We start from the raw sequence: 71,584 nt of genomic DNA, 5'->3' as shown, positions 1-71,584 counted from the left end.
TTAACTGAGCTACCACTTTAGCTAATGGGGCCTCCTGCTGCACCGTCGGAGCACAATTTCTATTCTCATCCTGAAGCAAAGTTCTTAACCCGAGGTACTATTTCTGGGTTAGCGGAGTCTGTAACCTGAAGCATGTGTAACCTGAAGCGTATGTTACCCAAGGTACTACTGTATCTCCATTACCTTATCTCCACAACAAGTTTCAACTAAAAACGGCACACCTGACTGTATGGTCTCAAAGCCCCCATTGCACATACATCCACAAGCAGGGAAAGCTGTGCTGCCAAGAGAGGTGCAGGTAGAACGAATGGGGGTATTGCTGATTTCTGAAAATTATGTTGCTATAAAAGGGCACAAGAGGAGACAAGGTTTCCATCCTCCGCCGGGTTCTCTCCATTAAAGATGAATACATGGAAGCAAATATCACAGCAGAAGATAGAATATAATGATTTCCTACTTACCCTCAGAATAAAATATAATAATGAAGGTGTGACGATAAGAAGGCCAGTCTGCTGGACGGGAATTGCCTTTCTCCTCTGGTCACTTTGGCTTAGATAGATCATTTTTATATTCTAGAGCTTGCCCAATCTCCCTCCAAGTGGCCCCGTGACTCCTTTCTTCCTACCAAAATGGATCTCTTCCAACACAGCTGTGCCCTAGCCCAGTTTGGAATGAGGAAATCCTTACTTTTGAACCTTCATTGCTAGGTCAAGAGACTCTTTGAGTAGCCACTTCATCTCAAACATTCCCCAACCACCCATTACAGGTACCAGAAGCTTGTAACAGCTGACTTGCCACAACTAACTTTAACTCTGAAATGTGGAACTGAAATCAACCATTGTTAGTATCATAAGAAGCACAAAAGACCCATGCTGGGTTGGTTGAAAGGCCAGTGTAGTCCTTTATCCTGTTAACCATAGCGATCAACCAGACCTATTCTCCCTGAATTTGCCCCATCTCCTTTTAAAGATGTCCAAGTTAGTGGCTGCAAATTCCAGAGTTTCAGTGTGTGCTCTGTGAGAGAGTGCTTGCTTTTGCCTGCCCTGAATTTCCTACCATCTAGCTTCATTGGGTGATCTGGGCTTCCAGTATTATGGAAGCAGTGGTGGTGGTGAGGCTTGTTTATTTGTATTTTAGGGCATAGAATATTTGAGTTGGCATTTCCCCATCTAAGTCTGATCCTGTATCCAACACATCACACTGAAACTCTAATGCCTCCAAGTTAAGAGCCTTAATGGCAAGAGGCGAGCAAATAGCCAGGAGATCGACTTTCTCAGGTGAAAATGGGGTTATGCCTTGCTGAAGGAAGCCTTCTACTTTTTATGCTACAAAATTTTTGGCCAAAGATATAGTAGAAAAATTGAAATTGTACTATGTTCTAGGTGGCTTTAAATGTATCCTGGAAGCTGCAGTGTGTAAAATATGGCGGTGCCTTTGTGCGCTTGAAGAATATTTCACATGTGTGTGCATTTGAGCAATGATGAGGAACCTGTGGTGCTTCAAGTGTTGCTGGACTAGAAATCCCATCATCTTTGGCTTTGCTTGCTGGGGCTGATGGGAACTGGAGTCCAAAAACAAAACTTGGAGGGCCACAGACTGCCCAACCTTCCCTAGGAAAAAAAGGCGTAGTCAAGAAGCATCCATTAGCCACTGAAAAAATTAGCCTGCTATCGTGGACAAGGGGTATGTACCATTGAACTTCATGGATCTTTCTTCTGAGTGGATGTACAGAAGGTGATAAAGAGGCTAAAGAAGGAGTTAAATGCTGGCACCTCCAGCTACCAGGAAAGTGCCCCCAATGACAAACAGTAGCAAAGGGAGCAGCATTTTACTAGGGAGATATGTCTGAAAATAGGGGCAGCAACAACAAATGTAGGGGCCATTGGATTGTACTTTCTGAGCCAATGGTTCTAGGCCTTTAAAAACACACACAAAAGTGCTCTCCTGTTTTATTACCTATGATTGGCCGGCTTTATTGAAACGTCTTCTTCTACAGAAATCTCTGCTCCGTTTCCAAAGAAACCCAGCCTTCAACTCAAACACAGTGCAAACACTTCTATGTTCTTCCTTGTATTTGCATAAATGTTTGATGTGGTTTTTGACAAAAGGCGTTTATCACGATCAACCTTTGGGCTTCTGCAGTTTCCTTCTCTCTGCTCTGGCCACAACACTTGACTCCTTGCTCCTCCAAGCCAACTTCCTGAAGGAGTCTTACTCTCACAATTCTTTTCCAGGTCAGTAGCATGCTTAAAACACGTGTCCCTCCAGATTTAGTTGTATACTAACTCCCTCAGCCAACATGGCCAATGGTTAGAGTTATTATTTATTTATACCCCGCCCATCTGGCTGGGTTTCCCCAGCCACTCTGGCTGGCCCCCAACAGAATATTAAAAGCACAAAAAAAATCAAACATTTAAAATTTCTCTAAACAGGACTGCTTTCAGATGTCTTCAAAAAGGCAAATAGTTGTTTATTTCCTTGAAGGTGACCCAGAAACTGCAACTAATCCACAATGCAGCAGCCAGACTGGTGACTGGGAGCGGCCGCTGAGACGATATAACACCGGTCTTGAAAGACCTACATTGGCTCCCAATATGTTTTCGAGCATAATTCAAAGTGTTGGTGCTGATCTTTAATGCACTAAACAGTCTCAGCCCAGTATACCTGAAGGAGCGTCTCCACCCGCATTGTTCAGCCCAGACACTGAGGTCCAGCGCCAAAGCCTTCTGGCAGTTCCCTCACTGTGAGAAGCGAAGTTCCAGGGAACCAGGCAGAGGGCCTTCTCAGTAGTGGCGCCCGCCCTGTGGAATGCCCTTCCATCAGATGTCAAGGAAATAAACAACTACCTGTCCTTTAGATAACATCTGAAGGCAGCCCTGGTTAGGGAAGTTTTTAATGTTTGAAGTTTTATTCTGTTTTTAATGTGCTGTTGAAAGCCACCCAGAGTGGCTGGGGAAACCCGGCCAAATGGGCAGAGTAGAAATAATAAACTAAACTATAAACTATATATGTTGTAAATCATTTTGTCACAAGTGTGAAACAAGCATTGCACATATTTTTAAACCATTGATTCTTCATTTTATTTGATTTGTATAACAACAGTGGAACACGATTAGAAGTTCAGCAGGTACAAAGCAAAATGAAGGCACAAATTTGGCAAGGGGATTTATGGAGCCCAGGAAATAGTAGCTTACCTAGAAGGCATTCAGCTTGGGTCACCTGCATTGTGCACAAACTAGGACATGCATTTCTAGCTGCAGCCTAGTGAGATTAATATGTCTATATGAGAGTATATAATATGTCTAGAAATCATTAATCTCAGTTTATGCATCTCTATATACTACTCATCTAACTCCCTCTTAACTCATGAAAGGGCTATATTGTCTAAATATTAGCCCATAGTAATCAATCAAATTTTATAATAGAGAGGGTGCCTTTTGGCCTAACACTTTTCTTATCACTTATTGGAAGGTGGCAAAGGAATATCTGTAGGTGGAGTAGAATCACTCGTAAATTTCATATCACGGCAGAACAAGACCGCTTCCTTGCCCAAGCCCATCTCAAACTGCCATATGTACATCTTCTCATTGGGCTGCACGGTTACACTAATAGCTTCTTCGATCTCAGTGGCTTCATTCCAGTTTTCCTGCTCTGTGTCGACCCTCTTCCCACCATACTCAGCAGTGAGAGAGAACTGATACTTGGCAATGGCTTCAGTGAGCGCACCCGACTGATATGTGGCAGTCATGGAAACCTTCCAGTTGTGCTCCACACTGGTCATCTTCTGCTTGTTGTATCCCACTTTCTTGGTGATCTTCTTATTCCATACAATGGGAGTGCTAGAGTCGTTGGAAATGGTCTTGATAGGTTCCCATCTACCATAAGCTGGACCATAGGTAATAGCCATTCCTCCAGGAAGCATGTTCACAACATCACTATGGAAGGAAAATGTTTCAGCATTCAGATTTTCATGGAAGTTGGTGCTTTTATAGTACTGGATGCCCCATTCATCAACAGGTTTTACAAAGTAATAGTATTTTCTGACGCCCCAGTAATAGAGACCATCCTTGCAAGCGGGGTGAAGTGTGTATTCAACTGCATCTTTATCTTCATTCATATTAGTGACCATACGGTAAACACCTCTTTTCTGGAAAATGATATAGAAGTATCTAGAGGCTGAGAGGTAATGGTCCCCTCCACGGCAGTTGGGATGGAGGCTGTATACTACAGCATCTAGGTCTTTATCCATGTTGCTGACACAGCGATAGTTGTCTCCTTTGATGATGTAGAATAGGCCGTCCTGATGGGCTAAGTAGTGATCTCCTCCCATGCAGGAACTGTGCAGGCTAAACACTTCGAGGTCTTTGCCCCTGTGGAAATTGGTGGACCTCATGTAGCAGCCCAGGTCGGAGCGGACAATGTAGTAATATTCATCTACCCCACAGAAATCAACCCCTGGGGCTTTGTTCTTAGGGACTATCTTTGGCATGGTGCTTGATTCTAGGAAAAGAAAGCGGTGTATTCAGTTAGATCAGAAGATTTCACAAATTGATCATTTATTTACTCTATTTACTTATTTTATTATTTATGAAAATGAAATAATTAACAGAATTTGCTGACGTCTTGGAAAATTGTCTCAATGCTTTAACACAATATACCTGCCAGTGCCAAATATAATTCCAAAGGTAAATGATTACTAATTAATTGTGAGGTGCTTTAAAGACAAAGCAAACACCTTCTCCTTGTGAAGACATATTTCTCTATCTATTTCTCTATTCATTTGATAGGAGACCCACCCACCCCTTCCAAGGAATATAACATTGCGTTTGACAGGCTGATCAGTTTTAAAAGCAGTTTGCCCAGTGACTTTAGGGTATGGCTGTTTGAGAAACAAAGGACCAAGATTTTGCTGAAAATCAATGCTTTTTTGAAGGCTCAGTGTGGCTAAAACACCTGTATCCATCACTGCTGTGCTTGCTCACAAAGAGAAGCTCTTTGCACCGCTCCATTGTTCAGAACATCTGAGAGAGTGGGCATTCAATGCTCAAGCCCCATTAAATGTGGTCAAGCTTAAGGAGAGGCTGAGACAGTGGATTTCGAGGGGATATTTACTGAGATCTTTTGTGGGCACCATACGAGGTCACTCAGGCACCCATAAGTGCTATGTTGGTGACTGCTGTTCTAATTAATTTCCTGTCCCAGCTGTGATGGGAAGAAACTGCCTAATACCTCAGAATATCTTGGAAAGAGGAACAAAATTCAGATATGGACCTGTTTTTTTCTCATAGTGTGCATAAACCAACACCATCCTTTCTCCCATTCAGCCTGGAAGGGGCAGATAAACTTACTTGCCTACTCTCAACCTTGGTAGTTAATGCAATAGTACTGTAGTGCCAGACTGTTGAGGTTCAGAGCTAGGAGAAGAGGACAGTGCACATCTATTGTGGTTGGCGGAGGAGGGGAGAGAAGAGATTTCCCAGTTCTTTATTCCCCCACGGATTTTCTTGTGGCATCTAATTTGTTCCCTCTAACACCAATGTTGTTCATGGTTCTTCAGGAGGTTAATACCAGATGATCATCCCTGCTTGGGATTGCCATGCTGTAAGATCTGTACTCCCTCCATGTGGACTGAAGGTTTAAATATGTGTATAAATCATATTTCTTAAAGCTAAAACAGTCCCTACTATGTATTCAATTCTCCAAGGGAGCACAGCCCCTGGGTGAATATCTGGAACCCCCTGGGATCTTGCTCCAGCTCAGCAGAGAGTGTGTGCATGAATGTCATTTTCTTGGGTCTCTTTCTCACTCTGCACAATCCCCTCCCCCGAACTAGGGCTGGTGGTCTGATCAGCCACTCAACTCCACCTTTTGGGTGTTTTTGATTCAGGAATATAAAAAGAGGGGCATAATAGAAGATTGTGCATGGCATTAAAGAAGTGGCTATTTCTCTCTCCCACTTCTTCTGCCATAACTGTTGAGCTCAAGAGGTCCTATTAAAATAGCCTGACAGCAGTCAGTGATAGTCAAAAGAACATACTTTTCATACAATGCAAAACTCCTAATTTATTTTATTTTAAGTGTCCTTTATTTCATCTCCCAATGGTGAAAATAGTTTATTTAAAAAAAAAGCACCGTCAAAACGCTCAGCACATTCTTTAACCCCCTTACCCAAGAAACCAAAGCCGTAAAAGGAAACATAATCAAAAATCTTTTTGAACCATAAAATGTACCCTCCACACACGCAGCAAAAGCGTCACTGTTCAGATATATATAAGCATGGGGTACAGTAATTAGATCACATGATCCCACTAGTTGATTGACAACTTTTAACTCAAACACTGAATATTATACATTCAGATCCTCAGGAGTTACCACATTTATAAACTAACATTTGCACTTGGAGTAGGGAGTGAGGGGAGGGGGGAATTAACTCTGCTGTCCGACAGTGTGAAAAACTCCTTTATGAAAGTCATGATCACAAAGCATTGAGCTAGCCAGTGTCTGCTGGTGACTTTATGCAGCCCTACTCATTTCTATTCGAGAACTTAGCAACGCTCAGTTTGTATAGGATTGCATTCTGAAAGTGATCTGGAGGTCAGGATGGAAGTTCGTAATATAAGATAAACTTTATAGACTATTTACAGAATGAATGTGCAAGGAAGCTCAAGCTTCTCTGTTGCTGAATCCTTCCTCTACCCAGAGGCCCCATCCAGTTACATCTGGTTCCTTTGAGCCAACCCACTGAAACGGAGAGCATTCTCCCAGATACCCACGCCCCGCTTCCAGACCCAAGATGTTGCAAATGAGTTCAGAATCTGGTAGAAATGAGAATTCTGCCTCTGGGTCACATCATGATCTCTCCCTGCAAGGTGTTTCAAGACATTTAGTGGAGAGTGAGTAAAGAAAGGAATTCTGATTGCTGGAGGGACCAGAGATACCAATCCCTAAAGCCTTTGGAAAGCCCCACATAACATCTATATCACACAGAGAATATCATTGGCACTCAATAATTATAAAGTTAGACTACATGTCGACAAAGAAGCAACCCTTCCCTTGTGCCCCAAATTCTAAAGTAGTCTCTCTCTGCTCCTGCCCAGTAGCCCTCCAAGACTTACCGGTTTCCGCGGTATTCACACAGAAAGTTTGTAATAGATGGCAGCTGCTTCTCTTTTTGGAGAATGTGGGAAATGTGTGAACAGTTGCTGTTTATATAGGATAGAAGAGGCCAAGGGTTAATGAGAAACTACACACTGCTCCACTTACATTGGAACCAAAGTACATGCTTTATTGATTTTTTTCAGATAATGAACAGCGACAACAACCACAAGACAACCCTCCCACTTCTCTTCTCACCTGCCATGTGTCTTGAGCTTGAATGTTTGGTTGACAAATAAAATGGATGATTTTGTGTAATTCCAAACAATTGCACTGAAGGTTGCCCAACAATAAATTCAGTTCTGAAGCTGTGAGTGGTTTTTGCACTACCACCCTGAATGGGGGAGGGGGTGGCTGGCTCCAGCATGGGGAGGTAGTGCCGGGAGTGCCAGGAGTGCCGGGAGGCAGGCATACAGGGCTCAGTTCCAAATATATGCCGCACTTTTCACAGTCTGAATTTGGAAAAAAAGTATGGCTTATATTCGGGCCATTATGGTAGTTTTGATCTAAGCTTTAATTGTCCTAGAAGAGCCCCAACTCTGTAAGTTAGCATTGTCTGAGGCACAAAGGAAAATTTGTTTCCTAAGGTTAATCAGCCCCTTCATGGATCACTGCCTTGTCATGGTGAAGGGGCTTGAATAACTCAGAGAAGCTATGAGCTATGCCGTGCAGGGCCACCCAAGATGGACAGGTCATAGTAGAGAGTTTTGACAAAACATGATCCACCTGGAGGAGGAACCGGCAAGCCATTCCAGTATCCCTGCCAAGAAAATTCCATGGACAAAGACAACAGGCATATAAAAGTTATGACGCTGGAAGATGAGCCCCTCAGGTCAGAAGGCGTCCAACATGCTACTGAGGAAGAGCGGAGGACAAGTACAAGTAGATTCAGAGCTGATGAAGTGGCTGGGCCAAAGCTGAAAGGACACTCAGTTGTGGATATGCCTGGAAGCGAAAGGAAAGTCCAATGCTGTAAAGAAAAATATTGCATAGGAACCTGGAATGTAAGAACCATGAACCTGGGTAAGTTGGATGTGGTCAAAAATGAGATGGCAAGAATAAATATTGACATCCTGGGCATCAGTGAACTAAAATGGATGGGAATGGGTGAATTCAGCTCGGATGACTATCATATCTACTACTGTGGGCAAGAATCCCATAAAAGAAATGGAGTGGCCCTCATAGTCAACAAAAGAGTAGTGAAAGCTGTACTGGAATGAAATCTCAAAAATGATAGGATGATCTTGATACGAATCCAAGGCAGGCCTTTTAACATCACAGTAATCCAAGTTTATGCACCAACTACTGGTGCTGAAGAAACTGAAATTGACCAATTCTATGAAGACTTACAACACGTTATAGAAATGACACCAAAGAAGGATTTTCTTCTCATTATAGGGGATTGGAATGCTAAAGTAGGGAATCAAGAGATAAAAGGAACAGCTGGCAAGTTTGGCCTTGGAGTTCAAAACGAAGCAGGGCAAAGGTTAATAGAGTTCTGCCAAGAGAACAAGCTGGTCATCACAAACACTCTTTTCCAACAACACAAGAGACGACTCTACACATGGACATCACCAGATGGGCAGCATCGAAATCAGATTGATTATATTCTCTGCAGCAGAAGATGGAGAAGCTTTATACAGTCAACAAAAACAAGACCCAGAGCTGACTGTGGCTCAGATCATCAGCTTCTTATAGCAAAATTCAAGCTTAAACTGAAGAAAGTAGGAAAAACCACTGGGCCGGTAAGATACAATCTAAATCAAATCCCTTATGAATACACAGTGGAAGTGAGGAACAGGTTTAAGGATTTAGATTTGCTGGACAGAGTGCCTGAAGAACTATGGGTGGAGGCTCGCAACATTATACAGGAGGCAGCAACAAAAACCATCCCAATGAAAAAGAAATGCAAGAAAGCAAAGTGGCTGTCCAACGAGGCCTTACAAATAGCGGGGGAGAGAAGGCAAGCAAAATGCGAGGGAGATAGTGAAAGATACAGGAAATTGAATGCAGATTTCCAAAAAATAGCAAGGAGAGACAAGAAGGCCTTCTTAAACGAGCAATGCAAAGAAATAGAGGAAAACAACAGAATGGGAAGAACCAGAGATCTGTTCAAGAAAATTGGAGATATGAAAGGAACATTTCGTACAAAGACTACCATAATGAAGGACAAAAGTGGTAATGACCTAACAGAAGCAGAAGACATCAAGAAGAGGTGGCAAGAATGCAGAGAGGAATTATACCAGAAAGATATGGATGTCTCGTACACCCCAGGTAGTGTGGTTGCTGACCTTCACCCAGACATCCTGGAGAGTGAAGTCAAATGGGCCTTAGAAAGCACTGCTAATAACAAGGCCAGTGGAAGTGATAATATTCCAGCTGAACTATTTAAAATTTTAAAAGATGGTGCTGTTAAGGTGCTACACTCAATATGCCAGCAAATTTGGAAAACTTAGCAGTGGCCAGAGGATTGGAGAAGATCAGTCTATATCGCAATCGCAAAGAAGGGCCAAAGAATGCCCCAACTACCGCACAATTGCACTCCTTTCACACGCTAGCAAGGTTATACTTAAAATTCTGCAAGGCAGGCTTAAGCAGTATGTGGACCGAGAACTCCCAGAAGTGCAAGCTGGATTTAGAAGAGGCAGAGGAACCTGAGACCAAATTGCAAACATGTGCTGGATTATGGAGAAAGCTAGAGAGTTCCAGAAAGACATCTACTTCTGCTTTATTGACTATGCAAAAGCCTCTGACTGTGTCGACCACAGCAAACTGTGGCAAGTTCTTAAAGAATTGGGAGTGCCTGATCACCTCATCTGTCTCCTGAGAAATCTCTATGTGGGACAAGAAGCTACAGTTAGAACTGGGTATGGAACAACTGATTGGTTCAAAATTGGGAAAGGAGTACGACAAGGCTGTATATTGTCTCCCTGTTTATTTAACTTATATGCAGAATTCATCATGCGAAAGACTGGGCTGGATGAATCCCAAGCCGGAATTAAGATTGCTGGAAGAAATATCAACAACCTCAGATATGCAGATGACACAACCTTGATGACAGAAAGTGAGGAGGAATTAATGAGGGTGAAAGAGGAGAGCACAAAATATGGTCTGAAACTCAACATCAAAAAAACAAAGATCATGGCCACTGGTCCCATCACCTCCTGGCAAATAGAAGGGAAGAAATGGAGGCAGTGTGAGATTTTACTTTCTTGGGCTCCATGATCACTGCAGATGGTGACAGCAGTCACGAAATTAAAAGACGCCTACTTCTTGGGAGGAAAGCAATGACAAACCTAGACAGCATCTTAAAAAGCAGAGACATCACCTTGCCAACAAAGGTTTGTATAGATAAAGCTATAGTTTTCCCAGTAGTGATGTATGGAAGTGAGAGCTGGACCATAAAGAAGGCTGACCGCCGAAGAATTGATGCTTTTGAATTATGGTGTTGGAGGAAACTCTTGAGAGTCCTGTGGACTGCAAGAAGATCAAACCTCTCCATTCTTAAGGGAATCAGCCCTGAGTGGTCACTGGAAGGACAGATCCTGAAGCTGAGGCTCCAATACTTTGGCCACCTCATGAGAAGAGAAGACTCCTTGGAAAAGACCCTGATCCTGGGAAAGATTGAGGGCACAAGGAGAAGGAGATGACAGAGGACGAGATGGTTGGATAGTGTTCTCAAAGCCAGCAGCATGAGTTTGACCAAACTGCGGAGGCAGTGGAAGACAGGAGTGCCTGGCGTGCTCTGGTCCATGGGGTCGCGAAGAGTCGGACACGACTAAATGACTAAACAACAGCAAACAACAACAACAACAAAGGTTAATCAGGGGCCATGTATGTATGTTGACTTCCATTAACCTCATTATTATTTAATAAGTACAAATCCTGATGTGCTTTCTAATTTTGCATCACATATTTTTTGGCCCCGGGAGATAGTACCGTATTTTTCGCTCTATAAGACACACTTTTCCCCCTCCAAAAATTAAGGGGAAATGTGTGAGCGTCATATGGAGCGAATACAGGCTCCTTGGCTTCAGCGATAGCAACGCAAAGCCTCCAAAGTGCAGAGGCAGCGCTTCCTCCGCGCTCCAGAGGCTACATGTTGCTTTTGATGAAGCCTGGAGAGCAAGAGGGGTCGATGCGTGTACAAATCCCTGAATACTTTACATCCAGAATACCTCAGAGATAGCCTGAGGTATCCCTGAGGTCACTGGGGGAAGCATGATTAATGCTTCTCTATGGACCACAATCGTGTCTCGTGTCAACAGGGAGTTGTGCCTTCAGTGTTGTGGGCCCAACTCTATGGAACTGCTACAAGAAGTTAGGCAGACACTCACCCTACTGACTTTCAGAGGTGTCATCAAAGCTGTTTTATTTCAGAGGGCCTTTGCTTCCTGAATGTTTCTCAGAAGGTTTGCTTGCAAAGAGAAGCTCTTTGCACCTCTCCCTTATTCAGAACATACGAGAGAGTGGGCCTTCAGGACTCAAGCCCTATTAAATGGAGAGGCTGATCCAGTGAATTTTGAGGGGACATTTACTGAGGCCTTTTGTGAGCACCATACGAGGGCACCCAGGCACTGATGAGTGCCATGCTGGTAACTGCTGTTCTAATTAATTTCCTATCTCAGCTGCGATGGGAGGAGACTGCCTAACAGCTCAGAATATCTTGGAAAGAGGAGCAAAATTCAGATCTGAAGCTGCTTATCTCATTGTGTGCATAAACTGACACCATCCTTTCACCCATACAGCACTGGAAGGGGCAGATAAACTTGTGTGCATGAACCGACACCACCCGTTCTCCCATACAGCACTGGAAGGGGCAGATAAACTTACTTGCCTACCTTCTCTTTCGCAATTTAAAGGAACAAATATTGACAAAATATCTGAAAAAGGAAACTTTGTTGTTAGATCTGCTGTTAAAAAAGAAAAGAAAAGAAAAGAGTTGGATACAAAGAGAAGTTCTTCCCCTAGAGGGAGCTTGTGAAACTGTTACTAAACTTGAACTGGGGAGCAGCTACAACAGATTAAGATCGTGGGAATAGACTTCTGACTTTGTATAACAATGTGCTCAGAGGCTCTGGTTGCTGGAGGGACCAGAGATACCATTCCCTAAAGCCTTAGGGAAGCCAGTGGTGAACAAAGAAGAACAGGCACCCAGGGTAGGGGGGCAGGGCAAACCGCCCATCGGTGCATGCGCACGTGCCGCTACGTACCACGTGTGCGCCGCTATGTACCATGCATGCGTGCGCATCGTATGTATGGCAGCAGGATCCTCTGCTCACAGCTGTAGTGGAGTCAGTGGGATCCTTCGCTCGCAGCAGCAGCAGTGGTGGAGGGTTAGGGTACACTGTATGGCGCTTGAGCAGCGCCGCACATGCACCACTGGTTGGTTTGCCGATGGCACTGCTCGAGCGCTGTACGGATGGTGGAGGAGGGTGCAGCCGCGAGCAGAAGATCCTCCGCACGTGTCTGCGGCAGCGCAATGATGGTGCACGCCCGGGGTGGCAGGGGAACCCCCTGAGGTGTGCCTTCTTGTCACACCTCCTCAGAGATGGCACCCGGGGGGCCCACCCCCCTTCCTCCACCACTGGGCAAGGCCCCATGTCACTTCAATATCACACATGGAATATCATTGGCACTCAATAATTATAAAGAAGTAGTCAGGCTACAGGTCCACAAAGAAGCAGCCCCTGGAACTCCCTGGGATTTTGCTTCAGCTGTGCAGGGAGAGATTCTGCTTGAGTATGTATTAATGTCATTTTTAGATTCAAGGTCTGTTGCTGGAATACATGGTCTGTTTTAGTAGACTGGTTGTTGGATTATTAAAAGGAACTTCATTTAACTTGTACTGTTATTGCTGAAATAAAAACCGGCCCCCCATTTAGGAAGCTAGACTAAAGGATTCCGCCCAAGGCCTGAAACCACCAGAGTTGTGACGTTTTACTAAAGAAAGGCAAAACCTGCCAATGCAGGAAAATTCATTTCCGGTCCTTCAACAGCGCCTGCGTACCTGTAGAGAAGAGGTTAACTTGCAAAAGGAGGCTTAACTGAGGGAGGGCAGGGTGGGAGAAGTTCTGGAGCCAACTGACACTGATTCGCAGGTAAGATTCACCTTCTGTTCTGTGGGCCGTCCCTCCCCCTACCTGGCTGATCCTCTGGCGACGCCCCCCAGGTGGGATTGGGTGATTGGCTGAAGTAGGCGGAGACCTCTGGGTATCCAGCTTGGGGAGGGTGAAGCCAGCCCCTACTACTGGGAGACGCACTGGGATGGGGGGCTGTGCACGACCACACAAAAGGCGCCTCCCCCCCAGTTGTTGTGGGGAGCGGTCACTGTATTATCTAAATGACAGAAGCTGATTTGAACATTTTGCCATCTCTTCTGGAAACCTGAATATTTATCTACCTGAAGTGAACCAACTGATGTTTAGTAACTGAAGTTTAAGAAGGGTTGTGCCTAAAGTGTTATGTTTAAACCTGAGACATCTTATAGTTAAAGTAAATACGGTAAGTTCTTTCTACCTGAAAGAACTCATTTCCCGACCCACTTTGTGTCATAAACTTCCTTTGTTTAATAAAACTTTTCTTGTTTGTTTGAGCAACTCCTGCCTGAGACTCTAAATCATTTTTACCTCATACATGTCCCCCACTAGATAATCTGAGGTAAATTGTAGAAATTCGTGTAACTGGTGTACCTTGAGGTGGTCACACTATATTTAATTGAGGGCTGGCCCAATGTGAGGTTGAGAAAGTGCTGTTGTGCTGTCGCTCACTGCTGGTGGTTGTTTTTCTTTTGCATGGACAGGCGGAGTCCCCAGATCCTGCACGGTCCCCCCGTCATGTGAATAACGACTCAAGACAACGTGCTATGGGATTAAATTGTCCACAACTTTATTAAATTTCAAATGTGGGTAGACCTTGGCTCAAGCATTGGGCGTTCTCCCTCCCCGGTCCCCAGCCGGGGACCTAAGGAGCATCAGGGTTATCCAGTGTGTGTGGGAGGGATGGGCCGGCTCTGGAGAACATATGTTCAAGCAGAGATGGCCGCCCCCGTAACGCCGCCGCCGCAGGAGAGAGCAATGACGACTTTTTGGTGTACGGCCAAAGCCTCCCTTCAGAAAACCCCTTTAACGGGGAACCCTGGTATCGCCGCCGCAAGAGGAAGATGGACAAAAGGATTCCGCCCAAGGCCTGATACCGCCAAAGTTGTGACGTTTTGCTACGGGAAAGGCGAAACCTGACAATGCAGGGAAATTCCTTTCCGGCCCTTTAACAGTGACCTTAACGTAGCAGCGCCCGCATACCTGTGAAGAAAAGTTAACCTGCAAAACCTGTGAAGAAAAGTTAACCTGCAAAATAAGACCTTAACTGAGGGTGGGTAGGGTGGGAGAAGCTCTGGAGCCAAGTGAGGATTCCTAGGTAAGATCCTCCCTCTATTGTGTGGGCAGGTAATCCCTCCCCTACCTGGCCTGGCCTCCTTGGCAACGCTTCCCCCAGGTGGGATTGGACAACTGACTGAGGTAGGTGGAGTCCTCCAGGTATCCCACCTGAGGGAAGGCAAAGCCAAGCCTATGCTGTTGGAGCCGCTCCAGATCTAGGGGCTGCACGCGTCCACGCAAAGGGCGCCCCCCATTTTAAGCGGGGAGCGGTCATTCTGAGAGAGATATGTTAAATTTTTGAGGTTTTAAATTTTGGAAGTTAAAATGATGTTTTAAATTGTGTATATGGTACATTTTATTGTTAAAGACAACCTGAGACCTATGATGTGGAAAGTGGGATATTATTTCTTAAAATAAATAAATAAAAGGAATGGATAAAGATTGCATTGATTCAAAGAATTAGAAGCCAGGAGAAAAATGTATTTGCCTGGCATTCAAAAGCTAATAACATCAGCGGTGGGCAAGCCTGATGAGGGAGAGCACTACACAACCAGGGGCTACCACTGGCAAGACCTCCTCTCTTGCTGCCCCTCTCAGCACCTCCGTTGGAGGGGGTACACAGAGAAGGGCTTCCAGTGATCACTGCAGAGCTCAGGTAGGTTGATATGGGAAGGGGAAGTCCTTGAGGTACTGAGATTCTGAACCACGTAAGTTGAAACCAGCATTTGAATTAGGGCTAGTAATCAAATGGCAACCAGAGTAAAGAGAAATGTTCCTTCTTGTGCCTCTAGGACAGGGAGGGGGTGGGGTTAAAAGAGCTATTGCTTTTAGCAATAAGGGCACATTCACCTTAGGCATCCTTCCAGGACCAGCATGTCATTGGTGAGTGACCCAAAGTGGCTGTGGTCACCTCACACTCTCACACCTGTGAACACAGGACACATGCATAAATCTCTCTGACCACCTGAACACTGTGTCTGATCTTTAGATTTGTTTTGCAGCCGCCAAATTAGTGGGATCTTGGGTTGGGAAGGGGACATAAAAAGTTGCTGAGGGGGGCCTGGATTAGGCCCCTGGACCCTCCCCTGCCCTAGGCCAACCCTCACATCTTCTGGAAAAGGAAGAAGGTATTTGTGTCTTCTGGAAGATATATGTTGAAAATCATTTTGTACACAAGTGTGAAAAGTGCACGGAACACATTTTTAAACCAATGATTCTTCATTTTATTTGATTTGTATAACAACAGTGGGACAGGTTGCAGAGTTCAGCAAATACAAAGCAAAATGAAGGAACAAATTTAGCAAAGGGATTTATAGCTTATAAATAGTAGCTCATCCAGAAGTCATTCAGCCTGGGTCACCTGCATTGTGCACAAACTAGGACAGGGGTAGGCAAACTAAGGCCCGGGGGCTGGATCTGGCCCTATCGCCTTCTCAATCCGGCCGGCGGACGGTCCGGGAATCAGCGTGTTTTTACAAGGATAGAATGTGTCCTTTTATTTAAAATGCATCTCTGGGTTATTTCTGGGGCATAGGAATTCCTCCCCCCCCCCAATGTAGCCCTGCCCACCACATGGTCTGAGGGACGGTGGACCGGCCCTAGGCTGAAAAAGGTTGCTGACCCCTGAACTAGGATATGCTTTTCTAGCTGTAGCCTAAGGAGTTTTGCATAAACTTGGACAAGTATATCTATGTAGCCTATCAAGATGTATATGTCTATATGAGAGTATATAATATGTCTAATAATCATTAATCTCACTTGGTCTTTAGCTTTTGCATCTCTATATACCACTCAGTGACATAGCTGTCAATGTTTCCCTTTTCTTGTGAGGAATCCTATTTGGAATAAGGGAAAGGTTGACAGCTATGCTCAGCGAATTCCCCCTTAGCTCAGGAGAGCTCTATATTTTCTAAATATAGTAATCAATAGTAATCAATCATAGTAATCAATCAGATTTTATAATATAGAGGAAGCGTTTGAGGGTGCCTTTCGGTCTAACATTTTTCACTTATCAGAAGGTGGTAAAGGAATATCTGTAGGTGGAGTAGAATTATCCCTAAATTTCATATCACGGCAGAACAAGACTGCTTCCTTGCCCAAGCCCAGCTGGTATTGCCATATGTACATCTTCCCATTCGGCTGCACGGTTACACTAATAGCTTCTTCGATCTCAGTGGCTTCATTCCAGTCTTCCTGCTCTGTGTTGACACTCTTCCCACCATACTCAGCAGTGAGAGAGAACTGGTACTTGGCAATTGCTGCAGTGAGTGTACCTGACTCATATGAGGCAGTCATGGAAATCTTCCAGTTGTGCTCCACACTGCTCATCTTCTTCTTGTTGTATCCCACTTTCTTGGTGATCTTCTTATTCCATACAATGGGAGTGCTGGACTCATTGGAGATGGTCTTGATAGCTTCCCACTTACCATAAGCTGGACCATAGGTAATAGCCATTCCTCCAGGGAGCATGTTCACAACATCTCTATGGAAGGAGTATGTTTCAGCATCCACATTTCCGTGGAAGTTGGTGCATCTATAGTACTGGACCCCCCATTCATCATGGGGTTTTACAAAGTAATAGTAATTCTTGATGCCCCAGTAATAGAGACCATCCTTGCAAGTTGGGTGAAGTGTGTATTCAATTGCATCTGTATCTTCATGCATATTACTGACCCGACGGTAAACACCTCTTTTCTGGAAAATGATATAGAAGGATCCAAAGGCTGAGAGGTAATGGTCCCCTCCACGGCAGTTGGGATGGAGGCTGTATACTACAGCACCTAAGTCTCCATTCATGTTGCTGACACGGCGATAGTTGTCTCCTTTGATGATGTAGAATAGGTCATCCTCATGGGCTAAGTAGTGATCTCCTCCCTGGCAGGAACTGTGCAGGCTAAACACTTCGAGGTCTTTGCCCTCGTGGAAATTGGTGGACCGCATGTAGCAGCCCAGGTCTGAGCGGACAATGTAGTAATATGCATCTACCCCACAGAAATCAACCCCTGGGGCTTTGTTCTTAGGGACTATCTCTGGCATGGTGCTTGATTCTAGGAAAAGAAAGCAATGTATTCAGTTAGATCAGAAGATTTCACAAATTGATCATTTATTTACTCTATTTACTTATTTTATTATTTATGAAAATGAAATAATTAACAGAATTTGCTGACGTCTTGGAAAATTGTCTCAATGCTTTAACACAATATACCTGCCAGTGCCAAATATAATTCCAAAGGTAAATGATTACTAATTAATTGTGAGGTGCTTTAAAGACAAAGCAAACACCTTCTCCTTGTGAAGACATATTTCTCTATCTATTTCTCTCTCCATTTGATAGGAGACCCACCCACCCCTTCTAAGGAATATAAATTGCGTTTGACAGGCTGGCCAGTTTTAAAAGTAGTTTGCCTTGTGATTTTAGGGAATGGCTGTTTAGGAAATGAAAGATCCAGATTTTGCTGGAAATCAATGCTTTTTTGAAGGCTCAGTGTGGCAAAAACACCGACATCCATCACTGCTGTGCTTGCTCACAAAGAGAAGCTCTTTGCACCTCTCCCTTGTTCAGAACATATGAGAGAGTGGGCCTTCAGTACTCAAGCCCCATTAAATGGAGAGGCTGAGCCAGTGGATTTTGTTGTTGTTTTTTGGTTTTGTTTTTTTTAAATAATATTTTATTAATTTTACAATACAAAATTATAAGAACATAACACACATTTTTTCACAAATACATTCTTTTTTGGACTTCCCTCAGCTCTTCTGACAATCCTCCGTTTTGATTCTTTTTTACGCATTTCCTAATTTTATATTGTCTTATAATGATAACCTTCCTCCTCCCTACTCCCTTTTTTACAATATTTTTAATATTAATTCTTCACAGAGCCTCTTGCAAACCAACAAACGTTATTTGTTCATCGCATCTACTTTTCAAATAATCTACAAATTTACTCCAGTCCTCGGTGAACCCATGGTTCCGTCGGTTTCAGATCTTTCCTGTTAATTTGTCGAGTTCTGCATAGTCCATTAATTTCATTCTCCATTCTTCCATCATTGGTATCTCTTATTGTTTCCATTTTTGGGCCAATAATGTCCTTGCAGCTGTTACCACGTATAAAAAAAGCTTACGTTCTTTTCTATTTCTTTCACTTCCAACCATGCCTAACACAAATGCCTTTGGTTTCTTTACAAATGTATATTTCAACATTTTTTTCAATTCATTATATATGATTTCCCAGAAGCATTTCACCTTTTTACACTCCCACCACATAGGATAAAATGTTCCCTCTTTTTCTTTACATTTCCAACATTTGTTACACACTTTGTACAGAGCCAATGGATTTTGAGGGGATATTTACTGAGGCCTTTTGTGGGCACCATACGAGGGGACCCAGGCACTCATGAGTGCCATGCTGGTAACTGCTGCTCGAATTAATTTCCTATCTCAGCTGTGCTGGGAAGAGACTGCCTAACATCTCAGAATATCTTGGAAAGTGCAGCAAAATTCAGATCTGAAGCTGCTTATCTCATTGTGTGCATAAACTGACACCACCCTTTCACCCATACAGCACTGGAAGGGGCAGATAAACTTGTGTGCATGAACCGACACCACCCGTTCTCCCATACAGCACTGGAAGGGACAGATAAACTTACTTGCCTACCCTCAACCTCGGTAGTTAATGCTCTACAGCAATAGTACTGTAGTGCCAGACTGTTGAGGTTCAGAGCTAGGAGAGGATGGAAGGACACATCTATGGGGGCTGTGGGGGAAGAGAAGAGATTCCCCAATTCTTTACTCCCCCTCGTATTTTCTTGTGGCGTCTGATTTGTTCCTTCTAACACCAACGTGTCCAGGAGGTGCAGATTGTTAAGACTAGATGAGCATCCCTGCTTGGGATTGCCATGCTGTAAGATCTGCACCCCCTCCATGCAGACTGAAGGTTTAAATATGTGTATAAATCATATTTCTTAAAGCTACAACAGTCTCTACCATGTCTTCAATTTTCCAAAGGAGCACTGGGTGAGTCCCTGGAACACCTTGGGATCTTGCTACAGCTCTGCAGAGGAAAGTGTTCTTGAATATGCATGAATGTGATTTTTAAATTCAAACTCAGCTGCTGGAATACGTGGTTTGTTTTAGTAGAATGGGTGTTGTATTATTAAAAGGAGCTTCATTTAACTTGTACTATTATTGCTTAAATAAAAACTTTAGAGTGAGGTATACATCCTGTGTTCTTGGGTCTCTTCCTCACTCTGCACAAGGAGGGCTGGTGGTCTGATCAGCCACTAAACTCCACCTTTTGGGTGTTTTTGATTCAGGAATATAAAAATAGGGGCATAACAGAAGTTTATAAGATTATGCATGACACTAAAGAAGTGGCTATTCCTCTCTCCCTCTTCTGGTGCCATAACTCTAGAGCTCAAGAGGTCCTTTTAAAATAGCCTGACAGCAGAGTCAGTGATAGGCAAAAGAACTTACATTTCCACACAATGCAAAACCACTTTATGAAATAAATTATCACAAAACATTGAGATAGCCATTGTCTCCTGGTGACTATATGCAGCCGTACACCTTGCTATTCAAGAAACACTCAGTTTGTATAGGATTGCATTCTGAAAGAGATCTGGAGGTAGGGATGGATTTTCCTAATATAAGAAATACTTTATAAACTATTTACAAAAGAAATGTTCCAGGGAGCTCCAGCTTCTCTGTTGCTGAATCCTTCCCCTACCCAGAGGCCCCTTCCAGTCCCATCTGCGTTCTCAAAGACACCCATGGGCCCCTTCCAAACCCAAGATGTTGCATATGAGTTCAGAATCTGGTAGGAATGGGGATTCTTCCTCTGGGTCACGTCATGATCTCATCCTGCAAGGTGTTTCATGACGTTTAGAGGAGACTGAGTAAATGAAGGGAGTTCTGGTTGCTGGAGGGACCAGAGATACCAATCCCTAAAGCCTTAGGGAAGCCAGTGGCGAACGAAGACGAACAGGCACCCAGGGTAGGGGGTGGGGCAAACCGCTCATCGGCGCATGCGCAGGTGCCGCTACGTACCACGTGTGCACTGCTATGTACCATGCATGTGTGCACACCGTATGTATGGCAGTGGGATCCTCTGCTCGCAGCTGCAGCGGAGTCAGTGGGATCCTTCGCTCGTGGCTGCAGCAGTGGTGGAGGGTTAGGGTACACTGTATGGCACTTGAGTGGTGCTGCGCATGCGCCACTGGTCGGTTTGCCGATGGCACCGCTCGAGCGGAGGAGAGTGCAGCCATGAGCACAGGATCCTCCGCATGCGTCTGCGGCAGCACGATGGCGGTGCGTGCCTGGGGGTGGCAGGGCGAGACCCCCGAGGTGTGCCTTCTTGTCACACCTCCTCAGAGATGGCACCCGGGGGGCCTGCCCCCCTTCCTCTGCCACTGGGGAAGGCTCCACATCACTTCAATATCACACAGAAATTCATTGGCACTCAATAATTATAAACAAGTAGTTAGACTACAGGTCCACAAAGAAGCAGCCCCTGGAACCCCCTGGGATTTTTCTTCAGCTGTGCAGAGAGAGATTCTCCTTGAATATGCATTAATGTCATTTTTAGATTCAAGATTTTTTGCTAGAATACATGGTCTGTTTTAGTAGACTGGTTGCTTGATTATTAAAAGGAACTTCATTTAACTTGTACTGTTATTGCTGAAATAAAAACCTTAGAGTTTATAATTATAACCTTTATAATTATAAAGAGGTAGTTAGACTGCAGGTCCACAAAAAGCATTCCCTCCCTTACGCCCCAAATTCTAAAGTTACCTCTCTCCACTCCTGCCCAGTAGCCCTCCAAGACTTACCGGTATTTGCACAGAAACTTTTGTAGTAGGTGGCAGCTGCTTCTCTTGGTGGAGAATGAGGGAAATGTGTGAACACTTGCTGCTTAAATAGGATAGAAGAGGCTATGGGTTAATGAGAAACTACGTACCGCTCCTCCTACATTGGAACTAAAAAAAAAAATATTGATAAGCAGACACACAACCACAAGAAAACCCTCCCACTCCCCTTCTCAGCGTGCAGAGTCTTCCAGGAACAAAATAAAAGGATGTCACATAGAGGAGGGAGAAAGGTTGTTTTCTGCTGCTCCAGAGAAGCGGACACGGAGCAATGGATTCAAACTACAAGAAAGAAGATTCCACCTAAACATTAGGAAGAACTTCTTGACAGTAAGAGCTGTTCGACAGTGGAATTTGCTGCCAAGGAGTGTGGTGGAGTCTCCTTCTTTGGAGGTCTTTAAGCAGAGGCTTGACAACCATATGTCAGGAGTGCTCTGATGGTGTTTCCTGCTTGGCAGGGGGTTGGACTCGATGGCCCTTGTGGTCTCTTCCAACTCTATGATTCTATGATTCTATGAAAATATAGCATCAGCGGAACTTAGAATATCTATCATTTTCTAGTGCTGTGAGAGCTCTATATTTTCTAAACTTTAGCCCACAATAATCACCCAAATTTAATAAAAGATCCCTAAATCGGGAGGAAGCCTTTGAGCGTTCCTGTTGACCTACCATACAGTGGTACCTCAGGTTACATACGCTTCAGGTTACAGACTCCACTAACCCAGAAATATTACCTCGGGTTAAGAACTTTGCTTCAGGATGAGAGCAGAAATCTGGCTCTGCCGGCGCAGCAGCAGCAGGAGGCCCCATTAGCTAAAGTGGTGCTTCAGGTTAAGAACAGTTTCAGGTTAAGAACAGACCTCCGGAATGAATTAAGTACTTAACCCGAGGTACCACTGTATTTCATTTATTAGAATGTGGCAAAGGAATATCTGTAGGTGGAGTAGAATCACCTGTAAATTTCATATCACGGCAGAACAAGACCGTTTCCTTGCCCAAACCCAGCTGGTATTGCCATATGTACATCTTCTCATTGGGCTGCAGGGTCAAATTAATAGCTTCTTCGATCTCAGTGGCTTCATTCCAGTCTTCCTGCTCTGTGTTGACACTCTTCCCACCATACTCAGCAGTGAGAGAGAACTGGTACTTGGCAATTGCCTCAGTGAGTGCACCTGACTGATGTGAGGCAGTCATGGAAATCTTCCAGTTGTGCTCCACACTGGTCATCTTCTGCTTGTTGCATCCCACTTTCTTGGTGATCTTCTTATTCCATACAATGGGAGTGTTGCGAGTCATTGGAGATGGTCTTGATAGCTTCCCACTTACCATAAGATGGGCCTCGGCTAATAGCCATTCCTCCAGGGAGCATGTTCACAACATCCCTATGGAAGGAGTATGTAACAGCATCCATATTTTGGCAGAAGTCGGTGCATCTATAGTACTGGATGCTCCACTCATTAATGGGTTTTACAAAGTACAGTGATACCTCAGGTTACAGATGCTTCAGGTTACAGATGCTTCAGGTTACAGACTCCGCTAACCCAGAAATAGTACCTCGGGTTAAGAACTTTGCTTAAGGATGAGAACAGAAATCGGGCGGCGGCAGCGGGAGGCCCCATTAGCTAAAGTGGTACCTCAGGTTAAGAATGGTTTCAGGTTAAGAACAGACCTCCAGAATGAATTACATTCTTAACCCAAGGTACCACTGTAATAGTAATCCTTGATGCCCCAGTAACAGAGACCACCCTTGCAAGCTGGGTGAAGTTTAATTCAGTTGCATCTTCATCAGTATTGATATTCTTGTTCCGATGGTAAACACCTTTTCCTGGAAAATGATATAGGTATACTTGAACAAGGCAACTTCCTGGGTGGGGGGTGGGGGGAAGCATCAATGCTGGCTACCTTTGCATTGGTGTGCTGTTCAAATATTAAAATATGCCTTAGTATATTTGGTGTGTGAAACATGATAGTACCTTTGAGCTCATTGCTATTAATAGCACTAGCAGCAATACATGCTTTCTAAAGGGTCAGCAAACCCTTCTGCTAAAAAAATAAAATAAAATACCAGTTACACTCCCTCAATGACAGCACTCACAAATAAAAACAGTTTTGGGGCCAGCCTGAATAATACTGGTCAAAGTTTAACTAAGACTTGTCAAGACTGGTTCACACACGTGGATGATTTGAACACTATGGATGCTTTAGTTGAGATTCCTGCATTGCAGGGGGTTGGACTAGATGACCACTGGGAACCTTCCCAACTCTACAATTCTTTGATTCTATGTGATGTCTCGTGTGTCTGAATAGGATCACTGTGAATAAAACCACCAAAGAACTCTCGTCCCACTTCAAAGGTAGTGCTTTAGAATTAATGACTCCTTTAGAACACTTACACCCCACTTCAAAGTCCCAAGCCACTCTCAAAATAAGTTACAAAAAAACTACACTCAAATCTGGTACCAGAAACAGAACTGACATTGTTTCTTTGTATTGCCATGATTATTCTGGTGTTGATCTTTGGTCTCCGTCATTCCTTTAGCGCATAGCACCTGCACTGCGGGAATGATGGGTGCTATTCTGGACTTTTTTGATGGTTTATATTTTTAGAGCATGGCATTAGTACAGATAACACAACTTTAGTATAAAACATACCCCTCAAATTGGTTCATGGAGGAGATTGCAAGCCTTGTTGCTTTAATCCCAACAGGAACACACTATAGTCTCCTGAGGAAACACTCCCGCCCCCGCGCTGCCCAAACTGCTTCATTTTGCAAAAGGAAGAAAGGAAATCTAGTCACAGGCCACATCTATTACATCTTTCATTTTGTATATGAAAAATGTGGAAAAAAAATTGCTATGAAGAAATCCGTTAAAGATTCGCCTAATTCTCTTTGAACAGAACAAGCTCTTCTGATTTCCTGGTTTTACTCATAAATAGCTTGTAAACCATCAGACCAGTGAAGGCTGTGAAGGTCCTATGTGAGTGCCTGAAGGCGGTTGGAGGATGGATGGCGGCTAACAGATTCAGGTTAAATCCTGACAAGACAGAAGTACTGTTTTTGGGGGACAGGGGGCGGGTAGGTGTGGGGGATTCCCTGGTCCTGAATGGGGTAACTGTGCCTCTGAAGGACCAGGTGCGCAGCCTGGGAGTCATTCTGGACTCACAGCTGTCCATGGAGGCGCAGGTTAATTCTGTGTCCAGGGCAGCTTTCTACCAGCTCCACCTGGTATGCAGGCTAAGACCCTACCTGCCCGTGGACTGTCTCACCAGAGTGGTGTATGCTCTAGTTATCTCCCGTTTGGACTACTGCAACGCACTCTACATGGGGTTACCTTTGAAGGTGACCCAGAAACTGCAATTAATCCAGAATGCGGCAGCTAGACTGGTGACTGGGAGTGAAGGTGACCCGGAAACTGCAATTAATCCAGAATGCGGCAGCTAGACTGGTGACTGGGAGTGGACCACATAACACCAGTTCTGAGAGATCTGCATTGGCTCCCAGTACGTTTCCGAGCACAATTCAAAGTGTTGGTGCTGACCTTTAAAGCTCTAAATGGCCTTGGTCCTGTATACCTGAAGGAGCGTCTCCACCCCCATCGTTCAGCCAGGACACTGAGATCCAGCGCCGAGGGCCTTCTGGTGGTTCCCTCACTGCGAGAAGTAAGGTTACAGGGAACCAGACAGAGGGCCTTCTCAGTAGTGGCGCCCACCCTGTGGAACACCCTCCCTTCAGATGTGAAGGAAATAAGTGGCTATCCTATCTTTAAAAGACATTTGAAGGCAGCCCTGTTCAGGGAAGTTTTTAACATTTAACGCTGTATTGTTTTTAATACTTGATTGGGAGCCGCCCAGAGTGGCTGGGGAAACTCAGCCAGATGGGTGGGGTATAAATAATAAATTATTATTATTATTATATTATGGGTAGGCAAACTAAGGCCTGGGGGCTGGATCTGGCCCAATCGCCTTGTAAATCCAGCCTGCGGACAGTCTGAGAATCAGTGTGTTTTTACATGAGTAGAATGTGTCCTCTTATTTAAAATCTCTGGGTTATTTGGGGGCCTGCCTGGTGTTTTTCCATGAGTAGAATGTGTGCTTTTATTTCAAATGCATCTCTGGATTATTTGTGGGGCACAGGAATTCTTTCATTCCCCCCCTTCAAAATATAGTCCAGCCCCCCACAAGGTCTGAGACACAGTGCACCAGCCCCCTGCTGAAAAAGTTTGCTGACCCCTGTTGTAAACTGTTCATAGACATAATGTAGGTACAGAGCCACACTTTTTTGCTTCTGATAGAATGAGCTTTATTGAGAGAATAATCATTAAGAGAAACCAACTGAATACTTAGTTAGAAGCTTGGCGTCATTGCTCTTAGAGCCACAGCTCCCAAGGTCCCCTGGAAAGGGCAAATGACTGTTAAACTAGGAAAAGCCAATAATGTGGATGTGTTGCAGGTAGAAATGGCCAAATGAGCATTCTGGCTTCAATGGGCAGAGCGTGGCTTGCGTGGTTTTCTGCCTATCACAGCAGCTTTGCCAGATGAACGGGCTTCTTGTTTTCGCAGGTGACACGAATGCGTCTGGAGGTAACTGTGCCTTTGTATTTGCAGTCATTAGGAGGTTTACCATTGATGAACCTGCAGATGGTCATGGAGAACGGATTGTTGCTGTCATATAATTTATCCTTGAACTGCTTCCCGCCATTGCCACAGACATCTTGGACAGAATCCGTGGGGTTGTTGATGAAAGTATTGGTGAATTTGCATACCGCTGGATTCAGCTTCCTCTGCACCATCATGAGGTTGCAGTAGGCATTGAGGTTGGGGGCTGAGGTTTTGGGGTAATTGATGTGCTTGTTTTGAAAAGTGGCCCAAGACTGCCCTTCGCAGGACTGCACCAGGACGACGCTGAGAAGGACGGCCAGACGAACCAGCAGGCAGCGAGAGACCAGCATGGTGGCGTCTAAGAATCTACTGGGAGGAAAAGGAAGAGGTTGAAAAAAGGAAACGTTAAAGAGATGCCTATTTCTTAAGGGGGGGGGGGACAACAAGAACCTTTATACACCTTACAGATAATGTAGTGGTAGAATTTGGACAGTTTGTGGGAAGCTTCTATGGAAACAAAATTAAATATGATTGGCACGAATGGGAGGTCCTGCCCCCTTTGACTCAAATATCAGGTGTGTTATGTCACAGCTAAAAATTGGCCGCTGTTTCTTTAATGCGAAAAGAACTAAGCAAGCGGCCTACAATGACTCATGCAACCTTGGACATAATTGTACCTGTATATATAGAGTGGTCAATGTTAGTGTTGGGTGTGGATTGGTTGGTTGGTTAGAGAAAGCTGGTGGTGTTGATGTCTGTACAGTTGGTTGGTCGTTTTGCAGATAAAAGACTTTTAAGAATAAAAGCAGAATTCTGCAAAGTACTCTTTTTCAAGGACTCTTTGTGTTGACTAGGGTCCGAGGACCAGAGAAAGGAGGTCAGAACATTTGCTTTTTTCTAACACTGACCTGTTATGCGTGTGAGCGAGATTTGGACCAGGACCAGACTGGAGGAGCGAGAGATAAAGAGCCCCCTGCCTCTGCTACCATGATCACAGTCCAGATACCCCCTAATGCCTAATTTTTATAAACCAATTTACTTGATTCTGAGCTCAATTCAAAATGTTCGTGCTGACCTTTAAAGCCCTAAATGGCTTCAGCCCAGCATACCTAGAATCATAGAATCATAGAATCCTAGAGTTGGAAGAGACCACAAGGGCCATCGGGTCCAACCCCCTGCCAAGCAGGAAACACCATCAGAGCACTCCTGACATATGGTTGTCAAGCCTCTGCTTAAAGACCTCCAAAGAAGGAGACTCCACCACACTACCTGAAGGAGCATCTCCATCCCCATCATTCACTGAGGTCCCGCTCCGAGGCCCTTCTGGCGGTTCCCTCACTGTGAGAAGTGAGGTTACAGGGAACCAGGCAGAGGGCCTTCTCGGTGGTGGTGCCTGCCCTGTGGAACACCCTTCCATCAGCTGTCAAGGAAATAAACAACTATCTGACTTTTAGAAGACATCTGAAGGCAGCCCTGTTTAGGGAAGTTTTTAATGTTTGATGTTTTATCGCTTTTATTATTATGAATAATAATATTCTGTTGGGAGGCACTCAAAGTGGCTGAGGAAACCCAGCCAGATGGGTGGGGTATAAATAATAAATTATTATTCTTATTTGCTAATTACAGAGCCAGTGTGGTGCACTGATTGCTGTTACCTTCAAGTGAGCAACTGTGATGTTAACATATGAGAGTGCTGGAGGTGAAATAGTTAAACAGGTGACCCAATCAGGACCCAGTGGTGGAGTCAGAGGGACTATAAAACCAGCTTTGGGAGGGGTAAAGGGAGGAGTTAGTTGGGAGTTGGGTGGTTGGTTGGAGTGGGAGTGAATTGGGATAGAGTTTGTGGGTAGGTTGAGTAAGTGTAGCAAAATAAGCTGAGTCAGGAATATTTAGGGGCTAGGAAGACAAGTAAATATCTGAGAGGTGGGTTAGTGAGTGAAAGCAGGTAGTGGAAGTTATAGGTCTGGATAGGCACCCCGTGTTTGTAATTGACTGATACCGTTTATGAAACCACACGCTTGTTAAACTGCAATAAATAAACAAAAGTTTATGTTCCAATTTAACCCTGACTGGACTCAGTATTATACCAGGTAGGGCCTGGGTGGTGGCAGCGAGAAATAAAGTGGTGGCACAGGGATCAATAGATGGTGAAACATCTGGGGACCCTGTGTGATCGCCACAACAACATGCATAGGAGGTCCTGATCACAGATCTCCCACATCTCATTTGGCCCCATGTAGTTCACCTCTTACCCTATATCACCTTACAATCTGCCCTTTACCCTGAGACATTCCTGCCTCCTTCAAATTTCATGCTATGCCCATCAGCTGCATGCACATATTAATGGATGTCCCTCCCTCATTCTCTTACAATGGCAATGGTGCCCAGCAGCATTCGAGGAGGATGCAGCAGGGCAGACAAACATCCTTCCAATCAGCCCAGTTGGACTGATTGGAAGGGTGCATGCCTGTTGCGTCTTCCTGCCACCCTGCCAGTCTCACCCTGTCCATGCTACGCCTCTGGTGTCCACCTGAAAGGTGCTGGAACTGAGTTATGGCTGGAAAAAGCCCTGGATGTAGCACTGGGCAAGGTTTCACTTACCTGCCACTGGGTTCAGCTCCACGTCAAAGAAATGGATCACACTCCGGTTGGAAGGAGCTAGTTGCCTCCAACTCTGGTCAACAAGGAGCTTTCTATACAGTAAGCAGCTAGGCAGGGCAAAGAGGGCAGAGGGAAGAGACCAGGAAGTGATTTGTGTCGAAATCAATTCCTATCCCAATGCTTCCCAGTAATTACTGACAAGCGACAGTCTCATATTCAAAGTAGTAGGGCATGTTGAAACGTGAAATCCCATTGTCTTAGAGCTGTGTTTTCCAAAACAACACAATGAGATGGTGGCCTCATCTTAATGGTTGCCCCAGATAGAAAGAGCTGTGTTCCCTTTTGTAGTACGACTCATGCAACACATTGGTGACTAATATACACACAATACAGTGGTACCTCTGGTTATCTACTTAATTCATTCCAGAGGTCCGTTCTTAACCTGAAACTGTTCTTAACCTGAAGCACCACTTTAGCTAATGGGGCCTTCCGCTGCTGCTGTGCCGCCGCCGCACGATTTCTGTTCTCATCCTGAAGCAAAGTTCTTAACCCGAGGTACTATTTCTGGGTTAGCGGAGTCTGTAACCTGAAGTGTATGTAACCTGAAGCGTATGTAACCTGAAGCGTATGTAACCTGAAGCGTATGTAACCCGAGGTACCACTGTAATTACCAAAATGATTATGCATTCTTTATCAATCTTCTTTTTTAAAAAAATATAATTCTTATTAACAGGCCAATCAAATCACATTATTTCCAAATCACATTAGTTCCAAATTATACAGCCAGATTTTTAAATTTTTGTTGGGGGTACCCATACTTCAAGTTCCGAAAAGGGGTCCAAACATCACTTATATTGCTGCTTTAATTAGACAGTTCTATCCATTTCTGTCCAGATAGTCTCTTTGTTACTTTCCTCATCTTCTTGTTCTTATAATATATTCCTTTCTTTGCGATCTCCGATAATCTTCACAAGCGGGTTGAAAACAAACATCCTCTGTTTGGGTTTTACACTCTCCAAAAATCATATCACATAAGGACAGATGCCATTTCCACACCTCCGTAAAGAACTTTCCCTCAGTCTGTCCGTTGATTCCCCCAGGCTTGCCAAACATATCTCAGAGGGCTCTGCCAGGTCTAGATCACATTCCGTTAACCACTCGCATTCCAATGACCCTGGTCCTCCTCCCCCCGTCCTTCTTAGGCAAGCCTGTCTTGGCAAGACACCATTTGAAACTGCGTCATAAAACTTTCCTCCGTTCTCCGATGTTTACCAATCCTCTCTTTGATCAATAATTCACTCCACACAGTTCTTGAATTCCTGCTTGTGATTAATAAATTGCAACGATTCTTCTCTCTCAGGTGGAGGGTTATTATAAGGTTATTATAAGGTTATTATTATTATAAGGTTATTATAAGGCAAAAAAGAAGTTTTTTCCTCCACCCCCTTTCCATTTCACTCCAAACATACCAGTCTTTTAATGGTGATTCATCACTTGATTTATTTGTCCCGCCCGTCGCTCCGCTCACAGAGATCCATTAATCAGCAGTCTTTACTCCCGATCTTCGCTTGATGTATGTGCTTTAGCTTCTTTCCAATTATGTATTTCCAATTATATATTTCAAGCCAAAGCGAACCAGTGCGCTGATTGGAGACAGCGTCAGGAAGAGCCGACTTCACACGAGGGCTTGTGCCAAGTGTCCACACCCCCTTCTTTTGAATCTGGGGGTGAATTATGGACACCGCTGGCAAGGCAGTCCCCCCCATCCCCTTGGGGGGCCCGGGAAGGCTGCATACCTCCCATAGCAGCCTCTTAATTACCTCGTGTGGGTCGGAGAGATGTTATTGTCAGCCATCTTCCAATGCGCCCCCTGGTGGCCCCCCATTCTTTATCAATCTTCTGAGAAAAATACAAAAACTTATGCAAAGCCAAAGAGACTTACAAACTACCCAACCTAAGATGAACTTATAATATCTTATTTCAGTGGATTTTTCAAGTACTTAGCTCAGTCTTTTGTTTTCTTTATCTTTTTGGGTAAGTTCATGAAGATACCAACAAAAGGTAATTTCAATGTTGTTCACAATACCGAGAGATGCTAGTAAAGTTGTAGATGGATGTTAATAAAGTTGTAGACAAGGTGCCGGCATTTTGCACCTGTTTCACTCTGGCAGTCCAAGTAATCAAGAGGCCGCTGTTCACCCCCAATGGGGCCCTTTTACTGGGGCTTGCAGGTAACACACTCCCAAGGTATTTTTCTGGGTTTCTTCAGTGGTCTAAACTCAAAGCCTTGATACGTATATTGATATTGAATTTCATAGAGAATACTATTTCTTGGCTTAAGCTTAAGGGACTGAATTGCTTAGATTCACTGGCATCTCCAGGTATGGATGGGAGAAACCTTAGTCAGAAACCCTCGAGAATGACTTCCACTTGGTGCAGACAATACTAAACTAGATAGACCAGAGTTCTGACTCAGCCTAATGCAACTTCCTGTGTTGTTGCTTTTTATGGGATGGGCCCTGTCTCTTATTAAGCCCTGGATTTTTTTTTAAAATCCCTCTTGGTTTCTCGCTTTCTCCCTGTCATTCAGGAATTCTGAACCCTTTGATGTGAATTTGAGGAATTTGCAGCACATTCATTCAAATATTCGTCATTGAGTGATGTGCTGCTAGCTTGTCCCATGTTCTCATATAGTAGGTGGCCAGGAATCAATATTCTTTCAATAGCAACAGTGCCCAAGGGCTCTGACTAATTGTTTTGAACCTCCTTGGAATGCTTGGGTGGAACTTCCAAATAGGAATAGGGAATTCCAACACAGTTTGGCTTTGTTGGCTTGTCAGCCTCAGGGAGAACTGCTTCCTGGGAGCAAGGAGACTGCAATCAAGCCATCTGCCAAGTTTGCATCACTTTTCCACGAAGTCAGCCTTCTCCTAACTTGCTGCTCTTTGGATGTTGTTGGACTCCAACTCCCATCAGCCCCAGCCAGAATGACCAATGGCCAAAGATTGTGGAAGTTGTAGTCCTGCAATATCTGGAAGGCCAGTTGTGTCCCATCTGTACTAAGATGAATGGATGGAAAAGAAAAGCTAAAAAGGATTTGTGCATCATCATCATCATCATCATCATCATCATCATCATTATTATTATTATTATTATTATTATTATTATTACTATTATTTGTATACCGCCCTTCATCTGAAGATCGCAGGGCGGTTTACAACATAAAGATACAAAATGAGAACACAAAATGTATAATAAAACAAACAAAACAAAACAATAAACCCCCTTACCACAAACACATTTAAAAGGACATAGAATGTTAATCCGCCTAAAGCCTGGTTATGGAAAAATGTTTAAATTAAGATTTCCTAAACTAGTATGCCTAAATCCGAGAGGGAGCAGGAGTGTTTAAGAACATTGAAAGATGGGAAGAAGATCGAGAGTTCTCCAGCACAGAAAAAGTGGATTTGATGATAGCAGATTTCTGTGACTGGAAACCTGACTGATGCCTGTCCTGAATGCCATCAACTAAGACAAACTAGATCTGGGTGAAAATATATGCCACAAAATGAATGATTAAGAAACAAACTTGAGAGCCTTTAATTTGTTCATATGCAATGTTTTATTCACTTCTAATTTAAAGATAATGAATAAAAAAGGTTTGTAAGGTTTTTAATGTGTATTTATATAGTCCTTACTTTTCTTTTTACATGTGCAGCCAATATATGTGTAGCATATATATATAGTGAGCAGTGGCTCACAATAATCACAACAGCGTTGAAAATAAAACATCACAATCATTATAACACCAAACACAAAAGCACAGAAATAAAGCAAACAGCAGCAAGAAATTCTTCAAAGCGATACGATTCAATAATGTCATGGTAACTCGTAGCGCTGCCAGGATACTTCCCAATCACATGTGCTGAATACAGTATATTCCAGCACATTGTCACTTATTTCTGTAAAATGATATTACAGTGGTACCTCGGTTTTCGAACGTCATCTGTTCCGGAAGACGGTTTGAGTTCTGAAACGTTCAAAAACCAAAAACTCAATAGCTGACAGCTAGGCCACAGGATCTTGCATTCAGTGGAAGCTGTGTTGCATGTTCGACTTCCAAGGCATATCCGAAAACTGAAGCATTTCGAAAATCGAAATGTTCACCAACGGAGACATTCAAAAACCAAGGTACCACTGTGTAAACTTGTTGGAACAGATTCAGTCTCATTCATATTTAGGGTAGTCTCCTTACTGTTTGGAATACCAGTGATGACTCAGTGAAGCCCTATTGATTTCAGTGGGCCTAATCTACATATGATTCAATCTTGATCCCATGGTGGTGGCCATGATTAACAATGACAATATTAGCGTTGAAACAGTGTCATCCGTATACACAGCGCTTTGCAGAGCAACAAACATTAAAGGCGACTCCTTGCCCCAGTGAGCTTACAATCTATTTGAGAATGGGGAAGGTGAGAAATAAAGAGGGAAGGAAAAGTCGAGGCAAGGGGAGGTTTCAATGGATTAATGTGAACACAGCTATTTCATGTACTTGGGCTTTGTTTTGACTGGGATACTGGGATACAGAATTTGATGAATACACAGGGAAGAGAGATTCCTTCAGGTCTACCAATGGTGCTTCAAAGAGAGGTCACAATCTGGCTTTCGTCGTAGTGCACCGGCCAGCCGCCTTCGCAGCCAATGACGATGTACCTGGGCGAAATGTTCTCCTTGTATTCGCACGGTGGGCGAGTGGAGCCCCCCCGGAGCGTGCAAGTGGTGACTCTGAAGTGCTGCCGGCTCTTCCGCAGCTCCCCCGAGGGAAGCCCTCCTTCGGCACACACGGCCCGGATCTGCCGCTTGGAGCCGTGGATGAAAGTGTTCACCTCCTTGCACTCGGGTTTGGTCAGGCCACGGCTGCCCATGAGGGTGTTGCAGTATCGGCCGTGGAAGCGGCTCCTGGGCTCGTCTCGGTGCTGGTTCAGGAACTTCTCATAGCGGGGGTTGTTGCCGCAGGATGACTCAGGGAGTAGATCAACCAGCAGGACTGCAAGGAATAGGCAACAGATGTCTTCGGACAGCCTCATTCTTCCTAGCACCTAGGATTGTAATATAAATTATAATGCATATTATAATACATAATACATATTATAATGCATAAAATAAGTTATGGCAGCAGATAAAGAAACAACAAAACAACAACAACACCACAAACTGGCTTATAAGCAGAAAACCAAATTTACTATAATAGCTAGAATAGAGATAGACTTATAACCATTCAAGAAACAAACATACTAAGGTGCCATGTGCAAGACAAAGCCTGGAGATAATGTAAAAATGGAGTGGATAAGTGTACAACTCTATCTTAACAAATTACATGTACACTAAACGTTATACGGACTGGATAAATGAACCATTCAACAAGTAGCGTAAGTCCAATCACAGAACGGCAACCCCATACTGCCACAACGGCAAGGGTAGCACTCTGGAGAATATGAAAAAGTTTTTCAAAGCTGTTTTTCAAAGATTGAGCTGGATGAGATGTTCTTCAATGGGTCTTGAGTTGGAAACACAAAGCCGGGTACATGGATCAATCACGGGAAGGCAAATCAAAGCCACCACCCTGGTGAGAATAACACAAGTGGGCAAAAAGAGACCTGTTCTCCGGATTTATTACAGGTTTTGCTACACGCTTCATCAGTCCAAAAAGCTGCATGATACAAAATAGCACTCCAATTACAATGTGTGATAAACCATAAAAATTAGAAAAGATCAGTCTTATACTATACCTTACCCAATCATACAAAACGGTTTGCTCAGGATAAAGAAAGTATTCACAGGCACAACTAGTGTTCAGACTCATAACAAGCAGTTAAATACAATACAGGAGTATAGACTCAATCATCACATGATTACATGGTTAAAGCTGCAGCATCACTTTTCTGTTACAACCAAACAACAGTACACTCATACATAGCATTCTAGATCGAATTCAGTATTCAAACCCTTTGCATATAAGGTTCCTAATTGAAATATTAATTTATACTCTTTCTGTAACAAGGCTCTTCGTATATCTACAGTTCTAAAAGGTTGTTTTTTAAAGGTCCACAAGATTAAAAAAAATGGGGCGTCTAAACATATGTTATGTATTTTGGACCTATGCTCAGAGATTCTGGTCCTAATTGCACGAGTGGTACTGCCTACATATAACAGCCCACAAGCGCAGCGGATACAGTATACACAGTTTTTAGTAGAACAATTTGTGTGTCCTTATTTTTGCCACGAGAGGGCAGTGCGGTGACAGAATTGCTAACCTGGAATTTGCACAGTGAACACAACCTCTCCCTCTGTGCCCAGAACAGATGTGCTGTGCAAATTCTAATAAGCATTCATATAAATCGGACATAGACATGGAGAAGAGAGGGGTACTGCTTTGATAGCTGAACACGTCATTTCCCTTCCCCCTGCAGTAAGGCTATAGGTGATTCAGAGGAGGATGGGCATGTGATGCAGGAGGAAGGAGTCTGGTGCTGCAATGGCAGCCCTGAGTTTCAGATATGAATAGGGGTCTCACACCATGGGCTCTTCCAGATGAGCTGTTTATTGAGAATCCATCCTGATTCGCTGGCACAATGCTTAGACCAAGACTGTGGCCACGTTCCCAATCACTGCATTCACTGTATTATCAGTGTCATGTTTTTATTGTGTTTTCACAGGACATTACCCAAAATGCATTGTGTATCCTGCACTTTGTTATAAATTGAGGTGTTGTTTCTCAACCCAGCTTCATGCCAAAAGGAGTCCTTAAGTCACTCCTAATTTTTCTCTAGCAAAAATGTGAACATGTTTGCCAAGGGAATCACATCCCTCACCCCCATCAATAATAAAAAAGGTAAAGGTAAAGGAGCCCTGGACGGTTAAGATGACTATGGGGTTGCTCATCTCACTTTAGGCCGACGGGGCCAGCGTTTGCCCACAGACAGCCTTCCGGGTCATGTGGCCAGCAGGACTAAACCCCTTCTGGCACAACGGGACACCATGACAGTAACCAGAGCGCATGGAAACGCCGTTTACCTTCCCGCCGCAGTGGTACCTATTTATCTACTTGCACTGGCATGCTTTCGAACTGCTAGGTTGGCAGGAGCTGGGACAGAGTAAAGGGAGCTCACATCGCATGGATTTGAAATGCCGACCTTCCAATCAGCAAGCCCAAGAGGCCCCGTGGTTTAGAGCATAGCGCCACCCGCTCCCTACCCCCATCAATACACCCTGGTTAGTACAGAAACAGAAATGAACAGCCTATGTGAACATCAAGGAGAAGGTGGCAGAACTGTGAAATGTAGTAGTGAAAAAAATAACTTCACTGTTCTCTAAGGTGGTAATGGGAACACTATGCCTAAACTTTACTGAGCATTTGTTCTGATTTATTTGGAGGGGGTTATATGGCAAAGAGCATTCCTCCTGAATCCACCCTAATTCACAACTTCCCATAAAGTCCATTATTGTGTCTGAAGTAGATTTGCAGCACTATGGTTGCAGTGTGCCTTGTATGAATTTAATTGTGCTGACATTCTGGAGGCAACCAAAATTATGTTTTGCATATCACCGCATAAGGATTGCTAATTGGACCGGGCAGGATGACAGGCTGGTGAGTGGAAATGGATTGATCTGCTCTTTCAACATCTGAACAAAAGCCAAAATCTGCATATGAAGTGTTTTTAGGCATGGGGTTAAACAGTTCACGTGCAAATATTTCTTACAGGCACAGCTGCAGCAGCTGGTTGAAAAATTGGCAGCCCTACCGCCATCCTGGTTGCTCCATGCCTGACCCACACCCGTTTCTGTAGGTTAGGAATGTGAATTTGAAGTCCATTGCAGGAAAACTAGAAAACAGTGGGATCAGCTTTGGTCTACTTGCTACACGGTGTATTTAAATCGAATCACATGGTATTCCTGGTGCTCTGATGAAAATAGGCAGAGGGGTTAAAAGTTAGTGCTGTTCCTGGAATCCTAATGGCAGTCTCACCCTCCATTTTCTCTTTCACCAGTTAGGAAAGAAAACAGCAGCAACTGGGTGTGGCAGGAGACAGGAATCCAAGAACTGGTCCACACGACAATGGAAGATGCAAATCAGGTTCCTTTAGATAATGAGGAAAATACAAAACAGCAGAGGGAAGGAGAGAAAGGAATGCAAAAAGGACTCACTTTTTCCAGGGGGACCGTATTGGATTCAGCTCCACACAGATCAAGCTGATGATTTACCACTCTGTTGTGCTTTTGAGCCAATGAAAAGCTTGCCAAAAGTTTCATAACTTTTTCCTAGGAAGAAATCCATGGATTGTGCCAGACTGGGTTTTATATAAACCATGCCTCTCCCTTCTGGCTATCATATTGCTTTTTTGACGCTCTCTCGCTCTCTCTCTCTCTCACACACACACTTACATAACAAACCCGTTTTTACTCTGTTTCAACTAAGGAAGCAAGGATCTGTCAATTTTTGTTCTTTCAGTTCTCATTCTCTCCTTCTTTAATGTCGTTCCCCACATTTCTTAGCCTTTTTCATCTCATGAAAATTCGTCAGCATTTCAATGTAGATTTATTTTAATCAATAAATTTTTGACGGGAGCCAGAGTTCACGGAAACACCATTTACCTTCCCACCAGAGTGGTACCTATTTATCTACTTGCACTTTAATGTGCTTTCGAACTGCTAGGCTGGCAGGAGCTGGGGCAAAACAACGGGAACTCACCCCGTTGCAGGGATTCGAACTGCAGACCTTCCGATTGGCAAGCCCAAGAGGCTCAGTGGTTTAGAGCACAGCGCCACCCGCTGTTTATAGTGCTATAAACAAAGTTTATAGTGTTGCCCACACGACACACACCCACAGGCTTCCATTCGTGTGAGGGAAGAGAAGTCACTGGACTCCCATCAGCACAGCTAATAATAATAATAATAATAATAATAATAATAATAATAATAATAATAATAATAATAATTTATTATTATTTATACCCCGCCCATCTGGCTGGGCTTCCCTAACCACTCTGGGTGGCTTCCAAAAAAATATTAAAATACTGTAATACATCAAACATAAAAAGCTTCCCTAAACAAGGCTGCCTTCAGATGTCTTCTAAAAGTCTGGTAGTTGTTGTTTTCTTTGACATCTGGTGGGAGGGTGTTCCGCAGGGTGGGTGCCACTACTGAGAAGGCCCTCTGCCTGGTTCCCTGTAACTTGGCTTCTCGCAGTGAGGGAACTGCCAGAAGGCCCTCGGTGCTGGACCGCAGAATCTGAACGATGGGGGTAGAGACGCTCCTTCAGATATATGGTCAGGGATGCGGCCAGCAAATTGTTCCTGCCAATTACACTGTGCATGTTAAATGCATTTATTGCTTAGATCAGACAGGCTTTATTCCCAAATGGAATATTGCTGACTTGATCCAAAGGGCATTCAGTACGATATACTGTGACTTCAGAAAAATGTGGTATCTCTAGACACAGACAAAACTTTTAATGGTGTTTTGTGGGCATTTTTAAAAATGTTGTTTAAATACATGGCATTTGGAAAATGATTTTTGCACTATACATGAGGTTGTTGGCAATGATAGTGATGAATGGGTTGTCTTCTCTGAGGCTACACCTTAAGAGAGGAATGAAGGAGGGCTCTCCCTTGTTGCATTTGCAATCGACACTGAAACTTTGTAGAATAAAATTAGACCCAATTTTAATATCAAGGGGGTCTGCATTTTGGGGGTGGAACATTCCATCAATTTATTTGCCAAGAACATCCTTTTAATATTTTCGAATCCTGAGCAAGCAGTGTCTCTGTTTTGTGAAACAGTTGCCTGCCTTGAAATAACTTGCTCTGAAACTATTATGTGCTTCAGTCTTGCCACTGGAGAACAAAAACATATCTTTGCTTATACAGGGTTTTGTTCTGAAGAATCCTGGGAATTATAGTTTATTAAGAGTGCTGGGAATTATAGCTTTGTGTAGGGTAAACTACAGCTCCCAGAATTATTCGCTTTAAATCATGTGCTTTAAATCTATGGTATGTACACAGCTCTTTGTCTTCTGAAATATGCTCCCTCCATTTGTAAAGGCCTCCCTGAATTTCCTGCAACTCAGAAAAGGGGAAGCACACAATACTTTACACGTCACCTAAAGCATGCTTATCTATTTCTCTCTGCCAAATGCTGGTGACTTTATAATATACTGTGCTGCAAAGAACAAGGATGTCTCTATTAAGGGTACTCGTCTCATTACTTTCTCTGAGTGGCCACTTGTGGCTGTAGAGGGCTAATATTGCTCACCTGTAGTATTCGCAGAAGACCTCTTGCCTCACAAAACTATAAGTGTCCTCCTGAGATTTCTCATGTGCAAAAATAGTCATCTGGGAGTGAGATCCTGCAAGGGCTACCCGGGCCTTGGGCAGCTTCATCCCTGTTTTGTCCACCACCCTATCCAATTCCAAACCTACTTTCCAGTTGTTGTTCTTCACCTCCTTGGCCATTGAATTTGCGACATCCATATCCAAATTCTCAATGGAACTGCTGACACCCTGATGATATGTATGAAGTACTTGCCAGTCCATGCCAGCTAAAAGGAGTTTCTGCAGCTGACCCTTCCTCAAGGGATTCTGGCAGAGTTTGCACGTCCCGTCTGGGTGCTGCCATTGGCTGGTGTCCACCACAAATGCTCCTTTTCTCTTCAGGGTACCAATGTCAACTCCCTAGCCAATGAAGTACCATAATGGCCAGGCACAAAAGTGTCCTGCTTCTTGCAGATTGAGCTGTGGAACCAATGACATTGGCTTAGATGTTGTTGGAGGAAGTTGGAAGAGAAATGGGAGGAAGGCTGCTAGGAAGAGGCGCTGTTTGGACATGATTGATCTGATGGGATTCTTCATTCCAGAGGGGCTGTCAGCTTGTAAATTACCCCGGGAAACAAAACAGAGAGGGTTTGTTTGTACCATCTAGGCATGTAGGTGTCATTAGGACTGTAAAGTGAGGTATAAATTCACTCTGACTGAATCAGCAGCAGCAACCTTACCTGCTTCCTCCTTTCCAAGCCTTTTCTATTTCTTCTCAGTGTATTACTACTTTGGCTCTCATCCATGAAATATTGCTAATTGGACATGGTAGGATCCGAGGATGCTGAGTGGAAATGGACTTACCTGCTCTTTCAGCTTTTAAACAAAACCCCAAATCTGCACATGGAGTGTTATATGGTCTGGGGAGAAACAGTTCACATGCAAATATCTATAGAACAAGCAACTTTTGCAGGCATCGCTATAACACCTGGCTGAAAAGTCAACAGCCCTACATCCAACCTGGTTGCTCCCACACCCATTTCGGCAGCCATGTAAAGTCAAAGGACCTTGATAGATTTGTCTTTAAATGAGTACAGAATTGAACTTCTGTCGCATTTCTAGTCAAGTGAAGTTTGCATGGGCAACTTGAAAGCATGCACTCCACCAGAAAAAAATGCCTTGCCTCCCTGGAGCCATTTTGTTTCCTTAATTCCTAGCCAGTAGAAGAGCACTGTGTCACCGAAAAGCTTGTATACCATGCTGTGGTTTTTTTCTAGCTCGTCATTTATGTTTGGCAACCGATTAAGAGCTGGAGAAGCCTCCTGGTCTGCTGCCTGCTACATTTAGAACTGATACATTTAGAAGTGCCACATAAAGTTCATTTCACATTTGCAAGGTTTGGGTGCTTTTAATGTGGAAGCACCTATGTATTTTCTGGAACTCTACACCATTGATCGTAGGCAGGTCTACTTTATATTGGTATGTGTAAGAAAATGCCAAAATTGATTGACCACTTAATAACCCACCGTTCCACAGCAGCTTTAAGTATAAAATAGTATATTATTTTATGTAAACTGTTCAGAGAGCTCTCTCTCTCTTTCTCTCTCTCTCTCTCTCTCTGTAGGCTGTCTGTGAATTTTATTTATTTATTTCATAAAATTGACACGCCACTTGATTGTAGAAAAAACCACAAAGCAGTTTTCAAAAAAGTTTCTTTTTTGTTAGATAAAATAAATAAATAAATGTAATCCTAGAAAGGTGGGCCATAAAAGCTCAAATAGACATATACAACAAATAAGGCCACCCCATCTCTGTCCTTGTTTGTGAAATTCCCCTGGTGAAACATTACAGGATGAGGCCCCCTCTCCTGTGCTGTGGTAACAGGTCTTTGAGGTTATTATCCCCTCTACATGTGTGTCTCAATCTATTAGTCAGTTGGTGGTTTGGAAGCACATACAGAAGACAGTTACAAAACACGATTGCAGGACCAAGGAGATCATGGCCATTTGCTCAACAGGAAAGATCGGGAAACTGGAGGCAAGTTGGTGCATCTCCTTTTTTGGAAGCTTGTTCCAACAAGAGCCTTGATCTGTTGAAGAAACCCAGACTGTCTTCACCCACCCCATTCAACAGCATTATATTATATTATACCGTATTGGCCCGAGTATAAGCTGCACCTGAATAAAAGTCGCAACTTTAAAATTGGAGGAGGGAGAGAAAAAAAGAGAAAAAAATATGCAAATATAAGCCGCTGCTCCTGGCTGCATACTGGGGTGGGGGCTGGGATCCGCATTGCTGACAGCATATTCCCCTTCCTCGCTCTCCCCCTTCCGGCCTTGGGGGAGAGGATGGGGGACTACGCATGGGGCGGGCGTCACTTTGCCACTCTCCTAGCACTGTTTGCCCCACGCTCCTGGCTGCATACCGTAAGGTCGCGAATATAAGCCACACTTGAACTTTTTATGGTCAGAATTTGGGGAAATAGTGAGGCTTATATTCAGGCCAATACGTTATTAGCTTCCCCTGCTCCGTGTGGTATTGGGCCCAAAGAAAGTCAATTTGTACTTCTGCCAAATGCCAAGTGCTACAAGCACCACCTCTAGCAGTAGCTGCTCCAGTTTTAAACTTTGTGACTGGAAGAAATTCAGCTGTGGAACATTTTGTGGGGATGAAATGAGGAGAAAAGCATGGCCAGTCTAACTTCTGAATTTTGGCTTCCCACATCCTAGTCTGAAACTCTAACCAATTCACCACACCTTTGTCTTTCTTTTAAAAGAAGCAGCAACTGTGTGCAGGTAGAATTAGATCAGGGGCACAGTAAGGGGAGATTAACATCAGGGATGGCAGCCTGAGGTGGTTGCCTCAGGTGGCAGGATCCCAGTAGAGTCTAGGAGCAGCAAATCCTGCCACTGCACCTGCCAGTTACCGAGGCTGCTACACTGCCACAGCAGCTGCCATGGCATGGCACTGAGGTTGCTTTCTGCCTCCCTCCCTCAGCTAATGTTGCCATGCACAACAGCAAGGCAGCCTCCAACACTCCTCTCTCATCTTCTCCCCCACCCACAGAATGCTACCTTGCACGGTTGGATGTGGGTGGCGCTGTGGTCTAAACCACTAAGCCTCTTGGGCTTGCTGATTGGAAGGTTGGCAGTTCGAATCGGTGTGATGGGGTGAGCTCCCGTTGCTCTGTCCCAGCTTCTGCCAACCTAGCAGTTTGAAAGCACGCCAGTGCAAGTAGATAAATAGGTACCACTGTGGCAGGAAGGTAAACGGTGTTTCTGTGCACTCTGGCACTTGCCACAGTTCTCCGTGCACCAGTAGCAGTTTAGTCATGCTGGTCACATGACCTGGGAAGCTGTCTGTGGACAAGCACCGACTCCCTTGGCCTGAAAGCAAGATGAGCGCCGCAACCCCATAGTTGTCTTTGACTGAACCTATCCGTCCAGGGGTCCTTTACCTTTTACCTTTTTTACCTTGCACAGTAAGGCAACACCCAACCTTTATATCATTTCTTTTTCATGTTTACACATAGGCTTGCAGACCCTCGAAATGTCCCTATTTTCAGATTTGACCCCAGAATGTCCCAATTTTCTTTGGGATGTCTCTATTTTCATCAGAGAATATGGAGTTATACGACCCCTGAGCCAAGGAGATAAGTAACTATACAACCTTAAAAAAAAGAAAAAAAGGTAAAGGACCCCTGGATGGTTAAGCCCCATCAAAGGCAGCTATGGGGTTGCAGTGCTCATCTCACTTTCAGGCCAAGGGAGCCGGCGTTTGTCCACAGACAGCTTTACAGGTCATGTGGCCAGCTAGGTTTCAAACTGCTATGTTGGCAGGAGCTGGGACAGAGCAACAGGAGCTCACCCCATCACAGGGATTCAAACCGCCAACCCTCTGATCGGCAAGCCCAAGAGGCTCAGTGGTTTAGACCACAGCGCCACCCGTGTGCCAACATAGCAGTTTGAAAGCACACCAGTGCAAGTAGATAAATATGTACCAATGCAGTGGGAAGGTAAATGGCATTTTTATGTGCTCTGGTTTCTGTCATGGTGTTCCATTGTGCCAGAAGCATTTTAGTCATGCTTATGGGCTTCCCAGGAAAACAGATCCTGGGTCTAAATCCTGATGGTGATTGCCTGAAGTCAGGCACTGATCATAATGAAGAAGGGCTGAACACATTCGTTTCCAAAGATGGCGGTGTAGGTTGTCCACCTAATTTCATGCTATATAACTCAGCAACCTTCTGCCAGAAAGTTGCTATGTGCAGGATTACTTAAACAGGGAACTCATAGGACAGCTTAAACTTCTTCATATGACAACAGGCTTGCAAGCTCTATATAACAGGAACTCTGAGAAGAGGAAGGTTGTTCCTGCTGGAGTCCTCAGCCCTGTTGACAGCTGCATTCATTCATCTAGGAGGAAGCCAAAAAGGGAGACGCTTGACAGGTTGGGTAAGTTTGCAGTAATGGATCGTGCCTCGTTTCCCCAGAAGGCTACAACCATCAGTGATGCATGGAGTTTAGGAATGGAATGGATGAGTCTGTGTGACTGAGAAAGCCCTTTAGATTTAGATGTACATGTGTCCCTCTAGCCAGAACTCCTGGTTTCTGCCCATGAGTAGTGCTCAGAGGTGAAACACAACTGAAGATGTCAAAGGACTCGAGTCATCTGGTTTGAAATATAAAATAGGGACATTAAAAGGTCTGAGCTGATTTGGCTTGCCTTGGATTAAGCCAAGCTATTTCCTAATGTTTTCACAGAAATAGTCCTGCTTAATCACCTCAGTCACTCTGAACTGAGCCTGTGGAAGCTCACTTGTCACTAGATGCAAATATTGTTTTGTATGAATTACTCAGTCCCTAAAAAGGTAGCCCTTCTGGTTTAGTATGCTCATCTTTTTATTGCTGGAAAATTCATTTCTTCACAGCACGACCTGCCAAAATCTAGTAAGTCAAGTTCTTTCCAGCACATTATCTCCACGCAAGGAAGCTTGTCACCTGCTAAATTTCCACACATTAAAGGTTCGGTGTTCCTGCCAGGAATAAAACTAGCAACGCTTATGCAGGCATTCATATTCCGAATCACCAGGATCCTCAAGGGACCCACAAGAATACTGCAAGTTTAGGGGGAAGAATACTGCAAGTTTAGGCACTATAACTGTGACTATGAAAGGGCAGTGAACGAATGTTAAGAGGTAAAGATGGATGGATCTGTCAGTATTGCTTCTCTCACTTTCTTATTTTTTTAACCTTAAATTTAGTTCTCCACATTTCCACAGCAATTTGTAGGTTAATAAAATAAAATAAAATAAATAAAATAAATAAAATTCACCAGCAATTTAGTTAGGAGTAAATAGTCCATGTTTCTGCTGTGCTTTGAGGGGATTGGAAATGGAGAGGGATGATAGAGACAGCAATGGGGTGAGAGGGACATGGCAGCAGTGGTCTCTCAGCAGCGACAATATGACATTTGCCAGGATGGGGTTAGGATGCCCACTCTGCAGCCTCGGCTCATCCCCTTCCTGTCTTTCTAGCATGAGCCATAGCTCAATGCAAGAGCATGTGCTTCAAGGAACTGTGCTTAGTCTCCTGCCTGAAGCACTGGAGTTCAGTTACTAGTCAGTGTGGACAGAACTGAACTAGATGGACTGATGGTCTCGTTTAGTCTAAGGCAACTTCCTTTAGTGCACTGATGGGGAACCTCCATCCCACAGCCTTTCGACAAAATAACATTTTATACAAACGAGTCAGCTAGTATACTGTAGGTTTAGGAGACACACAAGATGACAACAGCTTGGTGACAGTTCAATGTGGTGATCATAATGGTCACACAGACTTCTTGGGACACTCCTGTCATCCTCAGTGGAAAAATACCTTGACAGAAAATATAATGTCTGTGATCTCTTTTCTGGAATTCACAAGTTTAAAAGGAACAACCTGCCACTCTCCAAACAGTCACAGATGCACAAAGACAGACCAAAAATGGGTATATTATTGTCAGGCAAGGATCACAATGGAATATAAAACACTATTTTAAAAACAAATCTTGCAGGGGAAATCTTTCCAATGGAAAATTCCACAGCCAAAAAGGCCCTGCCATTCCCCCCACAAGTAGTGCCCCATCCATTGTGGGGCAGATAGCAAAGGAGCTCCCTGGCAAAGGGATTGTCAGGTGACTGACAGTTGGGCTGCCCTGCCCACCTGTCAAAGTGACCAGCTTTGGCTGGGGTTTCTCAGGATCTGGTCCACACTAGGCAAAAAATGTTCCTCACCCCCTGCTTTAGCATATAGTGCTTAGCATGTGTGTTGCTTTATTATCGCTTGCCTTTGCAGATACCCAGCACAAAAGGACGCTGCCATGTCTCCCAGGAGCCCTCACCGTAGGGCCCTTCTTCTCCTGCTCGTCGTCATGGCCACCACCCTTCTCCCATGGAGCCAGGCTACATCTTACACTGACTTCCTGAAGAGGCACCAGGACGACCCGAAATCTGACTTGCAGAGTGACAGCACCTACTGCAACCTGATGATGCAACGGAGACACCTGAACTGCCAGCGAGGCAACACCTTCATCCATGCCAGCGAACAGCAGCTGACTTCCATCTGCAATTCCAGAGGGAAAATCCTGGATGGGAACCAGACCAGCAAGACCCTCTTCCCGATCACCATCTGCACCCGGGGGAAAGGCCTCCGAAGAGTCTTCTGCAGGTACAAGGGGAAAAGCAAAATCAAGAGGATCCGGGTCACGTGCAAGAAGGGTCTCCCTGTCCACTACATTTCTCATGCTTAAACCTAGCAATTGGAACAGGCCAGGCTGCTGAAAGAATCCTGCTTTGCCTTGGCCATTGCTCTTCAAGCTCATCTACCCAGAGCAATTTACAAAGCTGGGCCCCATCTTGGCTGCTCCCTCCTGCGTGCTATGCAAATTACACCCTGATGTGTCCTGTTTCTCTTTATTCTGCACAGCACATCACACAACTTTAATTCTGTGTTTAAAACAACGGCAGTGGTGTTTCTTTAAAACTCCAGAACGTGTCGATCCAAAAGAGTCTGCAGCTTGCTTGCTAGTTTCCATTATACTAGTTTCCAAATCAAGGGAAGCAGCCTCCACTGCCACCTGCCTATCCAGGGTGGTTCAAGAAGGAAGGAAGGAAGGAAGGAAGGAAGGAAGGAAGGAAGGAAGGAAGGAAGGAAGGAAGGGAGGAAAAAAGGAACAGAAAAGAAGAGAGGAGAGGAGAGAGAAAACACACACAGAGAGAGAGAGAGGGGGAGGGAGAGGGAGAGGAAACAGACACTATATTCATAAATCTGTATCAGAATGTAGCAAAGCTTGGGAGAGCTCAATATTTGAAGGGTTCACCAGCGTTTGCCAAACCCTTAATGCTTTGAGTAATAGAATAATAGAACTGTAGAACCCTGAGGATCCAGTCCATCTTCGACAATGAAGGAATCTCAACTAAAGCATCCGTGACAGATTACCATCCAACCTCTGTTTAAAAGCCTCCAGTGAAGGACTGTCCATCACCTTACAAGGTAGTCTGTTCCACTGTCAAATAGCTCTTACTACCAGAAAGTTCTACCTAATGATTAACCAGAACCTCTTTTCTTGTACTTTGAATCCATTGGTTTGGGTTCTACCCTCTGGAGCAGCAGAAAACAAACTTGCTGCATCTTCCATGTGACAGCTCTTCAGTTGTTTAAATATAGCTCTCTTCCCTTCTCCAGGCTTCTGTTGAAACTTTTTAGCCAGCTAGCTTTTAATTAGGCTTTGATAAGGTGACAGGCACATATTCTGGATTATCTTCTTCCATGCCTGAATTTACAGCTTTGCTAAAATAAAACTGGGCTTCATTCATGAAACCGAGTCCTTGGTTATTTAGAAAGCTCAATCTAAGTATACACAAGATCTCCTGTGTTGCTGGGTGGGCAAGGGAGGAATTAAGGGATGGATGAGAACCTACATTTTTCTTCCGTGACAGTGACTATATTACATTGATTTTTTCCACCTCTCTGCTATGGTTTTCTTTTTTTTAAAAAAAAAATCACTACCCAAAGAATAAGAATAAGAATTTAATATTTATACCCCGCCCATCTGGCTGGGTTTCCCCAGCCACTCTGGGCTGCTTCCAACAAAATATTAAAATACAATATTCTATTAAACATTAAAAGCTTCCCTAAACACGGCTGCTTTCAGATGTCTTCTAAAAGTCTGGTAGTTGTTTTTCTCTTTGACATCCAGTGGGAGGGCTTTCCACAGAGCGGGTGCCACTACCGAGAAGGCCCTCTGTCTGGTTCCCTGTAACTTGGCTTCTCACAATGAGGGAACCACCAGAAGGCCCTCGGCACTGGACCTCAGTTTCTGGGCAGAACGATGGGGGTGGAGACGCTCCTTCAGGTATACTTATGTATACAAATAAAGGTATACAAAGAAAACTGATGTATCCGGGAAGATTGATTGCAAGGAGCTTCCAAAGGATTACTCCAAATTGGTTGAATGGGCAATAAAAAGGCAATTGCAACCCACCATTAGCAACCGTGAAGTGATGCACATTGGATTCAAATATCCTGATTTCACATGTGTGCTATTAGGCTCTGAACTGGTGGTGGTTGATCTGGTACAAGAGCTTGCGGTTGTGGTGGAAAGCTCAATAAAGATGTTGACTCAGCACATGGCAGCCATAAATGATGAATTTCATGTTAGGAACTTTATGTCATGTCTCAGAAATGATTGGACTTACCAATCAAGGCACTGAGTACCAAATCACTGATTCATATCAATCATAACCATATTTACTGGAAGGAAATCCACCATGTGTTCTGTATTGGGCACTAATTCCCATCAATGGCTTCCCAGAACACTCATGTAAATCACAAAACTGGCTTCAGTTTTGGAGGGCTAGCACTGTTTATTTGTTTAGCAGCAGGCCAGACATAATTTCAAGTGTACCCCGTTATAGTAGAACTGATGTAAGACAGCAGAAAGGCAAATTATCTGCCTGAGAGCCAGAAACACACTCATTCGTAAATTGCTGACATGCTCTTAAGCCCCATTCTGTGCCCAGTAAGCACAGGATGCCTTTTCCCAGAGGCTCTGTGGCCCATAGACTGCAGCACAATGCTGGGCAAGGTTTTGCCCAGTATACCTTCTTTGTGTTATGGGCTCATGGGAAAAATCTGTCCCATGAGCCCTTGCTGCAGGCGGGAGGGGAAAGCCCCGTCTATGTCCAGCGTGGGTGGGCTAGGGCAGAGTGACAGATGCCGCTGTAAATATCTGATTCACCGACTATGAATGACTAAACTGGGAAGTGCATGTTGGCAAGAGCTGCTACTGCCACCGAGTTAAACATGAAAATTTCCTGAAGGCAGATCTTGAAAGGGAGCCCAGGATAGCACTTCTGAGCCTCCAACCTATGCTCAAAGAGTAGTTAGACCCACCCCAAAGCAATGTGCAATTGGTTCCCTGCCCCATGCTGACCTTCTCTGCTGTGATTAGAATCCCCACAGGTGGCATTTCAAGAATGAGTCCATGATGTGGCTACGACTAGCTATACTATCTCAGAAAACAATGATCTCTTGGGCCGATAGGGAGCAACAGGTTTGATTGCTGCTTTCTCTAGTCACTCCTTTTTCCGCACTCAAACCAGAAAAGGAGTTGGAAGGAAAGAGTAGAGGAGACCTGCTGGCCACGATCTGTTCAGCACATCCATGTCTTCCACCAACTGTGATGTATAAAGACTTCAGCATTCCCTTGTAGTCTCCTGAATCAATTATGTGGGTGCCTTTTTCAGGAAACGTTACTCCATGATGCCTCTTCAGCAACAAACACACATTTCTCCTCTTCAAGCTGGATCACTAAGCAATGGCGTAGACCAGGCATAGGCAAACTCTGGCCCTCCAGTTGTTTGGGACTACAACTCCCATCATCCCTAGCTAACAGGACCAGTGGTCAGGGATTATGGGAATTGTAGTCCCAAACGTCTGGAGGGCTGGAGCTTGCCTATGCCTGGCGTAGACTGCTGGGCCAGCCTCAGTTGGCCTCTTGGGAAATTATATGGCTCTGGGGAGAAATGCACCTGAGCAGAGATAAAGGAAGACACAGGAACTCACTGAGCAGAAAGAACAGGAGTTTGGACTAGTTGGCCCTTTAGGCTGATCCAGTGGGGCTTATTTTATGTTCTTAATGTTTCTGGGAAAGGCTAAAGATTGGATCTCCCAAATGAGGAAATGACATTCTCTTGTCGTTGCAATGATCAGACTGCCCCAGCTCCCATTTGTTACCTGAAAAACTGGCTCTTTACTTTTATGGAGGGATGTTACTAGAATGCCATAGCTTTTTCAGCATTCATCTTGATCCCAATCTTTGATTTGCACAAACACACATAGACGCACACACAACTGAACAAATGTCACCTCCTACCCTCAAGGTCTAGATGAAGCACAGGGAAGAAGCTGTAGCTCTCCAGACATCTCCAAAGGCTGAAACTCGGAATAAATATGCTGTATTTTTCCGTGTATTAGACAAGGTTTATTTTACTCAAAAATCATGTAAAAAAACTGTGGTCATCCTATACATGGATAAGTGGGGGTGGGGGAGCTGTGTGCCGCCATCCAGCTGGTTGGCAGGCTCACAACTCCCCCCCCCCATGCCGCTGTGGGAGGCGTGCGCTCTAGGGAGCATTCCCCGCAGTGGCATAGGGGGAGCGGCTGCCCACTTTGCCAACCCCCAGCAATGGCCCTGCTGGGGTGATGGCGCATGTGCAATTCCCCCTAAAAAAAGCTCAACAAATTTGGGCACCCTTCCTTATTTTCATTAAATTTAGTCCCCCAAAATAGGGGGGTCTTATACCTGGGGGGCATCTTATACATGGAAGAATACGGTATTTACTGCAGGAAGATCGCATGAATAGCGGAAGGGTAACCTTGCAAAGAAACCCAAGAAACTCAAGGTAAAAGGGTATTTGTGGTTATGGGTGTATTATCAATTAGTCAAGTATTGTACCATGATGAAATACCCTTTACTTGAAATGAAGCAGGAGGTTAAACTACCTAATTAGGCCTCAGACTTCTGTGAAGGTTATTTGTTCACAACTTATAATGGACACTGGTACAAGCTGTCAAGTGCTTGTGTGAAAGAGTGTACACTTGTTGATTTGCACGGTTTCACCATAAACTCATCAAACATTGTATATGAATACAGGGCTTTTTTTCACCTGGAACTCGCCGGAACTCAATTCTGGCACCTCTCAGGTGTGTGCCATTGCCATTATAAGAGAACAGGGGAGGTGTTCATGATGAGTTAGGTAGGAAGGTAAACGGTGTTTTTGTGCGCTCTGGTTTCCATCACCATGTTCCATTGCACCAGAAGCAGTTTAGTCATGCTGGCCACATAATCCAGATGCTGTCTGTGGACAAATACCAGCTCCCTCAGCCGGAAAGCAAGATGCGCGTCGCAAACCCCATAGCCGCCTTTGACTGGACCAGTGGCGTAGCGTGGGGGGTGCAAGGGGGGCAGGCCGCACCGGGGGGCCGCATCTGGGGGGGGCGTGCTCGCTGCCTCCGGAGTCGCCGAAGAGCCTCGGGCGCAGGCTGTAGCAGAGCCGCATGTCTCGCGGCGCCCGGCTGAAGGCGCCCGGCAGGCAGCGGCTCTCAGTGCTCGCCGCGGAGGACGCGCCAGGCAGCCCCTCCTCACAGCCCCGCCTCCGCCGCTGCTGCTGCAGCTGCTGGGCCGTTGCATTTTCCTCGCCTCTCTGCCCCCCTCCTCCTCCGGGCAAGCGGCGTCGTTTGGGCGGCAGCGCCAGCGGCAACTCGCAAGTTAGGGGTTAGGGGGGGCGCAAATTACGTGCCTTGCCCCGGGTTAGGGGGCGCAAATTACTTGCATTGCCCCGGGTGCTGACAACTCACGCTACACCACTGGACTGGACTTAACCATCCAGGGGTCCTTTACCTGTACCTTAAGCAACCTCTAGGTTAGATTACTGTAAGGCGCTCACCTCAGGGCTGCCTCTGAAGACAATTTAGAAACTTCAGTTAGTGCAGAACTCAGTGGCCAGTTCAAGACTGTTTGGTCATATTACACCAATCCTGGCCTGACTGCAGTCACTTCCAGACCCAACTTAAAGTGCTAGCTATGACACTGTGTCATGGGATGGGGGTTATTGATTTATTTTTGTTCTCATTTTTATTTTATATTCTGTGTTTTCTTAATACTGTATTATTATGCATGATTATTTTATTAAAATATTATTTCTAGAGGTAAAAGCTGTATCCACCAGATGGGCGGGGTACAAATAAATTATTATTATTATTATTATTATTATTATTATTATTATTATTATTATTATTGGCCGATGGGGCAGACAGAGTCATGCAGTTTCAGACATAAGCAAAGGGGAAGACCTCACTGACCTGTAGGTGAGAACTGGATTTATTCCATTGACTGATTGAGAAGAAAGCACGACTATGGATGTGCAATACTTGAAAGTAGCTTCCGACTCACAGTGAGTGGATCAGAAGCCCAGAGCAGGTGAATGGCTCTGGATAGAGAATTGTGGGACATTTAGATCAATGCTCAAGAGCTTGATACCACTTCTGGTGTCCAAATTGTGGGGCCAAATTGAGGTCTCTCATGGTTTTTCTTTGATTAAACTCCATTCGCTCTATTGTAGAACAAGATAATTATTCTTTTGTTTCTTTGATGTTCAGTAATATTCCTCCAAATTGTGAAAATTGCAATTAGGGCCTTGAACCACTTTCATGGTGGTGAGTGTTAGGTCAATGTATGGATACATCTTTTATTAATGAACGACATTGAAAGAATGGAAGTTTGTTTATTACTCTTGGGGAGTAATAAACTGCCTTGCAGTTATTATGTAAGCAAAGGTTTTTTTTCTAAACAGAATCTTGTTTTGTGATAAATATTCAGCAGTGACTGGAACACAGTTCCTTATCTGAGTGCTTCCAGAAACATTGTGATTTAATTTATCCAGCAACTAGACTCATTGACTTTGTGAAATAATTCCAGTCATTTTATTGCTGTTGCTTCTGTCATCACAGCCTTGTAGCCTAGTTTATCACAATCTAGAATACTTGATTAGACAGTACCAAATCTGACCAGTATAAATTAATATAGGTAAAGGTAAAGGTACCCCTGCCTGTATGGGCCAGTCTTGCCAGACTCTAGGGTTGTGCGCTCATCTCACTCTGTAGTCCGGGAGCCAGCGCTGTCTGCAGACACTTCCGGGTCACGTGGCCAGCGTGACAAGCTGCATCTGCCGTGGAATATATATTTCTTATATACAGCTTTGTTCTTTCCCCCTTTTTTCTCTGTATCACTCTATTTCTTTTAAAACTGAAATTATGTCAATAAAATATGAACGTTAAAAATCCATGAAATTGTCTGTGGCTTTCTGGTCCACCTCCATTTGTTTTTCTCGCAGAACTGCCAGTTTTGTTCTTTTCTCACATCACCAAAACAATGTCTCCAAATTCCTTCCAAATACCAGAATTTTAGATTTCAAGTTGTATTCGCTACCATACTAAAACCCACAAGTTTCAGCACCTGCAGAAGTCTCAGGTCCTTCTTCTCCCTACTTGTCAGGGATGTGGCTGAATAGAACACCTGGGAAGAGTCTGACTCAGGAGATGAAGGAATGCATACACAGACAGAGCAGGAGTGGGTTAGTTCAGCCCCCCTTCATCAAGAGTTCCCAGTCACGCTGGCTACATAATCCAGATGCTGTCTGTGGACAAATACCAGCTCCCTCGGCCTGAAAGCAAGATGGGCGTTGCAAACCCTATAGCTGCCTTTGACTGGACTTAACCGTCCAGAGGTCCTTTACCTGTACCTCACATAACCTCTAGGTTTTATTACTGCAAGGCACTCAACTCAGGGCTGCCTCTGAAAACAATTTGGAAACTTCAGTTAGTGCAGAACTCAGTGGCCAGTCCTAGACTGATTGGTCGTATTACACCAATCCTGGCCTGACTGCACTCATTTCCAGACCCAACTTAAAGTGCTAGCTATGACACTGTGACATGGGGTGGGGCATTACTGGTTTATTTTTGTTCTCATTTTTATTTTATATTCTGTGTTTTCTTGATACTGTATTATTACGCATGATTATTTTATTAAAGTATTATTTCTAGAGGTAAAAGCTGTATCCACCAAGAAGGGGTCGTCTTGGTGCCCCAAATCATAAGACTTTCCAATTAAAACAGTTGACACACGTGATTAACTCATCTTCAACGGGTCAAAATGGAACTGGAACCTTCACAGATCTCCCCTAATGCTTTATCCTTCTTGAAAACTTCATGTGCTTGCATTAGCAAAATGGTACAGTTGTACCAAGGTTTTCAAATGCCTTTGTACCTGTACGTTTTGGCTCCCAAACGATCGAAACCCGGAATTGAGCCTTCCGGTTTTTGGACTTTTTTTGGAAGCCGGACAGCCAATGCGGCTTTCACTATTGTTTCCAGTGCGCCTGTGCAATCAAAGCCAATCGGAAGCTGCGCCTTGGTTTCCAAACATCTTGGCACCCACTGTGAATGTAGCAAAATAAACATTGGAGTCCGTTCAGGTCCTCAAGCTAGTTTTCAGGCTAGTTCCTTCAGTCATGTGACTGTTCTGAGAAGCCACTGACAAGAATTAGCTCCCAGTACAAAATGCAAAGTAGATTTCCTTCAGGTAAATATGGCTGCTTTTTTTATTTATCGGTACACATCCATGTTTTGGAACTCAATGCATTGATTGATAAGTCCAAGCAATAGTGTTTCCAGATATAGAATGAGCCTTTTCCTAACATGGAATTCAGCTCTATAGTCTGAGGGGATAAACTGGAAAGCGTTAGATGATTCTGGAAGCTTCTAGAAGGTTCACTCCTGCTCTGCCTGTGGCTGAACTCCCTCCTCTCCAGAGTCGGACTCTGGCTCCCTCTGTACTGGCATTCCTGTGGGATATAAAGCTGTCAGTCAAGCCCAACATTCTGAGAGAACTAACTGCCTCTATGTGGCAGGCAGTTTTGTCAGTTGGTTGGTTGGTCGGTTGCTGCTAGGAGTGTTAACTGGTAACTGCTAAGATGCAGTCTTTTCATGATTCACTACTAACTAGTACAGTGGTACCTCGGGTTAAATACTTAATTCGTTCTAGAGGTCCGTTCTTAAGCTGAAACTGTTCTTAACCTGAAGCAACACTTTAGCTAATAGGGCCTCCTGCTGCCGCCGCGCCGCCACCTCAAGATTTCTGTTCTCATCCTGAAGCAAAATTCTTAACCTGAGGTAATATTTCTGGGTTAGCAGAGTCTGTAACCTGATGAGGCATCTGTTCATAGTCTGCATTTTAATCAAGGCTTATATTTTGATCAGATACCTGTATTCTTAAAATGAGCTTAAAATATATTTTAAAATATCTGTATCTCCCATGCCAGGCAGCATCTCTCATGCCAGGCAGTGAGTGCATCGGCAGATGTGCTCATCTTAAACAGGGCCCCTCTGACAGAGCCTCAGGGTTGCAAAAGGAAATTACAGGCTAGGAGCAAAAGGTCACACTGACCATACAAAATTACAGAATACAATTAAGCTATAAAAACACAATTATTATGCCTCCCCTTAGAGACTTAAGCCAAAGGGTAAATTGAAGAAGTTGCTTTTAGAACAGCAGCTGTTTCAGCAGGAAAAGGGGGACTGTAAACTAAGAGGCTTCTCTCTGAAGTTGCTTTTGGAAACTGTTTTTTTACTAAGTTCCCTTTCTTCTAAAAATCTATATATATTAATGTATAAATATATTGGCTTAAATGTAATTATGCAAATGATTTAGAAATTAGAAATGTTAGATTCATGTTAGATTCTTATTTCATAGAATCATAGAATAATAGAGTTGGAAGAGACCACAAGGGCCATTGAATCCAGACCCCTGCCAAGCAGGAAACACAATCAGAGCACTCCTGACATATGGTTGCCGGGCCTCTGTTTAAAATGAAATTAAAAACCATCTGGTTTGCAGTGAAAATGGCAGTAGGGGCCAAAGGTTATCTGGTAATTAAGGTGCCTTGTCGAGGTTAATGGCTACTTGTTTGCCATTTATAAATAGAAGAAAATATAGCTCTCTGTCTCCCATAAAAGGTAATAGGAAATGAGTGTATCTTTTATGATTGGTTCTAACAAACAGCCAATAGGAATTTCAACCAGGCTGATTGGACAGAGGCAGCCAAAGGAGGAGCAAGGGGACTGGGCTGAGGGAATATAAGTGCTGGCCATGAGGGCTGGAAGGCCAGAGCATTGGTAACCATATACCACTGTGTCTCTCATTTATTTGTCTGACAAATAAATAATTATTTTAATTTCTCTATTGCTGCGTTGAATATTTCATTCCAGCTAAGCGTTAACCACAAGCAGGGTGCTACACTGAAGCGTATGTAACCTGAAGCGTATGTAACCTGAAGCATATGTAACCTGAAGCGTATGTAACCACTGTATATAGTTTATCTGTTATAAAATCTAAGCCAAACCTGCCTTCAGGAACAACTATGTAATGCAGAAGGAATCTGAAACTAATGTAGTTTCTGTTAATATGCTTCAGATTCATGTGTGTTTTCTTTAAGAGGGACAGAAAGGGATTATCGACCAGGAAGGTATAATTATTGGTAGGATTAAAGCAAGTTAGCAAACCCATAAACTCAAACTTGGGATCATTTAAACTCTGCTAAATTATATAAACATTCCCACAATTCCTTCCTTTCCAGAGTCAGACTCTTCCCAGGCATTCAATTCAGCCACATCCCGGACAAGTAGGGAGCAGGAGGACCTGAGACTTCTGTAGGTGCCGAAATTTGGGGTTTTTAGTAGAGTAGCCAATACAACTTGAAATCTAAAATTCAGGTACTTGGAAGGAATTTGGAAACATTATTTTGGTGAATGAGCAAAGCACGGAACTGGTAGTGCTGTGAGGAAAAAAATATGGAAGTGGACCAGAAAGCCACAGGCAGTTTCATGGATTTTTAATGTTCATATTTTATTGAGATAATGTCAGTTTTAAAAGAACTAGATTGATACAGAGAAAAAAAGGGGGGAAAGAACAAAGCTGTATATAAGCTGTCTGCTTATCTGAGTCACAAGGTGGAAGAGTTAGAAAAGAGGCTGGGTTTTAATAAGCAACCAGGGATTCCACAAATAACTGCTTGATCCTACAGCAGCAAGAATCATGTGAAAAGGAATGAGACCATACATATATATGATGAAAAGCGAGGTTGGAGATGAGCAGTGGGACAAAGTGGAGGCCCAAAGTGATCAGAGTGGCCTTTTCACCCTCAAGAAGGAAGGAATCCTGGTGGCAATCCAATGGTGACTTGTGAGCAGGTAAAATAGATATTTGCTTATGTAAAAGGATTTCCCCAACTCCTCCTTCTTGCAATCCTCTTCCCTTTGCCCAGACCTGTCCTGGAAGATTGGGGGACTACCTTGAGAGGTTTCTTGAGAGGGATGCAGTGTGTGTGGGGGGGAGTGTAGGGGGCTGCTGAGTGTCGGAGTGGATGGTACCTTACGTTTTTTGCCTGAGCAGAAGTCTGCTTGTGCAACAATGGCATTCAAAATCTTAATTCAATTGGGTATCCGTTCTCACATGAAAGGGAAATTTCCCTAGTAAGGTCAAATGCGAGGTATCTCAAATAATATTTTAAACACATGGTGGTTGGAACAGGAGATGAGCTCGACATGGGACCAGTTACTGGTATGTCCGAAACAGTGCAGATGTTTTTAAGATCCTGGTCGGAGACATGAATGAAAGTGTGTGATTTTCCATATGTCAGGCCTCTTTTGCTTCTTAGATAGTTGCAGTAATCTTCGACTTCAGTCTCCGGGTAATCGACATACTCGTCTTTGAAGGATTGGAAGTCCCAGGAGGCTTCAGTCCCCAGCACCATCCAGGAGAGCAAAACCAAGAGCAGCCATACAGGACAGGGCCCCTTGGCAGCCATGGCTCACTGTGGCTCTTGGTGGTTGTTCTGTGCAGAAAAAACAGGAAACGGTGTAAAGTTCAACAGGGCATTTCATGCTTTCCCTTTTCCCATCAGATTTATTATATAACCCACTTCCCAGGAAAAAGCAAGGGAAAATCTGAAAAGGGCTATGACAGCCTTGCTCAAATTGCAATCCTAATTCCCTCATTAGGTAGTTATGAGGCTGTCTAATACTGCCCTCAGACACTGCCCCATCTACTTCAGTACTGTGGTACCTCAGAAGTCAAACAAAATCCCTTCTGGAACTCCGTTTGACTTCCAAAATGTTCAGAATCCAAGGAACAGCTTCTGATTGGTTTCATGAAGCTCCTGCAGCCAATCGGAAGGTGGGAAGTTGCATCAGAAGTTTGGGTTCCAAACAGTGTTCGAAAACTGAAAGACTCCCTTCCAGGTTTACAGCATTCAGGAGCCAAAGTGTTTGACTCGCAAGGTGTTCGGATCCAAGGTACGCCTTTATTGTCTAGCATTGAGTTGTGGCCCTTCCCCATTCCCATCTCTCTTCCTCCACCCCATTACAACTATGAAACTATAGTCTAGCTGACAGGCAGATTGAAGAAATAAATAAGACTAAGTTCCAGAGACTAATAAGCACCTCAAAAATCACACAAAAATTAGCCTCTGCAAACACAATGAATGACACCATTATTCTTCATGTCACAACAGCAGGAATAAACAGGCGTGAGTTCCACAAATTAGCATACTGAGATTCCCTAAGTGCCAAACTGTTAACCTGAGTCAGAGTGTGGTGGCCTCCTCAGGGAGCTGATTCAGGTTGTCATGAAATAATAGCAATTTGTTGATTATTGCCAATGTATTTTTATTGCCAGAAAGAAGGAACAGTGTTTGACTCCCAGGGCAGCATAAGTACAACCAACTGAAAAAAGGTAGTCCCTACTCGCGGCTGCAGATTGTAATGATACAAAAGGACAAAGGGATGAATGAAGAAGAAAAACACAGACCTCTGTGCCCATCCTTAAAGTCAAACAGACGAACTAAGAAATTCATAAAATTTATTCAAGTCAGGCCCTGCATTCTCTTTGAGACATCCCAATGATGACTTGGCATCTACTTTCTATATTTCTAGATAAATGTAAACACCTTTGAAATGGGCACCTTTCATGACTGTAAAATTATCCTAAATCTCGGAATGTAGCTTTTTCCAATGAAGCTACATTTCCCTATACATAGAGCTTTACTTCCTACTTTCTGTTCATACCTTCTCAAAATGTACATTTGTATATAAGCATACTGGGCTTCCTTGTATTGGGGTGGTGTTACTTACATGACTTAGTCTTCCTCCATAAATTAAACAAATTCTGCATATAGCAATATTTAAATTCCGGAGAAAGCATTGTAACCTAAATTTCAGCATGGCTGTTACATACAGTCATCTCATCAGCCTTCTGTACTCTGAATTGATACAGCCAATCCACAGCTCAGCCACCACATCTATTGTCAGAGAGCTTGTGCTCAAAGATGATTGGCTGCCAGTGAAATGCAGGTAAAGAATATGGCTGCCATGACTAGAACTTAGGAGAAGGAGTCACACAGAGGTTAAATATTTATGAATATATGCATAGAGAAATAAAATCCCAGCGGGGGGGGGGGGGAATACAAGGAGAAAAGTTTTGTTAAACATGGAAAAGGTTTATTCTATCAAAGACAGGGGGAAATTGAAATCAAGTATGGAAGAAAGAAATGACAGACAAAGTTTAGCTATTCAAAAGTTGGCTGATTTAAAACCCGCCTGCAGTTTGCCTTCTAGGCCACCTTTCCCACTCCTGAGCAAAAGAATGAACATAGCTTCGTAGATGAGCATGTTGAGGCCTTTTTCTTACCTAGTGTAATAGAAATTGGTCTCCCAAAGAGTGGATCGAAATATCTTCTTTCACTCGTATGCGCCAGGAAGAGACACCTTATATAGAGAGAATTCAGCTATAGTGGATGATGATACGTGGAAAATTGTTACTGGATGTACTGGAACAAAGGCTGGGAACCTATTTTTCCCCCAGTAGGTGATGAAAATGAAGCATCATTAGTAGAAAAATATGAAGGTCTAATTGCTAATTGGTCTTGAATATTATAGTAGTTCCCATATATTGTTTTACTGGAAGGATGCATTCTGTACCCAACAGGTTGATGGTATAGCTGATGTCTATATTCTCGCATGAATATTTTTACTCACTCCAGACAGGCATATTACATCATGCAATGCATGGGAAAGTGTTCACCCACCCATATTTATCAGGGCTAATCCTGATTCTCTGCAGTGGATACAGTGCTTATAGCATGAATGTTTCCCCTTGTTATTAAAGACTCACTGGAAGACCCAAGAGGCAGATATCTTTTACTTAGGGGTACCTCTGGATGCTTCGCTGTCGCTTGAGGCTAAGGTGGCATCAGTGGCACAGAGTACCTTCCATTGACTTCAGCTGATGGCCTAGCTATACGCCTATCTGGACACAGACAACCTAACTACTGTTGTCTAAGCTCTGGGTACCTCTAGGTTAGATTAGTGTAAGGTGTTCTACTAGAGCTCTGAAGACCATTCAGAAACTTCAGTTAGTGCAGAACTCGGTGTCCAGGGCAAGATTCTTCGGTCATATTACACCAAGCCCAACTGCACTCATTTCCAGGCCCAACTCATGGGATGGGAGATTATTTATTGTTCATTTTTTTTGGTTCTTATTTTCAGTATCTGTTTTGTGTTTTTTATACTGTATTCCTATGCATTATTATTGTATTAAGATATCATTTCAAGAGGTAAAATCTGTATCCACGCCCAAATCATAAGTTGTACTCCAAGGCTTTCCAATTAAAACAGTTGACGCACATGATTAACTCATCTTCAACTCTGTGGGCCAAAATGGAACTGGAACCCTCCGAAATCTCTCCTAATGCTTTATCCTTCATGAAAACATCACATGCTTGCATTAGCAAAATAAGGTTTCCGTTTCTATAGCTGAAGCCATTTACTCATACGGTATAAATGGTCAAACACTTCAAGAATATGTCAGAACCAGAACTTCTACTAATTCCAGGCCAATAGGGCAGACAGAAATATGCAGGTTCAGACATAAGCAAAGGAGAAGACCTCATTGACCTGTAGGTGAGAACTGGATTTATTCCATCGACTGATTGAGAAGAAAACACGACTATGGATGTGCAATACTTGAAAGTAGCTTCCGACTCACAGTGGGTGGATCAGAAGCCCAGAGCAGATGAATTGCCCTGCGTAGAGAATTGTGGCAGATTTAGATCAATGCTCAAGAGCTTGATATCTCTTCTGCGGTCCAAAATGTGGAGCCAAATTGAGGTCTGTCATGGTTCTTCTTTGATTAAACTCCATTTGCTCTATTGTAGAACAAGATAATTATTCTTTTGTTTCTTTGAGGTTCAACAATATTCCTCCCAATTGTGAAAATTGCAATTAGGGCCTTGAACCACTTTCATGGTGGTGAGTGTTAGGTCAATGTATGGATACCGCTTTTATTAATGAATGACATTGAAAGAATGGAAGTTTGTTTATTACTCTTGGGGAGTAATGAACTGCCTTGCAGTTATTATGTAAGCAAAGGTCTTTTTTCTAAACAGAATCTTGTTTTGTGATAAATATTCAGCAGTGACTGGAACACAGTTCCTTATCTGAGTGCTTCCAGAAACATTGTGATTTAATTTATCCAGCAACTAGACTCATTGACTTTGTGAAATAATTCCAGTCATTTTATTGCTGTTGCTTCTGTCATCACAGCCTTGTAGCCTAGTTTATCACAATCTAGAATACTTGATTAGACAGTACCAAATCTGACCAGTATAAATTAATATAGGTAAAGGTAAAGGTACCCCTGCCTGTATGGGCCAGTCTTGCCAGACTCTAGGGTTGTGCGCTCATCTCACTCTGTAGTCCGGGAGCCAGCGCTGTCTGCAGACACTTCCGGGTCACGTGGCCAGTGTGACAAGCTGCATCTGCCGTGGAATATATATTTCTTATATACAGCTTTGTTCTTTCCCCCTTTTTTCTCTGTATCACTCTATTTCTTTTAAAACTGAAATTATGTTAATAAAATATGAACGTTAAAAATCCATGAAATTGTCTGTGGCTTTCTGGTCCACCTCCATTTGTTTTTCTCGCAGAACTGCCAGTTTTGTTCTTTTCTCACATCACCAAAACAATGTTTCCAAATTCCTTCCAAATACCAGAATTTTAGATTTCAAGTTGTATTCGCTACCATACTAAAACCCACAAGTTTCAGCACCTGCAGAAGTCTCAGGTCCTTCTTCTCCCTACTTGTCAGGGATGTGGCTGAATAGAACACCTGGGAAGAGTCTGACTCTGGAGATGAAGGAATGCATACACAGACAGAGCAGGAGTTTGTTAGTTCAGCCCCCCTTCATCAAGAGTTCCCAGTCACGCTGGCTACATAATCCAGATGCTGTCTGTGGACAAAAACCAGCTCCCTCGGCCTGAAAGCAAGATGGGCGTTGCAAACCCTATAGCTGCCTTTGACTGGACTTAACCGTCCAGAGGTCCTTTACCTGTACCTCACATAACCTCTAGGTTTTATTACTGCAAGGCACTCAACTCAGGGCTGCCTCTGAAAACAATTTGGAAACTTCAGTTAGTGCAGAACTCAGTGGCCAGTCCAAGACTGATTGGTCGTATTACACCAATCCTGGCCTGACTGCACTCATTTCCAGACCCAACTTAAAGTGCTAGCTATGACACTGTGACATGGGGTGGGGCATTACTGGTTTATTTTTGTTCTCATTTTTATTTTATATTCTGTGTTTTCTTGATACTGTATTATTACGCATGATTATTTTATTAAAGTATTATTTCTAGAGGTAAAAGCTGTATCCACCAAGAAGGGGTCGTCTTGGTGCCCCAAATCATAAGACTTTCCAATTAAAACAGTTGACACACGTGATTAACTCATCTTCAACGGGTCAAAATGGAACTGGAACCTTCACAGATCTCTCCTAATGCTTTATCCTTCTTGAAAACTTCATGTGCTTGCATTAGCAAAATGGTACAGTTGTACCAAGGTTTTCAAATGCCTTTGTATTTGTACGTTTTGGCTCCCAAACGATCGAAACCCGGAATTGAGCCTTCCGGTTTTTGGACTTTTTTTGGAAGCCGGACAGCCAATGCGGCTTTCACTATTGTTTCCAGTGCGCCTGTGCAATCAAAGCCAATCGGAAGCTGTGCCTTGGTTTCCGAACATCTTGGCACCCACTGTGAATGTAGCAAAATAAACATTGGAGTCCGTTCAGGCCCTCAAGCTAGTTTCGTGAGTCATGTGACTGTTCTGAGAAGCCACTGACAAGAATTAGCTCCCAGTACAAAATGCAAAGTAGATTTCCTTCAGGTAAATATGGCTGCTTTTTTTATTTATCGGTACACATCCATGTTTTGGAACTCAATGCATTGATTGATAAGTCCAAGCAATAGTGTTTCCAGATATAGAATGAGCCTTTTCCTAACATGGAATTCAGCTCTATAGTCTGAGGGGATAAACTGGAAAGTGTTAGATGATTCTGGAAGCTTCTAGAAGGTTCACTCCTGCTCTGCCTGTGGCTGAACTCCCTCCTCTCCAGAGTCGGACTCTGGCTCCCTCTGTACTGGCATTCCTGTGGGATATAAAGCTGTCAGTCAAGCCCAACATTCTGAGAGAACTAACTGCCTCTATGTGGCAGGCAGTTTTGTCAGTTGGTTGGTTGGTCGGTTGCTGCTAGGAGTGTTAACTGGTAACTGCTCAGATGCAGTCTTTTCATGATTCACTACTAACTAGTACAGTGGTACCTCGGGTTAAATACTTAATTCGTTCTGGAGGTCCGTTCTTAAGCTGAAACTGTTCTTAACCTGAAGCAACACTTTAGCTAATAGGGCCTCCTGCTGCCGCCGCGCCGCCACCTCAAGATTTCTGTTCTCATCCTGAAGCAAAATTCTTAACCTGAGGTAATATTTCTGGGTTAGCAGAGTCTGTAACCTGAAGCGTATGTAACCTGAAGTGTATGTAACCACTGTATATAGTTTATCTGTTATAAAACCTAAGCCTGAGCCTGCCTTCAGGAACAACTATGTAATGCAGAAGGAATCTGAAACTAAAGTAGTTTCTGTTAATATGCTTCAGATTCATGTGTGTTTTCTTTAAGAGGGACAGAAAGGGATTATCGACCAGGAAGGTATAATTATTGGTAGGATTCAAGCAAGTTAGCAACCCACTTGTCACTGCAGAAACTCAAACTTGGGATCATTTAAACTCTGCTAAATTATATAAACATTCCCACAATTCCTTCCTTTCCAGAGTCAGACTCTTCCCAGGCATTCAATTCAGCCACATCCCGGACAAGTAGGGAGCAGGAGGACCTGAGACTTCTGTAGGTGCCGAAATTTGGGGTTTTTAGTAGAGTAGCCAATACAACTTGAAATCTAAAATTCAGGTACTTGGAAGGAATTTGGAAACATTATTTTGGTGAATGAGCAAAGCACGGAACTGGTAGTGCTGTGAGGAAAAAAATATGGAAGTGGACCAGAAAGCCACAGGCAGTTTCATGGATTTTTAATGTTCATATTTTATTGAGATAATGTCAGTTTTAAAAGAACTAGATTGATACAGAGAAAAAAAGGGGGGAAAGAACAAAGCTGTATATAAGCTGTCTGCTTATCTGAGTCACAAGGTGGAAGAGTTAGAAAAGAGGCTGGGTTTTAATAAGCAACCAGGGATTCCACAAATAACTGCTTGATCCTACAGCAGCAAGAATCATGTGAAAAGGAATGAGACCATACATATATATGATGAAAAGCGAGGTTGGAGATGAGCAGTGGGACAAAGTGGAGGCCCAAAGTGATCAGAGTGGCCTTTTCACCCTCAAGAAGGAAGGAATCCTGGTGGCAATCCAATGGTGACTGTGAGCAGGTAAAACAGATATTTGCTTATGTAAAAGGACTTCTCCAATTCCTCCTTCTTGCAATCCTCTTCCCTTTGCCCAGACCTGTCCTGGAAGATTGGGGGATTACCTTGAGAGGTTTCTTGAGAGGGATGCAGTGGGGGGGGGAGTGTAGGGGGCTGCTGAGTGTCGGAGTGGATGGTACCTTACGTTTTTTGCCTGAGCAGAAGTCTGCTTGTGCAACAATGGCATTCAAAATCTTAATTCAATTGGGTATCCGTTCTCACATGAAAGGGAAATTTCCCTAGTAAGGTCAAATGCGAGGTATCTCAAATAATATTTTAAACACATGGTGGTTGGAACAGGAGATGAGCTCGACATGGGACCAGTTACTGGTATGTCCGAAACAGTGCAGATGTTTTTAAGATCCTGGTCGGAGACATGAATGAAAGTGTATGATTGTCCGTATTTCAGGCCTCTTTTGCTTCTTAGATAGTTGCAGTAATCTTTGACTTCAGTCTTCGGGTAATCAACATACTCGTCTTTGAAGGATTGGAAGTCCCAGGAGGCTTCAGTCCCCAGCACCATCCAGGAGAGCAAAACCAAGAGCAGCCATACAGGACAGGGCCCCTTGGCAGCCATGGCTCACTGTGGCTCTTGGTGGTTGTTCTGTGCAGAAAAAACAGGAAACGGTGTAAAGTTCAACAGAGCATTTTCATGCTTTCCCTTTTTTGATCAGATTTATTATATAACCCACTTCCCAGGAAAAAGCAAGGGAAAATCTGAAAAGGGCTATGACAGCGTTGCTCAAGTTGTAATCCTAATTCCCTCATTAGGTAGTTATGAGGCTGTCTAATACTGCCGTCAGACACTGCCCCATCTACTTCAGTACTGTGGTACCTCAGAAGTCAAACAGAATCCCTTCCGGAACTCTGTTTGACTTCCAAAATGTTCAGAATCCAAGGAACATCTTCTGATTGGTTTCATGAAGCTCCTGCAGCCAATCGGAAGGTGGGAAGTTGCATCAGAAGTTTGGGTTCCAAACAGAGTTCGAAAACTGAAAGACTCCCTTCCAGGTTTACAGCATTCAGGAGCCAAAGTGTTTGACTCGCAAGGTGTTCGGATCCAAGGTACGCCTTTATTGTCTAGCATTGAGTTGTGGCCCTTCCCCATTCCCATCTCTCTTCCTCCACCCCATTACAACTATGAAACTATAGTCTAGCTGACAGGCAGATTGAAGAAATAAATAAAGCTTGGTTCCAGATACTAATCAGCACCTCAAAAATCACACAAAAATTAGCCTCTGCAAAGACAATGAATGACACCATTATTCTTCATGTCACAACAGCAGGAATAAACAGGTGTGAGCTCCACAAATTAGCATACTGTGATTCCCTAAGTGCCAAACTGTTAACCTTAGTCAGAGTGTGGTGGCCTCCTCAGGGAGCTGATTTAGGTTGTCATGAAATAATAGCAATTTGTTGATTATTGCCAATGTATTTTTATTCCCAGAAAGAAGGAACAGTGTTTGACTCCCAGGGCAGCATATGTACAACCAACTGAAAAAAGGTAGTCCCTACTCGCAGGCTGCAGATTGTAATGATACAAAAACGAAATTAAAAACCATCTGGTTTGCAGTGAAAATGGCAGTAGGGGCCAAAGGTTATCTGGTAATTAAGGTGCCTTGTCGAGGTTAATGGCTACTTGTTTGCCATTTATAAATAGAAGAAAATATAGCTCTCTGTCTCCCATAAAAGGTAATAGGAAATGGGTGTATCTTTTATGATTGGTTCTAACAAACAGCCAATAGGCATTTCAACCAGGCTGATTGGACAGATGCAGCCAAAGGAGGAGCAAGGGGGCTGGGCTGAGGGAATATAAGTGCTGGCCATGAGGGCTGGAAGGCCAGAGCATTGGTAACCATATACCACTGTGTCTCTCATTTATTTGTCTGACAAATAAATAATTATTTTAATTTCTCTATTGCTGCGTTGAATATTTCATTCCAGCTAAGCGTTAACCACAAGCAGGGTGCTACACTGAAGCGTATGTAACCTGAAGCGTATGTAACCTGAAGTGTATGTAACCACTGTATATAGTTTATCTGTTATAAAACCTAAGCCTCAGCCTGCCTTCAGGAACAACTATGCAATGCAGAAGGAATCTGAAACTAAAGTAGTTTCTGTTAATATGCTTCAGATTCATGTGTGTTTTCTTTAAGAGGGACAGGAAGGGATTATCGACCAGGAAGGTATAATTATTGGTAGGATTCAAGCAAGTTAGCAACCCACTTGTCACTGCAGAAACTCGAACAGGGGATCATTTAAACTCTGCTAAATTATATAAACATTCCCACAATTCCTTCCTTTCCAGAGTCAGACTCTTCCCAGGCATTCAATTCAGCCACATCCCGGACAAGTAGGGAGCAGGAGGACCTGAGACTTCTGTAGGTGCCGAAATTTGGGGTTTTTAGTAGAGTAGCCAATACAACTTGAAATCTAAAATTCAGGTACTTGGAAGGAATTTGGAAACATTATTTTGGTGAATGAGCAAAGCACGGAACTGGTAGTGCTGTGAGGAAAAAAAATGGAAGTGGACCAGAAAGCCACAGGCAGTTTCATGGATTTTTAATGTTCATATTTTATTGACATAATTTCAGTTTTAAAAGAACTAGATTGATACAGAGAAAAAAAGGGGGGAAAGAACAAAGCTGTATATAAGCTGTCTGCTTATCTGAGTCACAAGGTGGAAGAGTTAGAAAAGAGGCTGGGTTTTAATAAGCAACCAGGGATTCCACAAATAACTGCTTGATCCTACAGCAGCAAGAATCATGTGAAAAGGAATGAGACCATACATATATATGATGAAAAGCGAGGTTGGAGATGAGCGGTGGGACAAAGTGGAGGCCCAAAGTGATCAGAGTGGCCTTTTCACCCTCAAGAAGGAAGGAATCCTGGTGGCAATCCAATGGTGACTTGTGAGCAGGTAAAATAGATATTTGCTTATGTAAAAGGATTTCCCCAACTCCTCCTTCTTGCAATCCTCTTCCCTTTGCCCAGACCTGTCCTGGAAGATTGGGGGACTACCTTGAGAGGTTTCTTGAGAGGGATGCAGTGGGGGGGGGAGTGTAGGGGGCTGCTGAGTGTCGGAGTGGATGGTACCTTACGTTTTTTGCCTGAGCAGAAGTCTGCTTGTGCAACAATGGCATTCAAAATCTTAATTCAATTGGGTATCCGTTCTCACATGAAAGGGAAATTTCCCTAGTAAGGTCAAATGCGAGGTATCTCAAATAATATTTTAAACACATGGTGGTTGGAACAGGAGATGAGCTCGACATGGGACCAGTTACTGGTATGTCCGAAACAGTGCAGATGTTTTTAAGATCCTGGTCGGAGACATGAATGAAAGTGTATGATTGTCCGTATTTCAGGCCTCTTTTGCTTCTTAGATAGTTGCAGTAATCTTCGACTTCAGTCTTCGGGTAATCGACATACTCGTCTTTGAAGGATTGGAAATCCCAGGAGGCTTCAGTCCCCAGCACCATCCAGGAGAGCAAAACCAAGAGCAGCCATAAAGGACAGGGCCCCTTGGCAGCCATGGCTCACTGTGGCTCTTGGTGGTTGTTCTGTGCAGAAAAAACAGGAAACGGTGTAAAGTTCAACAGGGCATTTCATGCTTTCCCTTTTCCCATCAGATTTATTATATAACCCACTTCCCAGGAAAAAGCAAGGGAAAATCTGAAAAGGGCTATGACAGCCTTGCTCAAATTGCAATCCTAATTCCCTCATTAGGTAGTTATGAGGCTGTCTAATACTGCCCTCAGACACTGCCCCATCTACTTCAGTACTGTGGTACCTCAGAAGTCAAACAAAATCCCTTCTGGAACTCCGTTTGACTTCCAAAATGTTCAGAATCCAAGGAACAGCTTCTGATTGGTTTCATGAAGCTCCTGCAGCCAATCGGAAGGTGGGAAGTTGCATCAGAAGTTTGGGTTCCAAACAGTGTTCGAAAACTGAAAGACTCCCTTCCAGGTTTACAGCATTCAGGAGCCAAAGTGTTTGACTCGCAAGGTGTTCGGATCCAAGGTACGCCTTTATTGTCTAGCATTGAGTTGTGGCCCTTCCCCATTCCCATCTCTCTTCCTCCACCCCATTACAACTATGAAACTATAGTCTAGCTGACAGGCAGATTGAAGAAATAAATAAAGCTTGGTTCCAGATACTAATCAGCACCTCAAAAATCACACAAAAATTAGCCTCTGCAAACACAATGAATGACACCATTATTCTTCATGTCACAACAGCAGGAATAAACAGGCGTGAGTTCCACAAATTAGCATACTGAGATTCCCTAAGTGCCAAACTGTTAACCTGAGTCAGAGTGTGGTGGCCTCCTCAGGGAGCTAATTCAGGTTGTCATGAAATAATAGCAATTTATTGATTATTGCCAATGTATTTTTATTGCCAGAAAGAAGGAACAGTGTTTGACTCCCAGGGAAGCATAAGTACAACCAACTGAAAAAAGGTAGTCCCTACTCGCGGCTGCAGATTGTAATGATACAAAAGGACAAAGGGATGAGTGAAGAAGAAAAACACAGACCTCTGTGCCCATTCTTAAAGTCAAACAGACGAACTAAGAAATTCATAAAATTTATTCAAGTCAGGCCCTGCATTCTCTTTGAGACATCCCAATGATGACTTGGCATCTACTTTCTATATTTCTAGATAAATGTAAACACCTTTGAAATGGGCACCTTTCATGACTGTAAAATTATCCTAAATCTCGGAATGTAGCTTTTTCCAATGAAGCTACATTTCCCTATACATAGAGCTTTACTTCCTACTTTCTGTTCATACCTTCTCAAAATGTACATTTGTATATAAGCATACTGGGCTTCCTTGTATCGGGGTGGTGTTACTTACATGACTTAGTCTTCCTCCATAAATTAAACAAATTCTGCATATAGCAATATTTAAATTCCGGAGAAAGCATTGTAACCTAAATTTCAGCATGGCTGTTACATACAGTCATCTCATCAGCCTTCTGTACTCTGAATTGATACAGCCAATCCACAGCTCAGCCACCACATCTATTGTCAGAGAGCTTGTGCTCAAAGATGATTGGCTGCCAGTGAAATGCAGGTAAAGAATATGGGTGCCATGACTAGAACTTAGGAGAAGGAGTCACACAGAGGTTAAATATTTATTCACAAAAATGAATATATGCATACAGAAATAAAATTCCGGGGGGGGGGGAGAGATAGAAGGAGAAAAGTGTTGTTAAACATGGAAAAGGTTTATTCTATCAAAGATGGAGGGAAACTGAAATCAAGTATGGAAGAAAAGAAATGACAGACAAAGCTTAGCTATTCAAAAGCTGGCTGATTTAAAACCCGCCTGCAGCTTGCCTTCTAGGCCACCTTTCCGACTCCTGAGCAAAAGAATGAACATAGCTTCGTAGATGAGCATGTTGAGGCCTTTTTCTTACCTAGTGTAATAGAAATTGGTCTCCCAAAGAGTGGATCGAAATATCTTCTTTCGCTCGTATGCGCCTCTGAGCATCCTCCAGGAAGAGACACCTTATATAGAGAGAATTCAGCTATAGTGGATGATGATACGTGGAAAATTGTTACTGGATGTACTGGAACAAAGGCTGGGAACCTATTTTTCCCCCAGTAGGTGATGAAAATGAAGCATCATTAGTAGAAAAATATGAAGGTCTAATTGCTAATTGGTCTTGAATATTATAGTAGTTCCCATATATTGTTTTACTGGAAGGATGCATTCTGTAGCCAACAGGTTGATGGTATAGCTGATGTCTATATTCTCGCATGAATATTTTTACTCACTCCAGACAGGCATATTACATCATGCAATGCATGGGAAAGTGTTCACCCACCCATATTTATCAGGGCTAATCCTGATTCTCTGCAGTGGATACAGTGCTTATAGCATGAATGTTTCCCCTTGTTATTAAAGACTCACTGGAAGACCCAAGAGGCAGATATCTTTTACTTAGGGGTACCTCTGGATGCTTCGCTGTCGCTTGAGGCTAAGGTGGCATCAGTGGCACAGAGTACCTTCCATTGACTTCAGCTGATGGCCTAGCTCTATGACTATCTGGACACAGACAACCTAACTACTGTTGTCTAAGCTCTGGGAACCTCTAGGTTAGATTACTGTAAGGTGTTCTACTAGAGCTCTGAAGACAATTCAGAAACTTCAGTTAGTGCAGAACTCGGTGTCCAGGGCAAGATTCTTCGGTCATATTACACCAAGCCCAACTGCACTCATTTCCAGGCCCAACTCATGGGATGGGGGATTATTTATTGTTCATTTTTTTTGGTTCTTATTTTCAGTATCTGTTTTGTGTTTTTTATACTGTATTCCTATGCATTATTATTGTATTAAGATATCATTTCAAGAGGTAAAAGCTGTATCCACACCCAAATCATAAGTTGTACTCCAAGGCTTTCCAATTAAAACAGTTGACGCACATGATTAACTCATCTTCAACTCTGTGGGCCAAAATGGAACTGGAACCCTCCGAAATCTCTCCTAATGCTTTATCCTTCATGAAAACATCACATGCTTGCATTAGCAAAATAAGGTTTCCGTTTCTATAGCTGACCCCATTTACTCATATGGTATAAATGATCAAACACTTCAAGAATATGTCAGAACCAGAACTTCTACTAATTCCAGGCCGATAGGGCAGACAGAAATATGCAGGTTCAGACATAAGCAAAGGAGAAGACCTCATTGACCTGTAGGTGAGAACTGGATTTATTCCATCGACTGATTGAGAAGAAAACACGACTATGGATGTGCAATACTTGAAAGTAGCTTCCGACTCACAGTGGGTGGATCAGAAGCCCAGAGCAGATGAATTGCCCTGCGTAGAGAATTGTGGCAGATTTAGATCAATGCTCAAGAGCTTGATATCTCTTCTGCGGTCCAAAATGTGGAGCCAAATTGAGGTCTGTCATGGTTCTTCTTTGATTAAACTCCATTTGCTCTATTGTAGAACAAGATAATTATTCTTTTGTTTCTTTGAGGTTCAACAATATTCCTCCCAATTGTGAAAATTGTAATTAGGGCCTTGAACCACTTTCATGGTGGTGAGTGTTAGGTCAATGTATGGATACCGCTTTTATTAATGAATGACATTGAAAGAATGGAAGTTTGTTTATTACTCTTGGGGAGTAATGAACTGCCTTGCAGTTATTATGTAAGCAAAGGTTTTTTTTCTAAACAGAATCTTGTTTTGTGATAAATATTCAGCAGTGACTGGAACACAGTTCCTTATCTGAGTGCTTCCAGAAACATTGTGATTTAATTTATCCAGCAACTAGAGTCATTGACTTTGTGAAATAATTCCAGTCATTTTATTGCTGTTGCTTCTGTCATCACAGCCTTTTAGCCTAGTTTATCACAATCTAGAATACTTGATTAGACAGTACCAAATCTGACCAGTATAAATTAATATAGGTAAAGGTAAAGGGCCAGTCTTGCCAGACTCTAGGGTTGTGCGCTCATCTCACTCTGTAGGCCGGGAGCCAGCGCTGTCTGCAGACACTTCCGGGTCACGTGGCCAGCGTGACAAGCTGCATCTGCCGTGGAATATATATTTCTTATATACAGCTTTGTTCTTTCCCCCTTTTTTCTCTGTATCACTCTATTTCTTTTAAAACTGAAATTATGTCAATAAAATATGAACGTTAAAAATCCATGAAATTGTCTGTGGCTTTCTGGTCCACCTCCATTTGTTTTTCTCGCAG

The 71,584-nt window shown here is 43.5% G+C and overlaps 3 protein-coding genes and 2 pseudogenes across 6 annotated transcripts; 1 reads left to right on the top strand and 4 right to left on the bottom strand.

Annotated features, from left to right (window-relative positions):
- Window positions 1–3,055: 3,055 nt before the first annotated feature.
- Window positions 3,056–7,215, bottom strand: LOC308570880 (uncharacterized protein). Its single transcript, XM_081165933.1, has 2 exons — window positions 7,116–7,215; window positions 3,056–4,500 (listed from the first exon to the last, which is right to left on the bottom strand). Exon 2 carries the CDS (start codon window positions 4,487–4,489, stop codon window positions 3,458–3,460), a length of 1,032 nt encoding a protein of 343 aa, XP_081022059.1. The 5' UTR covers window positions 4,490–4,500; window positions 7,116–7,215; the 3' UTR covers window positions 3,056–3,457.
- An 8,515-nt stretch (window positions 7,216–15,730) lies between these two features.
- LOC308570879 (uncharacterized protein) lies at window positions 15,731–21,503 on the bottom strand. Its single transcript, XM_081165932.1, has 2 exons — window positions 21,357–21,503; window positions 15,731–17,578 (listed from the first exon to the last, which is right to left on the bottom strand). Exon 2 carries the CDS (start codon window positions 17,565–17,567, stop codon window positions 16,536–16,538), a length of 1,032 nt encoding a protein of 343 aa, XP_081022058.1. The 5' UTR covers window positions 17,568–17,578; window positions 21,357–21,503; the 3' UTR covers window positions 15,731–16,535.
- A 4,165-nt stretch (window positions 21,504–25,668) lies between these two features.
- LOC308570911 (ribonuclease pancreatic pseudogene) lies at window positions 25,669–28,959 on the bottom strand (annotated as a pseudogene). Of its 2 annotated transcripts, none has more exons than XR_014013401.1 (2): window positions 28,594–28,959; window positions 25,669–26,358 (listed from the first exon to the last, which is right to left on the bottom strand). The product of XR_014013401.1 is annotated as a ribonuclease pancreatic pseudogene (transcript). The 2 variants fall into 2 exon arrangements; XR_014013402.1 differs by having other exon boundaries at window positions 25,669–26,361; window positions 28,594–28,958.
- Window positions 28,960–32,191: 3,232 nt separating this feature from the next.
- On the bottom strand, window positions 32,192–36,994 carry LOC308571516 (ribonuclease-like). Its single transcript, XM_081167067.1, has 2 exons — window positions 36,802–36,994; window positions 32,192–33,695 (listed from the first exon to the last, which is right to left on the bottom strand). The coding sequence occupies exons 1-2, from the start codon at window positions 36,904–36,906 to the stop codon at window positions 33,237–33,239; spliced, it is 564 nt and encodes a 187-aa protein (XP_081023193.1). The 5' UTR covers window positions 36,907–36,994; the 3' UTR covers window positions 32,192–33,236.
- Window positions 36,995–42,959: 5,965 nt separating this feature from the next.
- On the top strand, window positions 42,960–46,741 carry LOC308570914 (ribonuclease pseudogene; annotated as a pseudogene). Its single transcript, XR_014013400.1, has 2 exons — window positions 42,960–43,360; window positions 45,242–46,741. The product of XR_014013400.1 is annotated as a ribonuclease pseudogene (transcript).
- The last annotated feature ends 24,843 nt before the right edge of the window (window positions 46,742–71,584 follow it).

This window comes from Podarcis bocagei, assembly GCF_964188305.1.
Source record: "Podarcis bocagei genome assembly, chromosome: 13".
NCBI classification, from domain to species: Eukaryota; Metazoa; Chordata; class Lepidosauria; order Squamata; family Lacertidae; genus Podarcis; species Podarcis bocagei.
The sequence above is the reverse complement of the archived record's forward strand: the minus strand, read 5'-3'. Positions and strand labels throughout refer to the sequence as shown.

What these genes read in the sequence shown, in the direction of transcription:
- LOC308570880 (XM_081165933.1), bottom strand. Translation starts at nt 4,489, where the DNA reads ATGCCAAAGATAGTCCCTAAGAACAAAGCCCCAGGGGTTGATTTCTGT.
- LOC308570879 (XM_081165932.1), bottom strand. Translation starts at nt 17,567, where the DNA reads ATGCCAGAGATAGTCCCTAAGAACAAAGCCCCAGGGGTTGATTTCTGT.
- LOC308571516 (XM_081167067.1), bottom strand. Translation starts at nt 36,906, where the DNA reads ATGAAACTTTTGGCAAGCTTTTCATTGGCTCAAAAGCACAACAGAGTG. An exon ending in ATACGGTCCCCCTGGAAAAA is followed by an intron (nt 33,696 to 36,801) that starts GTGAGTCCTTTT and finishes TTACAATCCTAG; the next exon opens with GTGCTAGGAAGAATGAGGCT.